General features: G+C 37.7%; 2 protein-coding genes across 2 annotated transcripts; one reads left to right on the forward strand and one right to left on the reverse strand.

Annotated features, from left to right (window-relative positions):
- Positions 1-32,770: 32,770 nt before the first annotated feature.
- On the forward strand, positions 32,771-35,596 carry LOC145000597 (uncharacterized). Its single transcript, XM_078959853.1, has 4 exons — positions 32,771-33,472; positions 34,323-34,606; positions 34,688-34,915; positions 34,996-35,596. The coding sequence occupies exons 1-4, from the start codon at positions 33,025-33,027 to the stop codon at positions 35,473-35,475; spliced, it is 1,440 nt and encodes a 479-aa protein (XP_078815979.1). The 5' UTR covers positions 32,771-33,024; the 3' UTR covers positions 35,476-35,596.
- A 2,114-nt stretch (positions 35,597-37,710) lies between these two features.
- LOC145001763 (histone H3.2) lies at positions 37,711-38,372 on the reverse strand. The gene has a single exon (XM_078961112.1). The coding sequence runs from the start codon at positions 38,291-38,293 to the stop codon at positions 37,883-37,885; it is 411 nt and encodes a 136-aa protein (XP_078817238.1). The 5' UTR covers positions 38,294-38,372; the 3' UTR covers positions 37,711-37,882.
- Between the last annotated feature and the right edge of the window lie 33,717 nt (positions 38,373-72,089).

The raw sequence follows: 72,089 nt of genomic DNA on the forward strand, positions 1-72,089 counted from the left end.
TCCGAGGCCAGCAGCCGGCAGTTCAGATGCCGGAGGAGGATCAGGATCGGGATCCGACCCGGAGGTCGGACAGATGGATGAGCAGACCAGAGAGTTCCTTTCTTCTGAGATTACTCGCATCATACTTGAGCAGACTCCTGTGATCTTCGGTTCGATCAAGGAGGGCATTTTGGAGATGATGGATGAGAGACTGAGTACCTTCCGTACTGAGATGGCGGCCGTGATGGGGTCGCGCACACTCACTTTCAGGGAGTTCAGGGCATGCGGGGCTCCTGACTATCACGGGGCACGGGACCCCATAGCGAGTACCAGGTGGTTGGCGGATGTGGCCAACGCATTTCGCACTAGCAGATGTCCCGAGGGGGACAAGGTCAGATTGGCGTCTTGTCTCCTGAAGGACAGGGCACATAACTGGTGGGAGGAGGTAGGACATACCATCGGGGATGAGGCGGCATTGGATACCATGACCTGGGCTGATTTCTCTACCAGGTTCAGAGCGGAGTTCGCACCGGTCATTGAGGTGCAACAGTTAGCCAGGGAGTTCCAGGATCTTACCCAGACTACCGAGACAGTGGCGGAGATCACCGCCAAGTTCAGGGAGCGGGCCCTTCTTGTTCCTCAGTATGCAGCAGATGAGGAGATGAAGAAGGCCCGTTATCACGAGATGTTGCGGAGCGACATTCGTATGTTTGTGAGCCGGTCCAGTTGCAAAACACTGGACGACATGATTGCTAGAGCCAGAGAGAGGGAGATTGATCTCGAGATGGAGAGGAAGAGGAAACCGGAGGCGGTTTCGGGTGCAGGCAGTGTGGGCAAAAAGCCCAAGGTTTCAGATCACAGGTCCAGGGGTCAGCAGAGCCACGGTCGATGTGGCAAGTGTGGGAGGTTGCACGAGGGGGCATGCAAGGCAGGGAGTTCCGGCTGCTACAAGTGCGGTCGGACCGGGCATATGAGTAGGGATTGTACGGCCCCTGCCACTATGGTTACAGCATCGGATCTGATTTGCTTTCAGTGCAATCAGAGGGGACACAAAAGGTCCCAGTGTCCCAGTTTAGCTGCAGCAGGGAAGGTGCATGCACCCGCCCCTGCTACTTTGAGGATCACGGATGGCCGTCAGGGCCGAGCTGATGCGCCGGTGGCGAAGAGCAGGGAATTTCAGATGACAGCAGAGGAGGCGCGAGCGACTCCTGATGTGGTGACGGGTATGTATATTTCTTTCATACTTTAATTATTGATATATCGTTTGAATATTATTTGATGGTACGCTTTATTTAGGGTCGTTCTCGGTGAACGGCATCCCTGCTTTGGTATTGTTTGACTCGGGGGCCACCCGATCATTTGTATCGCTTGCGCTTAGCAAGAGATTTAGCAGAGCTCCGGGGGAACTGGATTGTCCATTAGAGGTTGAGATAGCAGATGATAGGACCGTGAGGGTCGACAAAGTATATCGAGGGTGTTCCCTTCAGATATTTGAGGAGCAGTTTTCAGTGGATTTGGTTCCGATTCCCCTGCGCGGGAATAAAGTTATTGTGGGAATGGATTGGCTAAGCCCCAATAGGGCGGTGATTGATTGTGAGCTTCAGCTAGTGAGGGTTCGCACTCCCAGTGGGGGAGAGATAGTGGTTCAGGGCGAGAGGCCCCAGCGAGGATTGACCTTCTGCTCTGCCGCTAGGGCGAGGCGCTACGTTCAGCAGGGTTGCGCCGGTTATGTAGCCTACGTCTTGGATGCCCGGGATAAGGGCAAGACGACGATCGATGATGTTCCTATTGTTCGAGATTACCCGGATGTGTTTCCCGAGGATTTGCCGGGGATACCTCCTGAGAGGCAGGTTGAGTTCAGGATCGACTTGGTTCCTGGTGCGGCTCCGATAGCCAAAGCACCATATCGACTTGCTCCCCCTGAGATGCAGGAGTTGTCTACACAGCTTCAGGAGCTGTTAGACAAGGGTTTCATTCGACCGAGCAGTTCGCCTTGGGGAGCGCCGATCTTATTTGTGAGGAAGAAAGACGGGTCGCATCGGATGTGTATTGATTACCGGGAGTTGAACAAGGTAACGGTGAAGAACCGTTACCCACTTCCGAGGATAGATGACTTGTTTGATCAGCTCCAGGGAGCGTCTTGGTTCTCCAAGATCGACCTACGCTCCGGTTACCACCAGATGAGGGTCAGGGATGAGGATGTACAGAAGACTGCTTTCAGGACCCGGTATGGTCATTATGAGTTTGTGGTGATGCCATTTGGGCTCACCAATGCCCCAGCCGCGTTCATGGATCTCATGAACCGCGTGTGCAGACCGATGCTGGATCGGTCAGTGATAGTGTTCATCGATGACATCTTGGTGTATTCCAAGACGCAGGGACAGCACGAGGAGCACTTGCGGGAGGTGTTGGAGACTTTGAGGAGGGAGAGACTGTTCGCTAAGTTCTCCAAGTGCGAGTTCTGGTTACGCGAGGTGCAGTTTCTTGGGCATCTCGTTAATCAGAAGGGTATTTTGGTTGACCCGGCCAAGATTGAGGCCGTGATGCAGTGGGAGGTCCCGAGGTCTCCATCTGAGATTCAGAGCTTCCTAGGATTGGCAGGGTATTATCGGAGGTTTATTCAGGATTTCTCCAAGATAGCAGTGCCGCTCACCCAACTAACCAAGAAGTCGGTAGTTTTTCGTTGGGGGCCTGAGCAGCAGGCGGCGTTCGAGACTCTCAGGCAGAGATTGTGCGAGGCTCCGATCCTTACCTTGCCAGAGGGTGTTGAAGATTTCGTGGTCTATTGTGATGCTTCGATCACAGGTATGGGAGCAGTGTTGATGCAGCGAGGCCATGTGGTGGCTTATGCCTCGAGACAGTTGAAGCCTCACGAGGCTAATTATCCTACCCACGACTTGGAGCTGGGGGCAGTTGTATTTGCCCTCAAGATTTGGAGGCATTACCTGTATGGGGTCCGCTGTACTATCTACACGGACCACAAGAGTTTACGATACCTTATGGATCAGCCGAGTTTGAATATGAGACAGAGGAGATGGTTGGATGTGCTGAAGGACTATGACTGTGAGATCCTGTATCATCCAGGGAAGGCCAACGTGGTGGCCGATGCCCTGAGCCGTAAGGTGTCGGCGGCCCCTATCAGGGATTTGTGTATGAGGATGACGGTAATCACTCCTTTGTTGGAGCGGATCAAGGAGGCTCAGATGGAGGGTCTCAAGGAGGAGAGGCAGAAGTGCGAGAGGATAGTGGGTCGAGTAGCTTCGTTCGACTACGACAGTCGGGGTTTGATGACGCTTCATGGTAGGGTGTGGGTACCGTACTGGGGTGGGGTACGACAGGTATTGATGGACGAGGCTCATAAGTCTCGATTTTCTATCCATCCAGGGGCGACGAAGATGTATCGAGATCTTCGACCTGATTATTGGTGGCCCTGCATGAAGCGGGACGTCGCTTGGTACGTTGAGAGGTGCTTGACCTGCCGGAAGGTCAAGGCGGAGCACCAGAGACCTCACGGCAAGATGCAGCCGTTGGATATTCCCGTGTGGAAATGGGAGGACATCACCATGGATTTTATCACCAAACTTCCCAGGACCGCACGTGGAGTAGATTCGATATGGGTAGTGGTGGATCGGTTGACGAAGAGTGCCCATTTTATTCCGATCCAGGAGAGTATATCGGCGGAAAGGTTAGCCGATATCTATGTGCGAGAGATTGTGGCACGTCATGGAGTGCCGGTATCGGTAGTGTCGGACCGAGATGTTCGCTTCACGTCCAGATTCTGGAAGCGGTTTCACGACGAGATGGGTACTCGTCTCCATTTCAGCACCGCTTTTCATCCTCAGACTGACGGGCAGAGCGAGAGGACGATTCAGACTCTCGAGGACATGCTTAGGGCATGTGTTCTGGATTTTGGGGGCTGTTGGGATACGTATCTTCCCTTAGCGGAATTCTCGTATAACAACAGCTATCATGCGAGCATTGATCGACCTCCTTTTGAGATGTTATATGGCAGGAAGTGCAGGACCCCGATTTGTTGGGGCGAGGTCGGTCAGCGGGTCATGGGGAGCACCGAAGTGGTGCTCAAGACGACGGAACTGATCCAGCAGGTCCGTAGTAGACTGCAGACTGCGCAGAGTCGGCAGAAGAGCTACGCCGACAAGAGGCGTTCAGACTTGGAGTTCCAGGTGGGAGACATGGTTCTTCTGAAAGTCTCACCTTGGAAAGGTGTCATCAGGTTCCGGAAGAGGGGCAAATTGGGCCCCAGATTTATTGGTCCTTTCAGGGTTTTGGCCCGGGTGGGTCGGGTTGCTTACCGGTTAGATCTTCCTGAGGAGCTCAGTTTGATACACAACACCTTCCACGTGTCGCAGTTGAGGAAGTGTTTAGTGGACGAGACAGCGGTCGTTCCCTTGGAGGATATCCAGGTCGACAGCGGCTTGAATTATATCGAGAAGCCGATAGCAATTTTGGAACGGAAGACCAAGACCTTGAGGAACAAGGTAATTCAGCTGGTAAAGGTGCAGTGGCAGCATCGGAAGGGGTCTGAATGGACATGGGAGGCTGAAGAAGAAATGAGAACGCACTACCCGGAGTTATTCGCAGATCCAGCCGTAGCAGACTTCGAGGACGAAGTCTGAAACAAGTGGGGGAGAATTGTAACGACCCGTTTCTGGTATGTTAATTAATTTGATTTGGGCTAAATTTTCAAGAGGGACTCGGCGAGTTCTAGCCTGACTCGCCGAGTCGGGTCGCGCATCTTGTGCACGCGGGAGCCGGCGACTCGGCGAGTCCATATCCTGGACTCGGCGAGTCCGTCCGTCTGGGTGAAACCCTAACTCCCCGGGTTTGCTCACTATTTAAACCCCATTATAGCCTCCATCTCTTCACTTTCCCCCTGAGAGCACTGTGAGAAACCCTAAACCTTTCTCTTGTGAGCTTATAAGTGATCTTGTTCCATTTTGTGAAGGGGTGAAGAAGGAGAAGGAGAAGGAAGCAAGGAAACGAGTTCTAGTGCCAAGATCCAAGATCAAGTGTGAACTTATTGAGGTATTTTCGGAGTTCTCTTCTGGTTTCATGCTTAAACTTCCATTAGAGCTCTTTTAAGGGCTATTTGATGCTTGTTCCAAGCTTTATGCTTGCTTGAATGTGTTATTAAGCCGAAATACCTTTGGATCTGAGTGTTGGGGTGTTGTAGAGTCCAGATCCACTGTCTTTTTGGAGTTACATTGCTTATTAGCCATGGATCTACCCTTATTGTGCATATTTTAGTCTTATTTCCCTCATTCATGTGGTTGTGCACGTAAAGTTGGAAACTTTACGTGGTAAAACAGCTTAATGGACCTAGATCTATCATTTGCATGTGTTGGATTCAAGAGAAATCGAGTAAAAATATGTTTCATGGCGGCGACTCGGCGAGTCGGAAGAACGACTCGACGAGTCAGGTCGCGAGTCCCGAGTTCTTCAGTTTCTTCAGTGTCGAGTGGACGAGGTGAGTTAGGGAGTGGACTCAGCGAGTTAAGAGTAGACTCAGTGATGGAGGGACTCGGCGAGTTTGTTCATACAACTCGGCGAGTCCAAGGCAATCTTCTTGAGGATCAAGAACAACTCGTCGAGTCTGTTCATCTGACTCGGCGAGTCGGATGAAGATCATCTGAGTTCTTGGATCCAGAGGGTACTCGTCGAGTCGATGCCACACTCGACGAGTAACAGCATGTAAGAGTTGAGCGGAGAGTCTAGGACTCGGCGAGTCGGGTATCCCGACTCGGCGAGTCAGCCCTGAGTAAGTCAACTTTGACCAAGGGTAAAAGAGTCATTTTACCCTGAGTGTAGTGCTAGTGTTTGATTGAGTGTGTTTATGGATTTGTAGCCGAGGAGATTCAGGAGCAGCAGCCGTTAGCTTTCCGAGCCACACACTCATCCGCTAGCTTACGAGGTGAGTTTCCTTCCCATATGGGCGGGTCTAAGGCCACAATGCCGGCCCGTCCAGTTAATAGTAGTTTCCGGACTTCGGTCCGATGTAGTAGTTAGTATGTTTGATGCCTTCGTGGTTCAGACATAATTCATGTGCTATGTGTTATGTGTTTTATGTTTCGGGTTGCGGCCCGATGCAGTATGCAGTATGTTTGTTATGATATGCTAAGCTATGCTCAGTCAGTTCCGGGCTCCGGTCCGATGCAGGGGACACGGTCCCAGTCAGTTCCGGACTTCGGTCCGATGCAGTCAGTTCCGGACTTCGGTCCGATGCAGCCAGTTCCAGACTTCGGTCCGATGCAGTCAGTTCCGGACTCCGGTCCGATGCAGTTAGTTCCGGACTCCGGTCCGATGCAGTTAGTTCCGGACTTTGGTCCGATGCAGGGGACAAGGTCCCAGTCAGTTCCGGACTTCGGTCCGATGCAGTTTCCGGGCCCCGGCCCGATGCAGTGGGCAAGGCCCAATATGTGTTTATATGTTGTTGTATGGTATGTGGTAAGTTGGGGGAGCTCACTAAGCTTCGTGCTTACAGTTTCAGTTTTGGTTTCAGGTACTTCCGCAAGCAAAGGGAAGAGCTCTGGGTGACGGCATCGCACACACCACCGTTTCAGCTTTAGTCTGGATTTGATTTAGTTGTTGCTTTTGGATATAGTATGTTACAGTTTCCGCACAGTACTTTATTATATTTTGGGGCATATCACGCATGGTTTATTTATATGATACTCTGATTATAGTTTTGATGGTATTAAAAACGAAATTTTTGGGTCGTATTTTTGGGTTGTTTCATCTAAACTTTAACTGTGGTTCCATACTTTAAAACTTGTTAACATTTCTAGTCTCGTTAAGTCAAGAATAGTAAAACCCCAAGTTTTATGTTTTTCTGTCAAATTTAACCCCTCTTTACCTAAATTTCTACAAATTGCATCTATTCACAAGTTTAGCTTAGGAATTCTAACTTAACCCTCTACATATGAACTTATTACGATATTTATCCTAAAATTTAGTCAATGATATATATCGTCTTCTTTTCAACCTTATGGTTGTTCTTAGGCTAAGGGGAGTGGTAACACTCCTAGCATCTTTCCAAATCAGCTTTTTGAATGCCATGTCAACTTTTTATCTTAACATCTAATTTTTAGCATTTGATAGGGAGTAGTGGTGTGTTATTTTAACCAGGTTTAATTTGAAAAAAAAAAAAAACTTAATAGAAAAAAGATAAAAAGGGAAACAACCAATCATAACTTAGCTAACCATTTTCTGTTTCCTCTCTCTTCACGCTACATCTTTGGCGAGACACATTTGGCGAATTGGCTGGCAAATGGAAAAGGAATGGGGTAACACTTTACTAGCGAGGGAGGTGGTGAGGCTTAACACCTCCCACTCCCTTAAGCCTTATAATCATCTTGGTTATTTTAAACCTTCTCATAAAAAATATTTTATTGATTTCCACATTTTGGTTTATTTATTTGGATTTAGTTTAATTATTTTTTATTTTATTTTTCCAAAAATTTGTTTAATTATTTTAAAAAAATATTAGGTCCAAAAAGAAGATGTTACATTGAGATAGTTGGCATGTTCAAGGGTAATTGTAAGGTTTCCCTTGTGAGGAAAAGGAAATGAGAGAGCATGTCTCCTTGCCTTATCCCTATTTGATTCTCAAGTACTTGTGTCGGAAACTCACTTAGAAAAATGAATGATTTATTCGAATGTAAACAACATGCAATCCAATGTCTCAATTTGTTTCCCAATCTCATATGTTCCATCGTTGAATCGAAGAAGTTTCAATTTAAAGAATCTAAAAAGCCTTGTCAAACTCGACTTTAATTAGCATCACCTTGTTTTTTTTCTTTTTATCCTACATAAAAACTGTTGGATTAGTGTCTAAGTCCATAACTATTTTGGTATGTACTTGACCCGATGGTGCATGGTCCTTTTGGGTTGCCTTCACCAAAGCAACTTGATTGGAGAAATAAATAGAGAGAGAGGTTATTATGATTTATTAATATGTTATAAGAATAATATATTAAAGGAGAAATCATATTTGTTTGATTAATATTGGTCAATAATTAATTAGGAATTAATTTTGTGATCAAGTGTAATTAATTAAACTAGAGGGGCTTATTTGTAATTATGTGATAGTTACAAAATAAGGTAAGGATTATCTTAAATATAGGGTGAACGAATTTGAGGTGATAAGGCCTTAGAATTCGACTATGATAAGGATTCAAGGATTATCTTATGGGTTGCTTTGTGGATAAGCAACTAGATAAGGATAATGACTGAAACCCTATCTCTACACCTATATAAACACCCCTTGGCTCATGAATTCGTAAATCCCTTCCCAAGGAGTCCTGAGGACGAATTCTAACCTCTCTCCTCTCTCTTTATACCTTCTCCATTTGCTCTTGGTGTTTGTAAGCCATTAGAGGAGTGACACTTGTGACTCTAAGCATTCCAAAGTCAATACAAGGAGATTTGGGATTGTTATTGCTACATAACAATCAAGGTAACATTATAAACTTATTCTTATGTTAATATGATTATTTGAATGCTATAATTAGGGTTTATAGTCTTGGATTCAAAGCATGTACAATAGAGAAACCTAGATCCAAGCATTAGGGTTTGTATAAGCACATAGGATGTCTTATGACCAAAACTCATCAGTGGTATCAGAGCCTAGGATGGTTTCAATTGTATTGATGCATTGTATACCTAAAAAATTCGATTTTTGATGTTTTAGAGGCTGGACTCGCCGAGTCCAGGGTGACTCGACGAGTCCAGGCTTGACTCGACGAGTCAACTCGTCAGATAATGCTTATCTCGGGATTTCTTGTTGTTTTTGCATATGGATAGTTACCTTATCATGTTAGATCAATATTAATCTGATTATATGATATATTTGACTATATTTTTGATCTAAATGAAGATATTTATCAATTAATAACATAATTGTTTCCTTATAAGATAAGTGATTAATTATTTTGAGTAAATTGATAAATTGTTTTGCAAGAAATCATTAAATAAATAGAATATATGTAATTATGTGATTAAATGTTAATTTAAAATTATTTATTATTTGATCCTTGTTGTTATGAAAAGTTTCATATTTTTCCCCTTTAGGTTTTATAGTTTAAATTTGAACCCAAAAGTTTTGAAGTTTTGAAGTTTTGAAATTTAAATAGTTAAAACCCTAATGTTTTGAAAAAGGTTTCAAAACTTGCCCTCAAGTTTTGGAATTTAAAAGTTGATTAAAAGTTAATTAGGAATGTTAAATTCTAAAACCCTAGTAATGTTTTGAAAAGTTCAAATACACCCTTATGGTTTTATTAATTAATTAAGGAGTATAATTAAAAGAGATTTAATAAATCCATAAAAGCTTAGGTTAACCATTTAATTGAATTAAAAGTGTAATTGTTAAAGTTACCACATAGTATTTTAAAAGTATAAAATGCACCATATACTATATATAACATTAAAAGTCTAACATTATATATATGTATGAGTAAAAGTCAGTCTTACCGTTAGTAGGCCTCATTCACGAAGCTGGTCTATAAGGGGTGTTTAAGGAAATTGCCTATAATATGGCGATTGAATGGGTATCCACTCTTACCCACCGCACTCTTGACTAGTGGAGGGTCGTTAGCCGAATGGGTAGGATAGGATGAAACCTTCCATTATAAGTATAATGAAATACAAAGTAACTAAATGTTTTTCAAATTCTCAATCTTAGTTACTTAGGAAAAAGTGAATTGATGCAATTCCATGAAATTACACTTTGTGCCCTTGCGAAGACGTTAGTGGAGCGTGTGTGGTTTACCGGCACACTAAATGGTTCTAAGCAAAGGTGGCAAAGGGTGACTCAATGTTTGTCATAGTTCGGTGGAGCGTGTGTGGTTTACCGGCACATCGAATAGGTGACTGTAACATGTGAGGGCACCATGTAAGTTTGCATGGTTATTCACACCCGCTTTGTGATCCTTAGTAATGTTTTGAAAAGTTCAAATATACCCTTATGGTTTTATTAATTAATTAAGGAGTATAATTAAAAGAGATTTAATAAATCCATAAAAGTTTAGGTTAACCATTTAATTGAATTAAAAGTGTAATTGTTAAAGTTAACCACATAGTATTTTAAAAGTATAAAATGCACCATATACTATATATAACATTAAAAGTATAACATTATATATATGTATGAGTAAAAGTCAGTCTTACCGTTAGTAGGCCTCATTCACGAAGCTGGTCTATAAGGGGTGTTTAAGGAAATTGCCTATAATATGGCGATTGAATGGGTATCCACTCTTACCCACCGCACTCTTGGCTAGTGGAGGGTCGTTAGCCGAACGGGTAGGATAGGACGAAACCTTCCATTATAAGTATAATGAAATACAAAGTAACTAAATGTTTTTCAAATTCCCAATCTTAGTTACTTAGGAAAAAGTGAATTGATGCAATTCCATGAAATTACACTTTGTGCCCTTGCGAAGACGTTAGTGGAGCGTGTGTGGTTTACCGGCACACTAAATGGTTCTAAGCAAAGGTGGCAAAGGGTGACTCAATGTTTGTCATAGTTCGGTGGAGCGTGTATGGTTTACCGGCACATCGAATAGGTGACTGTAACATGTGAGGGCACCATGTAAGTTTGCATGGTTATTCACACCCGCTTTGTGATCCTCAGCATCCCAGTCACAAACAAGAGGGGCATATCGAGATTTAAACATGCCATTGAAAGTTCAATGAATCTCAAAGGATCTAGGAGTTTTCATAGATTTAAAACTTAAATTTATTTTTCGCTTTTCGTGGTGGAAATTAGTGAATCGTCATTCACTTACCTTCAAATATTCTGCAATTAGGGTTACGGCATCCCTCTCCCGAGTTGTAGAATATTGTGTTGGGTCCTAGCCTTAGTATTTCATTTGGGTGATTTACTAAGGACTCAATCTATCAACTAAATTTAATTCGTTTTTCTCCCGTTTTGTAGATGTCAAAGTTCGACAACTATGGTCTTCCCAAATCCCGTGGAACAAGCATTCCACATGAAGATGATATTCCACGATTTGACCGAGGAACAAGAGATCATGCTTCACTTCCTCCTCCTCCTCCAATTATTCTCCCTAACCCACAAGTTCAAAGGCTTGAAAAGTTCAAGATCACTCAAGCCCTTTTGGCAAGTGAACATAAAGAAGGAAAGTCGGTGTGTGCACACGTCCTAGGGATGAAGTCACACTGTTGGGATCCGTTGTCTATGAGGAAATGGCTGTTGATTGGGTTGTTCAGTCACTTCCTAACTCATATAGTGAGTTCGTAAGAGAGTACTATATGATGAACCGCGACGTGACCCTTATAGATCTCACCTATATGCTTATTGATGCTGAATCAGCAATGGTTTGGCGCAATAGAAAAGCAAAGTTGATTGGTGAATCTGCCTTCGAGACCTCTATGGATATAGACAATGGCAACGAAAGACATGCTATGATTGAAAAGATTGATCATAAGAGAAAGGCGATGTCTGAAGTAGTTCCATGTCCTGTTCCAAAAAGAGTCAATTTGCTTTTATTGCCAAGAGAAGGGGCATTGGAGACGAAGCTGCCCTATGTACCTAAGAGATCTAAGAGATGGGAGAGTCGAAATGTATGGCTCTAATTTAGGTAAAATCCATTGACTAACTCTTTTAAGCTTCATTCTAGATTCTGAATACATAATGTTATAAGATTACAATTGATGTTTTGAAGGATCGAAGAAAAGAAAAGAAGCTTAAGGGAAGAAGTGAGCAGAATCTAACCGTGAAGGAATGGATTTCGATCGCATTTCTCGAAGATTAGATTCTTGAGCTACTACTTATAGTTAGAATTAGATTGCTAAGAAAGATGTATTAGCATAAGTTTTTCAATGAGTTGCATTGTAACGACAAATTTTTCCGCGATAAAATAAATTTTGATTTTAAATTTTATTTATTTATCCTTACAATGACGTGTATGAAAAATTGATGTTAAAATTATTAGCAATAATGGATTTGTTTCTTATTGTGTTATGGAAATGTCGAGAATTTACCAAATAGGGAGAGTTTCTCATCGCCCAAATTTCAATTGGACTGAAATTTGGAATCACGCAACTTGGTTGCATGATGAATGAGAAATTTTATATTTGGAAATTAGACAAATTCGTTGACAAAGTGTCAAGTGAAGGACTAGGAGATCGAGTACACAAAGTTGTGTGTTGATCAAGTTCACCATAAGAGTAACAAAGATATTCGTCATGATTTACTAAAGGCTTAGTAAATATGATTACACTTACAAGATTAAGTTTAATTCTGAATTGATTAAAGGGTTTAGATCAATAGTAGAACGAATAAGAAGAATCAAGTAGGCAGAAAGATAAAAGTTTCTCCATTCTAAGAAGAAGGGAGAGTAGCTTTTATGCTTTATGATAGATCTTAATGATTAAGAACCATATCTCAATTGATCCTCTAAGTAAGTCTTAGTACAATTGTATGTTTAAGAAGAGGAATCAAGGATTGAAGAAATGGTTAAATCAAGAAGTCTATCATACTTCGTTCCAATAACAAGTCTTAAAGTTAAGATTGTGACAATGAGTGAAAAGTATTAAAGGTTTATAACATTCATCAAATGTGGAAAGTTGTGATGTCTTGAATAAGACAAAGACCGACTAGGACCAATTTATGAAGTGTTTTGATAAAAACTACACTAACTCTTAAATATTTGTTTGTCAAGAAATGTTTATTGACAAAAGAATCTTATATGTCAATAAGTGAGTGAGAGTCTTAATGGTCTGGAATGGTTTCAAGAACAAATCAAATAAACCTTATCGATCATCACTAGCACACAAGTTGAGGTTTACAACCTATCGTGTTGACAATATTTTGATTTTGTGCTGTTCCAATTGAGTTAATTATGCACGTGAGTCCTATGAGTTCTCATTTTGAACGCATAAAAGGCAAGGCACCTTGATCAATGAAAGGTACATTGATAGGAAAAGGTGAGCTGCTTAACTACTTGGAAGACGTGGTGGGCAGTTGTGCTACCATAAGGAAAGAAATCAAGATTAAGAAAGTTTGGTCCATATGAGTTTGAATTTGTCGTAAACTTTGGTTTTAACAAATTCACATGGATAGGAACAAATACACCATTTAAATCTAAGTGTCATAAGATTTCCTCCTTCATGAAAATGATTGTGAGGAAATGCTTTCACTAAGAAAGATTTTAAAAAGATAGTGATTGTAAAATTGCACACACGAATTCGATTATGGTTACGGTATCCCTTTCCATGATTTGAATTGTGAGGTTTGGCAATTAGTCTTAATTGTTTAAGACACACATATGAACTATCTAAGGAAAAGGTGTATAAGTTCAAGAAGCCTTGATAAAAGATTATCAAAGCACTAAGTATTAGAAACATGGACTTAAGAAATTCAATGGGTATTGTTTTTCTGGAAGTTAAGATGTTTTGAATACATGTCGAAGCTAGTGGAAGCATAAGTGTTATGTTTTATAATAATCATCATGATAGTGGGAGCATAAATGTTATGATTGTATGATTATTATGGAAAGTATTGCAAGTTGGAAATATTAATTATAGAAAACAAGATTCATTCTTTGCAAAGTCGTAAGGATGGAATAGTTGTTTTGCTATAATTAAGGGAGAGAATATTATGCTTCATTTCAAATCTAAAGGCTTAGGTTGTGGAATGTTAATAAATTTAGTCAAAGGTACATAGTGTGTTTTTAAAATTTTGATTATGATTACGGCATTCCTCTTCACAATTCGAATTTTGAGAACATAGCAAATAAAACATTATGCGTCGTGTCCCATACGCTTCGGGTATAGGACCGATTGCAAATGATTTAATATTTGACCATTCTAAAATTTTCCAAATGTCTAGCGCATTTAGAGGGAAAAGGGACTAGAATTGGTTTTGACTAAAATAATTAAACAACTATCAAAGGACAATCCAAAGTTCGACGAGGATTGGTCGCTTGTGAGTAGTTGGAAGTATAGTATTGGAAAATATGGAAATGTTTCCATAATGGATGGACCATATCGACATCATTACAAATAGAAAAGATTCTATTAAGAATGAGTTGTCATGAGGAAAATATGGAAGCGTGTTCATATTAAGAAGTAAATATTGAAAATCTATGTCTAGATTAGAAACTTTTATGCAAAAGGATGTTCAAAGGAATGTACTTTGAGTGAGAGACATCATATCTAAGGAATTGTCTTGTAACAATCTCCGATAGAAGATTTTGTAACATCATTAGCAATAGTCTTTGTGACTTTGGTGCAGTGACATTACGAAAGAATCATTGCATAGAATGTTAGAATCTAGCATATTCTATAAGTAACAAGAATTTTGATATTCTTTCACTTATGAAAAAGGATTCGGAGTTGTGAAATGAGAATGAGTGGAAATGTGTCCAATGTGATCTATTTCACAAAGTAAGAACCATAGGTAAACATTGTGTGCATGCTAGGAGCATGGGACAAGTGTTGGAATTCAAGTAAGAAGTTGATTACCTGAAACGGCAAATAATGAGTAATCAATATAGTGATAAATAAAAGGCGTTTTATTTATACTCAAAGGTTTGAGGCCATATGGGATTAGTATTATTCTTGTGTTTCACATTTGCATGTTTTGACTTCTAGAATAATTGAGTTTATTAAGAATAATCGAATTATTCGAACGGGCCACAGTCATTTATACGTTGGAAGTAGGTATGAATAAAGACTGTCGTGAATTGGTGTGTGGATTGTCTAAAGAGCATTAGACATAAGCAAATGTTTGCTGCAATGTTCATGAGTGCTTATGAATATGATTTGAGCATTAGATTAAACCCATGCTCACTTGGATCACTCCATGAATTGTATTACGAGTGATTGGTGAGACGATAACATCTTATATTCTTGAAACTGAGATGTGTGAGTTGTATCTTACTAATCGGTTGCACATTGATAATATGAAAACGCACTAGTAACTTGGTGTTATAAAGCATATTGTTGTGTGTGATTTGGTTAGTGAGTGCAAGCAAGCATTGTATCAAAGTTTATCCGTTCCTTTTATTCAAAGAATAAAAGCGATATCTTTTGGGCCCCTCGATGGTTTAGTGATGACATACGTAAATGCTCAGCCGGGCTAGGGCTAATTTGATTTGTTCAATTAGTCAGTCGTCATAAATCAGAAATCGAGAAGTAGTACAAAGAGAATGATTAGAAATCATATCTCATACGATATCTAGAATGGAGGAATATATTATCCCTTATCTAAGGACACGCGTATCTGATAGGATCAGAGTTGACAGCGGTTTTGGAAAGCTACGATTGCAGATCAGGATCTGAAGTCATACGCAGAATAGTTATTAGACTTATCCAAGTGGGAGACTGTTGGATTAGTGACTAAGTCCATAACTATTTTGGTATGTACTTGACCCGATGGTGCATGGTCCTTTTGGGTTGCCTTCACCAAAGCAACTTGATTGGAGAAATAAATAGAGAGAGAGGTTATTATGATTTATTAATATGTTATAAGAATAATATATTAAAGGAGAAATCATATTTGTTTGATTAATATTGGTCAATAATTAATTAGGAATTAATTTTGTGATCAAGTGTAATTAATTAAACTAGAGGGGCTTATTTGTAATTATGTGATAGTTACAAAATAAGGTAAGGATTATCTTAAATATAGGGAGAACGAATTTGAGGTGATAAGGCCTTAGAATTCGACTATGATAAGGATTCAAGGATTATCTTATGGGTTGCTTTGTGGATAAGCAACTAGATAAGGATAATAACTGAAACCCTATCTATACACCTATATAAACACCCCTTGGCTCATGAATTCGTAAATCCCTTCCCAAGGAGTCCTAAGGACGAATTCTAACCTCTCTCTCCTCTCTCTTTAAACCTTCTCCATTTGCTATTGGTGTTTGTAAGCCATTAGAGGAGTGACACTTGTGACTCTAAGCATTCCAAAGTCAATACAAGGAGATTTGGGATTGTTATTGCTACATAACAATCAAGGTAACATTATAAACCTATTCTTATGTTAATATGATTATTTGAATGCTAGAATTAGGGTTTATAGTCTTGGATTCAAAGCATGTACAATAGAGAAACCTAGATCCAAGCATTAGGGTTTGTATGAGCACATAGGATGTCTTATGACCAAAACCCATCAGTTACTGTTGGATTAGTGTCTAAGTCCATAACTATTTTGGTATGTACTTGACCCGATGGTGCATGGTCCTTTTGGGTTGCCTTCACCAAAGCAACTTGATTGGAGAAATAAATAGAGAGAGGTTATTATGATTTATTAATATGTTATAAGAATAATATATTAAAGGAGAAATCATATTTGTTTGATTAATATTGGTCAATAATTAATTAGGAATTAATTTTGTGATCAAGTGTAATTAATTAAACTAGAGGGGCTTATTTGTAATTATGTGATAGTTACAAAATAAGGTAAGGATTATCTTAAATATAGGGTGAACGAATTTGAGGTGATAAGGCCTTAGAATTCGACTATGATAAGGATTCAAGGATTATCTTATGGGTTGCTTTGTGGATAAGCAACTAGATAAGGATAATAACTGAAACCCTATCTCTACACCTATATAAACACCCCTTGGCTCATGAATTCGTAAATCCCTTCCCAAGGAGTCCTAAGGACGAATTCTAACCTCTCTCTCCTCTCTCTTTAAACCTTCTCCATTTGCTCTTGGTGTTTGTAAGCCATTAGAGGAGTGACACTTGTGACTCTAAGCATTCCAAAGTCAATACAAGGAGATTTGGGATTGTTATTGCTACATAACAATCAAGGTAACATTATAAACCTATTCTTATGTTAATATGATTATTTGAATATTTTATTGATTTCCACATTTTGGTTTATTTATTTGGATTTAGTTTAATTATTTTTTATTTTATTTTTCCAAAAATTTGTTTAATTATTTTAAAAAAATATTAGGTCCAAAAAGAAGATGTTACATTGAGATAGTTGGCATGTTCAAGGGTAATTGTAAGGTTTCCCTTGTGAGGAAAAGGAAATGAGAGAGCATGTCTCCTTGCCTTATCCCTATTTGATTCTCAAATACTTGTGTCGGAAACTCGCTTAGAAAAATGAATGATTTATTCGAATGTAAACAACATGCAATCCAATGTCTCAATTTGTTTCCCAATCTCATATGTTCCATCGTTGAATCGAAGAAGTTTCAATTTAAAGAATCTAAAAAGCCTTGTCAAACTCGACTTTAATTAGCATCACCTTGTTTTTTTTCTTTTTATCCTACATAAAAACTTCATTAATTATAATCCATAATATATCTTCCTTTAATGTAGGTGGATTGTCCGATGCTCATGATGAACCCAGTAACTGTTTTTAATCTATTTACAAATTTAAAATTTGCCAAGTCCTTATAGACGCATCCAATTAAGCTAATTGGTCTATAATCTATAGTGATTGAGGATCACAAATTTTTGGGAAAAGAGATATTAACAAGGAGTTGCAAAACAAATTGTTTTTCCCCAAATCTTTAAATTCTTTGATAAAAGTGACAAATTCACTATACACCAGTAGATTGGCGAGGCTATCTTATGGGAAGGCGGGTCACTTGACCCACCTAAAATTAAAAAGTTTATAACAACTTATATATAAAAAATATTTAAGACCTCTCTTAAATATTTTGAAGTACCTAGTTTAATGTGTTTAGTTAAAAAAAATGTATAAACTATAAACAATAGAAGACATATTATAAGTGACATTAAGGAGTCTCACATAGACTCTAAGGTACTGTTTGTTTTTTTGAAGCAAAAATTTATACAGTCTACGGACCATCTCTATAACCTTCTGCAGCAGAAGAGGTGGATCAAACAGTTGCATGATGTAATAAAAAGCATGTTTGTTTTGTAACATTAGCATGCTGTTGTAGAAAAAAAATAAATAAACTGATTTTATATAACGAAAATAGTTTTTAAATACTGAAAATTTAATAAAATTTCAGTAAAAAATAATGATATTTCAATAAAAAAAAAATTATATTTCAGCAAGAAACTATCATTATTCAATAAAAAATAAAAAAATAAAAAATCATTTAGCAAGAATAAACAAAAAAAAAGTGAAACAATAATTCACCAAGATTTCAAAAACAAATAATCAAAATTCATTAAGATTTCAGCAAGAAAAAAAAGATTGGAAAAGGCATACAAGTGTTGCCCCAAACAAAACACCCGCAGATGTTTTTTACTTTAGACACTTCTAAAAAACAAACAGATGAAAAGTGATGCACACAGCAATTACAGGTCTGAATAAGTTTGTTACAAAAAAAACAAATAATATCTTAGAAAAAAATTATTAAGAAGTTTTCTATTATAAATAGATATATCTTCTTTCACATTTGTACAACATAAATTTACTAACAGACTAACTCATTTACTCCATGAATTCCTTATCTTCTATATTAAGAATTTTGAATAGATTGGACTGGAGCTTTGCTGTACTTATACCTGAATCGGGAAAGTTCTCTTCGAAAAATGATTTTACTTCTTCTTTCAAGGCTGCTGGTTTCAATACCCACGACCTCTCAATAGAGATCCCAACAATTATGGCCCGTTTAATGATTCTTTTAATTATCCCAACAATTATGGCCCGTTTAATTATTCCATGAAAAAGAGTTTACAAAATATTTCATAAAGATAGGAGATAATTTAGTTAATTTTATAAATAAAAAAAATTTAAAAAGAACTTTAAAATATTGTCCATGATTGGAGATAAGTTAAATTAACAGCATTTTATTTAATAAAATATTGAAATTGAGATATGACAACAAAAAAAATTACATATCGTCTTGATGATTGAAGATGCACCAATATCTAAAATATCCACACAGATGCAATGATACAGTTTTTTTTAAGTATGTCACAAAAAAATTTGCAATTACATCTATATCTACATTTCAACTATATTACAAAGTAATTATTCCGAAAAGGTGATCGAGTGTAACTCAAATTTGAAATAAGTATGTGTTTATATAACTTTACAAATAATAAATTTTATTATGTTTATTGGATATCAGATGATAAAGACGTCATCGATCATGACTCGTGACTGGTTTTTACTTTTATTGTTAACTTCAAAGATGGACGTCACGTATAACTAACTTACTATTATATTGTTTTTAAGAGTATAATATTCTATTTTCTGTTAAGTCTCCATTTTTATATTATTTCTTCATGAATACTAATAAATATATTACATTAATAATTTATTTATTTTTTAATTTCTACCATTTATCCTTGGCATGTTACTTTAAGATAGCTAATCATTAGTTTATGTTTTTTCCAAGATAAATACAACTTCTTTATTTTAAACTGTATGAAAATCTACAATTCATTCATATTTTAGAATTTCGATTTTATGATGTCTATCTACATTTTGTCGACGATTAGATTTATGAGCACATCCACATTAGGTGGATGATCGACCCATTGGATTTGGAAGAACACTTTTATTTCAGAGAGATTTTGGGCAAAAGCACATGTAATAATTTATAATGACTAATGAGGCCTTTTATTTGGCCCAACAATGAACAACAAAAACAAAACAATAAAAAATAAAAAGGCAAAGTTGGTAATGTTAATTTTAGGTTTAGTTTTAGTTTTTGGTTTTTTGGTATAAAATGTTGTTTTGAATACAGTACATAGTACGTGAAAACATTATTTTTATGTTATTATTCTGTCATTAATCTTCTATATACGGTTTTATGTTTTTATTTGGTAATGAATATATGAATAATCATTTTTTAATATTAACATTATAACTTACTACAAATAAATATATGAATAATCATACGTTAAATATTCACATTAGAATTACAACAATAGAAAATATATAGTTTAGGTTCTACTGAAAACAAAAAACCCTAAAAAAACAAAAAAATCATGAAAATACATAAAAAAAATACTTAGAGATCACAAAAAAAAAAAAAATGACTTTATATTCGTTGAAACTGCACTTTTTTACATAAATTCGTTGAATATTTTTGAAAAAAAAGACAAAAAATAATACTAATAATAAAATAATAAAAAATAAAAAATCAATTTTTTTATTTTTTTCAGTGAATTTATAAAAAAAGTTGTGATTTTTAAGAATATAAAGTCAAAAAAAAGTTTTGTGATCCCTATGTATTTATTTTATGTATTCTTATGATTTTTAGGAATTATTTTTTGTTTTCCATATAACTCTTCCCTATATATATATATATATATATATATATATATATATATATATATATATATATATATATATATATATATATATATATATATATATATATATATATAGTGGTTCAAATGAGAACCACAAAAGATTAAAGAGCCCTAAAAACCTCCATTAGTTAGTAAATATTTACATGACATTCTTATTAAACATGTGAAAATTCTGGTTTTTTTCTCTTTTTGATACAAAAGAGCAAAATTGTAATTTTTGCAATATGATGTTTTCATTCTTATATGCTCTTATATTTGAACACAAAACTTATATAAAATACAAGTTTATACAGTCCATTTATAGTTTAATTCACAAAATTCACAACTTAATACAAACCATTTTACAATAATTCACAAACTCAAAGAAATCAAATTTTCAAACTTTACTATTACCACCACCACACGCTGTCACCAACCACTTGTACCATAATCGCAACCATCATTTTCTTCTAAATCAGATGTGTAAATAAAATCATGCATTAATAACTTAAATACTACATTCACAGTCTAATAAAACTATTTATTTCACTCATTTTGAATTTTATGTCAAACTATTATAAAAACTAATGCATTCTTACATATGTATACAACATAAAAAATAAATATATTTAGAAGAAAATTAACAAAAAAAATGTATACATAAATCATTCATATTTTAACACAATTTATAAAAAAATTCACAGCAAAATACAATCAATTCACAGTTTAAACAAAAAAATTCACAGTTTAATGCAGTTAATTCATATTTTTAAACACAAAAATTAAAGTTTATTACTCAAAATTCACAGTTTAATAACTCACAACTTAAATAGAAAATTTATAGCATAATGCAGTTAATTCAAAGTTTAAAATATAAAAATCATAGCTTAATATATAAAATTCACGGGTTGTTACAATAAATTCATAGTTTAATACATAAAAAGTATAAATTCATAGCTATATTATCAACTTAAAACTCTATAAAAATCAAATTTATAGTTTAATTCACAGTTTAATACAAAAAATTCACAATTTAATACAAAAAAGACATATTCACATCCATATTTTCAAATTAAAATTAAAATATTATGTTAATATATAGAGGCATTTCTATGTATTAAATTGTGAATTTAATATATGAAATCGTGAATAAAATTTACAGTATTTCAAAAGCAAACAAAAAAAGATTATCAAATAATAACAGAGTGATGTCAACTCATTTACAACTTAATACAATCAATTCATAATTTACCACACAAAATTTACAGCTTAATATAGTCAATTCACAGTTTAATGCAGTTAATTCACAATTTAAAACACAAAAATCATAGTTTAGTACACAAATTCAAAGTTTAATACACAAAAAGTATGCATCCACAATCATATTTTCAACTTAACGCTCTTAATATAGTCAATTCATAGTTTAATATACAAAATTCACAGTTTAATACAAATAATCTCATAGTTTAATACACATAATTCATAGCTTAATCTAGTCAATTTACAGTTCAAACAAAAAATTTACAGCTTAATGCAGTCAATTCGTAGTTTAAAAAGAAAATTCAGAGCTTAATGCAGTCAATTCACAGTTTAAAACACAAAAATTACATCTTAGTACACTAAATTCACATTTTAATACACAAAAAGTAGTATTCACATCCATATTATCAACTTAGAACTCTTATTACAATTAATACACAATTTAATATAGAAAATTCACAGACTAGTATAATAAATTCAAAGTTTAATTCAAAAAAATTATACATTCATAACTTAATAGTAGTTAAATCTAAGATTAACAAATTTATATGACAAATGAGAGATTAAAACATCAAATTCACACTTTAACAAGAAAAAAAAAACTATTTCATAGAGATCTACAACAGATGTAAGTAGAAAAACAAATAGAAAACAAAACTTAAAGAAGATTTATCTATAAAAATCGACATACCTGATTTTGTTTGAAGATTTATCTTCAAAAATCAGATCTGATGTAATCCAACATGAAATGCACCAGATACATCAAATCCATACATGAAATGCATTGTATACATCAAATTTGATGCAGATCGGGTGTTAGGTGGTAGATCTGGCTTTTAAAACTTCGTTAATCTCGAGATCTAGTGCGCCGATCATACGAGAAAGAAATCATTGTTCATCGGTAGTGGTTAGTCAGATATGAAAATGAAAAAGCACATAAGATCTGATGCAAATCTGGTGGTTCTATGGACATCAGAGAGAAAACTAGTTGGATGTTGTTGTAGATCTAGCGGAGTTGAGGCGGAGGATAATGAAAGATGTAGCGGCGGTAGTCGTTGACAACGGATCTGAAGGTTTTCGGTGAAGATCCGACCAGATATGATCAAAATAGATCAAACGAAGTAGAGATTTGTCGGTGGTGGCCTTCGGTGATGGACTTTTCACTCCCGATCTGAGATCAGTGGCGGTGGACGGTGGATCTGAAGTGAAAACCTTGGCTACACAACCATCTGGCGACGAAAGGCGGTAGATGACGGTGACAATAGGCGGCATGTGGCTGAGTTGGTGTTGACTTTTGTGTTGTTGGGAGAGTTTGAGAGGGTTTGGTATAGTTTTCTTGCAAAACAATTTTGAAAGAATAGAGCAAAATAAGTGGTTCCTACGGTTCTTAACATTTACGGGTTCTCATTTGAGCTTATCTCTCTCTCCCTCTCTCTCTCTCTCTCCCTCTCTCTCTCTCTCTCTCTCTATATATATATATATATATATATATATATACACACACACACACACTAGCCGTTTACCTGCGTTAAACGACGGGTGCAAATATTTTCTTTCAAAAATTGGTTTCTAGAGGCGATCAGTATATTTGCACAAAAAGTTACATCTAAACAATTATCAATAAAAGTCGTGCTAGCAGAAATGAAATCAATAAAAATTAAAAATAAAATGTTGTACATGAACACATGATTGATTGTGCATTATTAATCGTGCAACATTTATTTATACACAACATTTGATGTACAAACTTTACTGTTGTTGAATTATTCAACGGACTACAGTAATATTTTTATATTGGCATGTGATATCTCACTGGATAAGGCTACATAAACTTTGGAAACCGAAACTTCTTGTTTTAGTATAAAATTTTATAGTTTTTATTTGGGTGCATAGTCCGACAATACAAAAGGCAAATAAGTAAAACTCTTGGCTACACAATGAGCTAAGGTATTTTCCGGCCATTCGAATTCATTTAGGAGGTTCAAAACAACATTTTTCAACCTTTAATTTTTATTACAAGGGGTGAAAATTGGTCTTTGAAAACCTGTCAAACTTTATATAAACAACAAATTGAAGAAATAATGGATAAAAACAATATTTTCTAATATATTAAAATCGGTTTTTTATAGCTTTTAGAATTAAAAATCAAACAATGCTTTGTGTATTTAGGAAAACAGAAAAATATGCAATTATTTAGGTTTGAAACAACATAATTTAATCTATACATTCATTAATCATGCATGTATCCTTTTTATAATCATAAAAATTCACATTAGCATTCAAGATGATAAATACATTTTATATAATATTTATCTTTTCCATACTTTGACAAATTTGATTTGTAGAGTTGATGAAAGTTAGAAAAAATATATATTATTACCATATTGTAAATTATTCTTTTAGTTGGAGAAAGATATTAAGAGGATTGATATATGTTCTATATTTCATACAGCTCCTTAAATGTCACACCCCAAAACCGGAACGGCGGAAACGTTCGGGGGTGGAGGACGTCATGTATAGTATCACAACACAAAATAATAGTAAACAAGTAAACAACATCAACCATTTCATTAATAATATAATTTAATACAAGTGTGTTCTGTATAGTTTATAAGACACCAAAAATATGAATCAAAATAAAAGATAAGTCTTGAATGCGCTCCATCTTCTTAAAAGCTGGCATCGGTACCTGTCTACTGATAACCTGAGAATACAAATTTTGAAAGAGTTTATCAGCTTTAAAGCTAGTGAGTTCATAAGTATTTAAGTGTCATTGTTTGCATCAAAATGTTTGTAACAGTGTTTGAAGTATGAGTTTGTAAACGTTATAGTAAAAGTATGTGAATGTTTGTAAATGTTTGTAACTCCTAGAAAATCCTATATTTCCTACTACAAGTATCCTTCTACCAAGGCCCGACTGTTTTGTATGTTTGTTTCTTGTAAAAGTGTATAATTTTCCCAAGTGTAACTATCATTAACAAAATATAATTTATACATTATCGTTTATGTGAAATGATCACAAAATGAATGCAAAAGGGAAATTAATGTAGTATTGTAGTGTTGTATTATAGTAATTACTGTTGTACTAACTACCTTAAATCGGATTTTTATCAAGGTATTATGCGATTGATTGTACCATACTATCGACTATAAACACGACGAAGGTAAGATGTCAGAAGTAATGACATTTGGCACCCATAGATCTGTAGATCCCAGTATAGCTAGCAGCAAAGGTGTAGGATAATCAATCCAGTATAGATCTATACGCAAACTCACGCTCTCCCTCCAGGAGATTCTGTCTACAAATCGGGCCATGGCAATTATGACATGCCCCGAAACAGTGGTTCACATTTATGTTATAGTATACTTGTATATGTATTGTATGTACTAGTGTAGTGAATGTATTGTTTCTCATTATAGTATTCTCTATCTGTTTCTCATCATAGTATAGTTGTATAGTTTCTCATAATAGTATCGTTGTATAGTTTCTCATCATAGTATAGTTGTATAGTTTCTCATCATAGTATAGTTTTATAGTTTCTCATAATAGTAAGTATTGACTCATGAATGAACTGACTCTTTGTATGTTTCATTGAACTAGAAATAATGAGTAGTATAACCCTAAACTATACCTATTATAGTTTACTGGTAGAATCATTTGTATGACTGAATGTATTGAACTGAGATAAAAGTCTTTATATCTACACACACACACACATACACACACACACACACATATATATATATATAAATAATATATAACTAAGGATCAAACGACACTCGGACAAACAACAGGGTACTCTAAGTCCACAACCAAACAAGGAACGGGAAATAAAGTGGGTTTTCAGTCCTAAGTCCTTCAAACCTTACTTATATAACTATATATGTATTAGACATGGTTTTAACAATATATGAGTTTGAAGCTGTAATAGAAAAGGTTTGATACATAAAAGTGAATTTCATAAAGAGTTTAACATGTAAATGAGTTTAACATGTAAAAGAGTTTGATAAGCAGTTTGAAGTCATTTGTTTGATAAAACAGTTAAAATCATAGTAAATCCATATGTTTGATAGTTATTAATCACATGTGATTGATATAATAATTATGATATTCAACTTGTATCCCACCCCCCACCCATAAAAGCATTTAAAATCATATAAAAGGTTGATTAAGGGGTATGAACTCACCTATAGTGAGTGGTTTGGATGAAAGTGTTGGATAAGGTGCTAGGTGTCAAGTGAAGACTTGAACACACACACTGATCCTATTTAACATATAAAGACACATATATGTATCTAACTAGTGATTATAACACTAATTAAGCAAGTATAGACACCCTAGAACATGGAAAACACTTTAATTCAAGTGTTATAAGATCATATGGTTGCATCTAATGGTTATATGGCTTTGCTTTAGAGTTTACGGCCCAAGGACCAACTCTCCATGAGTTTATGGCCTAGGGTTTGCGGTGCTTATGGGTTTACAGTCGTAAACCCATGGTGACTTGTACCAATTCAATGTTTAAGGTCCTTAGCTCAAGTGGAAGGTGTTCTAGACCAAGTTCTAATCCTTAGGAAGGAGCTTAGGGCAACTTTGCACCCTTTATTAGAGTTTACAGCCAAGGGAGATTGCCTTGGCCGTAAACTCCCTTGGTTTTTTTATTCTTGGTGTTTTCAAGTCCCTAACTCATTATACTAACTTATAAACAATTAAAGAGGTAAGGACTTACAATTTGAAGGCTAAAGAGGGGATTTTCGGCCCAAAACACACAAGTGTTCTTGGTGTTCTTGAGGATCTTGAAGATCTAGAACAAAAGATGGAATTTGTGGGTGGATTCAAGGATGAATCAAGGAGAAATGATGTATAACACAAAGATGGAAGGATCTTACTTACTTTTTTGAAGATTTGAAAGAAAACATGAAGATCCTCGGGAGAGAAATCTGAATTCTCTAGCTTGGAAGGTGAATAATGAATGAAATGACTAAGTGTCATCTTTATACAAGGGGTTCACGGCCACTTGGAGTTTATGGCCGTAAACCCAAGTATTTGGTCGTCAACTCCTCTTTTGAGTGTTTAATGTCTAGATTGATGGATTAGAAGCTCAATTGGCATCCCCTTTCACACATTCCTTTGGTGCATTAAGCTCAGAATGTCCATACGGTCTCTAAACAGTGCTAAAAGTTAGCAGAAGTAAGTTTGACTAGATTGAAATGCAGGGTTTGTACAAATAGAAATTTCGGGTTGTCACATTAAAGTAATTTGATGTTTATATGTTGTAATGTCTTTAATAAACTCCATATTTTCTCAAAATGATTCTATAATTTAAAGATGTTTATCTAAAGTTGCACATTAAAATGCAAACACATGCTGATAGAAAACAAAGGGGTTTGAAACTTCAATGATTATTGTTTGTATTGTAACTTCCATGATTATAATTGTTTGTATTGTATGTTCGTTAGTTATTACTCCATTTTTAGGCACTACGATGTAAAAGAGATATATTTTCTTGTTGTCTTCACTAAAGAATAAATTTTGTATGAATTTGTGCTAAAAAAGTTCAATTAGACAACCAATTCTTATTAAGAACCATATTTATATAAATTAGTGTTTTGTATACTTTTCTATTACATAGTCAAATAATACGTAATCTTGGTTTTTGTTAAAGTTGTTGTAATGTTTTTCAATAAATATAGAGTTTCTTCTGTGAGATTTAAGCATGAGATCACAAAAGTTTTGAATTTAAGAAACAGTCTTGATTTTCACACAAACATCACCACTTTGTAAATAATATAAAATTAACATTCATAAAAGCAAAATGTCAAATTTAAAAATCATCAACATCAGGAAAGCATAGAATGTTGATTTACTTTTTCTTGCAACCTTTAATGTTGTATGGAAAATCTTTTTCTTTTTATCTTCTCGTCATTTCTTAACCACTCTATGTATCATTATCTCCTTGCTTTCTACTTTTTTACTCTTTGTTTGGAGTATCAGAATCTGTACAATCTTCATGTTATTATCATCAATAAAAGTTTTTACTTAACATTATTAACAAAAAGTTATTAACTGAGAATAAAAATTAGGGGCCAAAACAGGATTTAAACTGATTTTAACCAATATTGACAACATACAACAATTTCACCCAGAATATAAATATACTTACATTCATTCCTATAATATCAATATACTTTTATATATATATATATATATATATATATATATATATATATATATATATGTATATATATATATATATATATATATATATGTATGTATGTATATATATAGCATTTTACCAGTCAAAACTCTTGAACTTGAAGACCATTGAGCATCTTCCATCACAGAAACAATAGGTAAATCAACAATTCTATTCCGATTCAATTGGTTTCTCTTTAATGGTCTCCCCTTGATCCTCTGGTTGCACAAATTTCTCTAATAACAAACAATATATAAATAAATTAACCCAATAGATGTGAACATATTTATTTTGACAAGCATAAGTGCAATTATTTTACGCCAAAAAATTGACAAAAAATCATTCATCTTACCTGAAACATAACAAAAATACAGTCGAAGAATTTCGTTTTAAATCATTAATAAAACCATAATTATCTTTCAACATATAAAAATCATAAATCATGTATCTTAAGAATATCATAACATTTATCAAATATATCAGAGTATAAACATCCCAGACTGAACAAATGGTGTATGCACTGCAATCTTCCCAAGCTCTTCATTTGAAAACTGAGGTATCTGAAACCAAAACTGAAAACTGTAAGCACGAAGCTTAGTGAGTCTCCCCATACTACCACATACCATACATTGGGCCTTGCCCACTATTTCATAATCATAACGGCCCAAACTATGGCCATTCTATGGCCCAATTTTCCAAATTAGGCCCAAACCCTCATATGGGCCTTACCCTAAAGCCCATCAACATATTGTAGTACATATGATTATTCTTGGATGGCCCATCCATATCCTAATAATCAAAGCCCAAGTGAAATTTGGGTTTTCACATAATAAGTCATATGGTGTGATTGGGTGTAATTCACAATTCCATTCCAGTGGCCCAAATGTGGGTCCCGATAAGTCCAAGGCCCATATATCCAAAATTAAGGTTATCTAAACCCTAATTAGGGTTTCCAGCCCATTCCTATCCCAATAGACCCAAAACCAAGTCCATAGATCAATTAGGGTTTATTAGGCCCATTAGGGTTTTATTAGGCTCATTAGGGTTTTAGTCCATTTGTCCAAGCATCCCAAACAAATTAAACACAACAAGCACACTGCCACCCAACACAGCGGCTGGTGGCGGCAGCCACCACTTCACGGTGGTGGTTAGAGTTTCTTTTCATTATTCAGTTACAATTTACAATGAAATACAGTAAAACACACACACACACACTATGATAAACATACACACACAGCCACCCTTATGGTGGCCGGCGGTGGTACAAGGTCGCAGCCACCACCTCACGCTGGTGGTGGTGGTGGTGGTGGCCTTTTGTCAGTTTTCCGACCAAGAAAATTACACACAACACACATTTAACAAAAATGCACACACACACACACGACTCTTGCTCGGGAATGAACATGACCACCCACCTCACAATGGCACACGGAGGTCCGACAGTATCAGTCGCGTCTGGAGGCAACTGCAGCGTCTCGCGATGACAGCTACTACCTCACGGTGGTGGCGGCGGCTCCTTTTTGATTCCCAATAAAACGCAACAGCGGCAGAAGATGAAGGTGGAACCAATGTTGAAGTGGTGGCGGTAGAGCGGTGCAATACGGTATCCGGCGGCTGGAGAGTCACGAATCGGCTACGCAAGAGGTGGCGGATGAGGGCTCCACATGGCAGTCGAGCTCCGTTGTGAAAGACAATCGGTGAGCAGTAGCAGCACTCGTAGCCTTGCTAGCCGTATCTTTCCCGACTATGACGTCGGATTTGGCGGCTTCTCGTCTTCGATGGCAATGGGTGGAACGATGGTGATCGAATCCGACAAGACAGCTGCGGCCGGAGGTAAAAGATGAAGAGGGTGGCGGTTGGATAATGGCACTTAGGGTTAAGGTTATAGATGATTCGATGGGTTATATACCCGGTTCATACAACTTCAGCCCATAATGACGGAATTAGCCCCTCATTCTCCATTTTCTTTCAAATTTAATCCATATTTTACCTTTTTAGCCCTCACCATTCTAAATTCCTTTACATTCAGTCCCAATGATCAGACTTCAGCCATGTTAACCTTTTTAGTCCCTCCTCCTCTGATTCTTTTCAACTTAAGTCCCAAAACTTACACTTTAGTCCTTGACACCATAAAACCTTTTCAATTAAAATCCCAAATTTATACTTAACCCCCAAACTAACTCCTTGCTACACTATTTTGCATTTAGGGCTATTATTCTTTTATAAATCTTTATTTATTTATTTATCTACTAAACGGGGTGTTACATTACCAATAAAAAACTATGAAAAGAACATTTAACACATAATGACTTTAGTATTAACATAAACTTGGACATATAAAACTTCTTAAATTAACAATCTAATTGTCGGTGCAGAAAGATGATAAAGAGAAATCTTCATTGTTTTGGATAGTATTTGGATAATCTACATGAAATTTGTATGGCTCTTCCCCCTATTGGACAACCTTGCCTTGTCTCAAAAGCCTCACTTGTTGTGGCCGAATTTAACCTCTTTCTCTAAGGCGCACCCAAGTTAATAGTTGTCCTTTCAGTCATTTTAAGGTGTGTAGAAGAATAAAAAGGTATTATTGATCATATATTCCCTTCCATGCATGTGTTATGGTCAAAGACATTATTTGAGACTTGGATCTGACTTTGGATGTAAAGACTTCGAGTATTAAGCTCTTAATGAGAAAAAGGGTTGACCAGGTGTGTACGTTGGGCATACCAAGTGGTATGTTACGTGTATGAGGTCAAAGTACCGATTTTGGGTCAAACTGGAGTGTTCCCCGCATACAGATAAGTACGCCTAGCGTACTCAGCTGGGTTGACTCAGTTGGGTTGACTCGGTTGAGTTGACTCAGCTGGGTTGACTCGGCTAATTTCATTGACTTTCTGATTTTGACCAAGGGTATTTGGGAAATTGATATTAATTTAGATTGGGAAATGTTTTGATTATTAGGATTAGGGTAGAGTCGGTTGGTCAGAGAAGAGATTCATCCAGATTGTTTTCAGACTTACATGTGAGTTTTCCTCACTGTACTTATGGGTCGAAGGCACCAAGGTCGGTCCATTGGATTACATATCCTGATTTGTTGTATGATGTTATGCACAGTTAAATGGTACTAGTTATATGATTAGATTAGTAGACATATATGACTACTTGAGTTATCTGTTATTGATTGATAATGTTATGTATCTATATGTTATGGTTTACCGGGTTGAGGTGGACCACTGGATAAACTGAAGGCCAAGATACCTAGGGCGATTCGGATAGATTGAAGGCATGCGAGCCAGACCAGTCAGACCGAAGGCCTAAAGAGTGGTCCAGATAGGTTGTAGGCCCGGTAAGGCGATCTAGTCATGTTTAAGGCTCTGTATGCATGTTGTTATTTGTTATGTTTACGTGGTGGTACTTTGAGGGAACCCATTAAGTGTTGGCTTACAGTTTTAGTTTTGTTTCAAGTACTTCTGAGGATCGTGTCAAGGCGAATGTGTGATTATATATATCCATGGTTTTATGTTGTTAGGTCTTGGGAGACTCTGATTTTAAATAATATTTTGCGGAATAATAGTTATGTAAATTATTTTTGAGTAAATGGGTTGTTTTTGAAAAGTTTAAATTTGTTGTGATTTTTGAACGTTAAAGAACCCAATTTGGAATAGGAACTGGTTTAGACTAATAATGAGAATCGATAACTAGATCGGTTACACTATATCGATTTCGGTGTCGGTGCCAGTTTTTGTTTAATACCCGGTTGGAAACGGAACATGTTCTTATGCAATTGGTACAACTAGTTAATGATTTGACCAGGCCAAATGATTTGAATAATACCAATTCAACCAACAAAATTAACTCAATATAAAGAAATAATGTGTTTGAATTACAATCAGTAAATTCAATACTGAAACAACATAAAGTCCGCTTTGATACCCTATGTTTCGGACCCGTAATTCAATTAACATGCAACCAAATAAAGTGTTTATATAGTCTAAAAAGAAGTGCAAACATAAAACTATGTGTTAAAAAAATTTATGACATTCCGACTACAAATGAATGAGTTATACACTTTAAAGTAGATGAACGATTGAGTAGGTCCGAGCTCAAACTAAAACATCTCTTATACGGGATAGCTGAAAAACGGTTCAATTGCAACATAGAAGACGACCGGAGTTGTCAGGTAATAAAGATATAATGCAAACTGTCCAAACAAGTTCATAAGGGTGTAATGTGAACAATCCAAAAATGTTCAATACTAATATGTGGACAAAAAAACTTAAGGGTCTAAATGTGAATAAAAACAAACTATATTATCTACACCAATCGGTCATAAAGATATAATATGAAGGTTCAATAGTAATATGTAAACAAAAAATAATTTTAATGCCTAAACATGAACACAATCTAAACTATGTTACCCTTTTAAATCATTATCCTTTGTTTCCCTTATTTTAAATGCTCGAAAGTACAAACAAAAGAAAAAAAAATTCACATTAAATGATTTGAGAATATTTAATTTCTCAATCTAATAATAATAATAATAAAACTATAAGCTAAATGTAGGCTGCCAAAGAAATTACACGAATGGTTCCTATGATTTGGGGTAATTTACACGTTTGTTTCCTAACTTATTTTTTTTAATTCAGAAGTTCCTTATTGTTTGTTTTTGTTGCATTTGGTCTCTATCTTACTTAAAAATATTATTTTATCCTTGATTTTTTAATTTATTTAAATAAAACACACCTCAACCTCACTCCCACCTCACCTTACGTACCTCACCTTATTTAAATAAATTTAAAAAATCAATGGTAAAATAGTCGTTTTAGATAAAATATAGGGCAAACGCGCAACAAAAACAAACTATAGAGACCTTCCGAAACATACAAATTACATCAAACGGACCAAACATACAAATTACTCTTAAATATCTTTTATTCTTTTTCAAAAAAACACAGAATTTAAATATAAACACGGTTTAAATATACTACGAGACTTCAGACTTGAACCTTACCATTGGGTAAGAGGCAGTTTCCACACCAACCTACAAACTTTTTGATAGTTTTGTCAAAAACCATATATTAACATTTAAAAAATACATATTTAATCATTTGAACACACAAATTGAATTCTGAAATTCTATATTGACTAACGTTGAACATTCTCCAATCAGAAGATAGTAATGCTTCTATATACCAAACCTCGTCTAAATTCTCTACCAAATAATCATCGTCAGATCTTCTAGATCATCTCCTTTTGACCATTTTCACGAATCATTTCATATAGCCACCGATCGTCTCCTTTCTCACTTCCATTTCACAATCCATAACTTCACAATCCCCACAGAATTTTCAAAAATATGCCCATGGATCGATCCAGTTCATGGGGGAGTCAATCTCAATCCGGATCGGAAGACAGCAGCAAAGGACGATCCAGCAACGCGGCGGTTTTATCAATCGAGTGTTTAAAAGGAACCTCCAGAGCCGAAGAATGGACCGGCGAGATGCTGGAGACCGGCGATATTGTGGAGGAGATTAAGATCGGAAACATCAGCATAACGGCGCCGTTTAAGAACGGGAAGAGCGGAGTACAGAAGATCCTTCATAACTCGTTTAAATCGAAGGAGACTTCAATCCGAGTTCGAATCAGACGCGGATCGGACGAGTTTGCTGAGTTGGTGGCGTGTATTGTTCCGAACAACGGTTCCACCGGCGGGAAGAAACAGTACATGTTGCGGTCGATTGATGATCCAAATTACACCGTCGGATTTGTTGATCGGACGGAAGCTGATTGTTTGGCTTTACAAGGTTAGTCAACTTCCTCTCGTTGACTTTTCTTTCTTTCTTTCATATTCCTTTTCTTTATTGTATCAATTTAATTATCCACCTAAAAAGACGTTATTATTTAATGTTATTAAACTAGTATTCCATTTTTTTTATCGTTTTACAAATTATACATAACAACATTGTATTATATAAAACTTCACTAGATATAAGTTACAAATCAATATTTATGCTAGCTAATTACATGAATTTTAGGCTTAAATTAATATAAGTTACAATTTGAACTATTTTTTATAATAAAGTTAATGGAATAATAATAAACTAAAAGTCAACAGCTTGTTAGGTGGTAACATATAATTTTTTATTGTGAAAAAGATGTTCTTATTGGACTAAAAGGACTTTAGTCATCCTTTCACAATAAGTCTTCATCAAGTCGGCTATAATAAAATGCAAATGGTTCAACTTGACATTGAAACATTAAATGCTATCGTAACATCATATATACGTATTAAATGTGTTTAGCTGTTAATTGTTTTATTTTATTTTATTTTTTGCATTTTTCTGATCTCAATAATATTGATAAAATTCATTGACAATTAAATAGTTAGAACATTAAGTTAATATAAGATTACTTTCGTTAACTTTATTCATGAATTTTATCTTTAAAATTCTCCAACAATATTTCATTAACCTTTCTATTTTTGTATTTTAGATAATTCTTTTCAAAATAGTGAAAATATTGGGGTTACAACTTACAAGTAGTTTAGGGTAGGAATTGGAATCCTGAATTCCATTTGGTGGCATGTACTATTGTCAAAGGAATGGAATCGAGTTCCATTCCATTCTCTTTCTTATAATTTTGATTCTGTTCCAGCTTCAAGAGGTTCAAGAATGGAGAGTGCATTAGCAGCAGCCCAACTCCACGATGGATACGTGGCATACCCATGGCAAAAACAAATGCAAGAACTCCTCCCAATTCCCAATTCCAGCTGCTTCCTTTCCATTCTATTCCTCCCTAAATCCTCTGATTCCGTTTCCCATCGTTACAACGACCTGGAAGACACACTTTCACGAGCAAACGCTTGGCACACCGCTTCTCAAGCATCCGGTGTCCCAATCGTCTTCATGAACATCCAAACAGAGTCCCTCCTCACCAAGGTACACCAAAATCGGAATAAACCATAAGATTTTGAATGAAATCACAGTTACCTGATTTTGAATTTCTGATAATTCCGACAGATTTCTGGAGAAACAGCTTCGTCTACTGTAAACACTGGATCGTTGTCGGATTTGGCAAATCTCGCAAACGTGAGTTTATACGGATTTGAAGATTATCACGGGGTTGATATCGGAGTTGTGAGAGGCGTTCGTCTTTGGTTTGCGCCAATTGGTGGAGAAGTTGCAGTCGAAATCAAAATCAAAGATGGAGATACAAAGCTCGGATTCGCCATAGGTCGAACACAAGAGGTTCAATTTCAAAACTGAACTGATACCTTCGAACATATGATTATATTTCTGTGAATCGCTAATGTGTTTGGTGTCGATAGGGATTCATTCAGGTTACGTCTGTTCTTGGAGTGGAAGAAGACTCGCCGGCGACTCGTTCAGGTTTGAGTAGTTTGTACGCAGAGGCTAAAAAGGCGAGAAAGCTTCTTGTGGTTTCGAGGATATCGAATCAAAAAGTACTTCCATGGATGGTTTCACCTGAAGGAGCGATTAGATGTTACGATACTGTTTCGATTAGCCAGAAGCTGTCGTTGCATAGACACACGAAGGTGCCGATTTCACTTCATGTGTTTGCGTGGGATCAAGAGGTGGCGATGTTAGGAAACGCGAATCTCAGATCGCAAACTTATGCTCCGGTGGTGTCGCAGCTGCCGAAAGAAACTCAAACTGCACATCTAGCGACTGCAACTGCAAATCGAGGAAGAGAAAACGATGGATCGATGTTCGGAGTTGGTAGAGACACCGCCGGAGAAGAGTCGTTCCGATTCCATAATTTTTCAGTGCCAAACAACTGGGTGTAATGTAACTTTCCGAATTTACTGTATTTAACCATTGTAAATACTAAGTACAATCGCGTGAGTGAGTTTCATTTGTGCAAATTTACAACACCATAATTACATTTAATATTATATGATTTTTCTACTTTTTATAAGTGTTTAATGTAAACTAAGAAAAAAATATTCGAGAACACTAGTGATATTCGATGGATTGGGTTGATTAATATAAAAACAATAGATAGGTTTGATTTTTTTTATAGCATTTTATTTTTATTTGTTTTAATTATAACATTATATTATAAAAAATCTACTTACCTATAGTTTTTATCATTCATATAAAAATGATCAAAGCTTAATGAGTTAATTCCCTCCTAAACAGCATTGAACACTTCGTCCAACTGTATCACTCTCTTTGTCCAAACAAATCGTTGCCAACACAAAGAAATCTCTAATGAGATTTATATATAATAATAATACAAAAAAAAAAAAAAAAAACCGTATTTTGTTTTGTTGTAGAAAAATAAATATAAAACGCAACATGCATTCACATATTTGCTTATTGTAACATTATATTTTTACTTTATCAAATTCAATCATTGTACTTGGAAAACTCTAATCCTATTGAAATTAATATTCATTTTTCCTAATAGAAAAAATATATGAAGTACAATAATATTTTTCAAAGTACGACGCATTGATTTCATATTATGAAGACTTTTCACATTAAGTCTTAACTTGATGAAAATTTGCTAACCTTTATTTTTTCCTTACATTTACCCTTGTGTGGTTCATTATCTCAAATAATTTTTTAAACATCACTTAGTAAAATAAACTTCATCTGGAGAACAATAAATAGATAAAGGATACATTTACATTCTTGTTCCCAAATTGTTTTCTCTTGCAATTTTGGTGCCTATAAGGACCAAAATTATTACAACTAAAAATAAAGTATCAAAGTTGCAACATAACAGTATTTGGGACCAATAATGTTTTTTTATGAAAAACTAAGGGACCAAAAATGTAATTTAATCTAGAAAAACAAATAAACATTTCATTAATATGTTATTTGTAATTGGGATTATGCCGCAACAGACATTTTTGGGGAGAATTTCAAATTTTAATCACAAAAAATTGGATTTCCACATATAAACATGCTTTCTGAGGAGGTGAGCTCCGAATAAATCCACGGTATTTAGTGTAACTCCACGGAGTGGCAAAATTGTAATTAAATCAATGATGTTTATGGAAAAAAAAGTAATGTATCTCCGCGGAGTGATGTTTACGGAAAAAAAAAATACTGTATCTCCGCGAAGTGTACTGTAGCTTTGCGGAATTGTTCATCGATTTTTTTTTCATAAATACTATTGATTTAATTACAATTTTGCCACTCTGGAGTTACACTGAATACCGTGGATTTATTCGGAGCTCACCTCCCCAAAAAGCATGTCTATACGTGTTCTGCAGAACTACAGTATTTTCTTTCCATAAACATCATTGATTTAATTACGATTTTGCCACTCCACGGAGCTATAGTGAATTCCGCGGAGCCCCTCGGAGCTCACATCCGCAGAAAACGTGTCTATATATGGAAGTCCGATTTTTTTGACTAAAATTTGAAATTCTCTCCCAAAAAATATCCATTAATGGCATATTCCCTTTGTAATAAAACTTTGATAACTCTATAATAAGGCGCACATAAGAGAATATCACAACAAACAAAATATTTTAGTGTAACAAAATGAATTAATAGATAATGTGTCAGACGCTTAAATAACTTGAGATTTTTTTTTTTTTTGATACACTTTCGATTAATACACTTTTAAACAGGTAAGGATCAATCATATATTGCTTATATAAGCCATAACATTAAACAGTTACCAAGTATAAGAAAATGTTTTTTCTTTTTTGTCTCAAGGGTGTTAATACATAGATAACATAATTAAAAGTAGCTATATATAAAGGTTTCATTATTATTTTAATTTCTCTTTTAACTAACAGTCTTAGTATCTACGAATCTACGATTATTAGTTATATCATATATTTAAGAATCTTAACTCTTGTATCTTTATTTTTATAAACAAATTTTAACTGAGCTATCATCTACTCATATTCGAGTTTTTCATTCAATCCCTAAACAACATGAATTGATTCAACTCATTTCCTAATTGATTTGCTCATTTTATGAATGGAAGATCCGACGGAAAATTAATGGTTGAAATGCAGACAAAGATACCATTACGTTCAGAAGAACTCGAGATATGAGGAAACATTGATTTTCATTAAGATCTGATTGATAAACATACATTTTCGAAACATCAGCCACTACACATTAAAACCGAAATACAAGAAACAGATAAACCTAAAAACCAAAGATCTACCACGATTTCACAAGACGTGAAACACCAATCGGAGAAAAACACAATTGCCCAATTTAAGCCCTCTCGCCACGGATTCTGCGAGCGAGTTGCATGTCCTTAGGCATGATTGTGACTCTCTTGGCGTGAATCGCGCAAAGATTGGTGTCTTCAAAGAGTCCAACCAAGTAGGCCTCAGATGCCTCCTGAAGAGCAGCGACGGCGGAGCTCTGGAATCGGAGATCGGTTTTGAAGTCCTGTGCGATTTCCCTCACAAGTCTCTGGAATGGAAGCTTCCTGATCAAAAGCTCAGTGCTCTTCTGGTACTTCCTGATTTCCCTCAGAGCGACGGTTCCTGGCCTGAATCTGTGTGGCTTCTTCACTCCTCCGGTTGCCGGAGCAGACTTCCTTGCCGCCTTGGTGGCCAACTGCTTCCTTGGAGCCTTTCCTCCGGTGGACTTCCTGGCGGTTTGCTTGGTACGTGCCATTTGATTCGAATTAGGGTTTGGCAAAGAAGTATGAAATGCTAAGATTGGATGATTGTTTGGATGGATTTGATTGCATCGTTTGAAGGATTATTTATAGTAGAAGGTTTTAGATGAGCGGGATGTTTTGAAAATTTCAGACTCGGGTGCTTAATTTTGAGGATGAGGATCGGCCGTTGGATTAGGTGCTAATCGGACGGTTCTTAGTGATAAAAAGCCGCGGATAGTGATCCACTCTGTGTGTTCTCAACCAATGACATAGCAGCGTTGAGTAGAATATATTTGCACTTTGGATCCCTCTACAATTTTATTAGTTCAAAGATATCAAGGTTTTGAACTTTTTAAAAGTTTAGTTGTGTCTTTTTGTTTATAGTTTTGCACTTTCTTAAACCGTTTTTATATTTAGTTTTTGATTCACAAGTTTTCAACTGGTTTTTCTGTTATATTTTAAGTTTTTTAAACTTTGTACGGTGTTATATTTACTTTTGCTATTTTAAATAAAAATAAATGGAAAAATTCTTGTTATAAATAGTAGTATGGGTTGTTTGGTAGCATTTGAAAATTTTATATTTGAATTATGTAAATGTCTAGATGATGTAGTCTCTTTGTGAATATGTATGTGAACGACAAACTAATGATTGGTTAAGTACCTCAATGTTTTACCTTTTAAAAAGGAAAATGATAATTTTAATCCTCTAAACTATTTTTGCATACTATAATACCCGTTTTTGTAAACTTGAAAATAGAAGCATAAGTATATTCATACTCGGTCAAACCATCAAATACCTCAAGCTCTTATGGTTTGTGTAAATGGTACACCGAACTCTGTACAAGTAGTACCGCCAAAACAGTGTAAGTATATGAGTCGAGATAACTTTTGGAGTTTTTTTGCATTATTCTCTTGTGTTTTTGTGCACTTGTTCAGACACAATAATCACGTCAAACATAATTTATTTACATCTATGCGTTTAACGCTTTATGTACTTGATTTCGTTCTTAATACTCGATTCAAACACACTGCAAAAAAACACATTGCTTCCTTTGGACCACTCGGTGGTGGAAATGATGTATCACCTTCTCCCTTATTTCCATTTTATAAATTTGAAGCAATAGTTTTCCCTTTCACTTTAGATAGGAACGCTTTCTTTTCTGTTCAACCCGGTCTCTAAATGGTGAGTATTTGGGATCGAGGTGTAGCATGAACCTTATTTACTTCGGCTTCAACATTTTGGAGGAGATTGTAGAGTCCCATCAATGTCTTTTCCATACTATTCAAACGATAACTCATGATGAAATTATCACAAGAACTTGGGAGAGAACTAAACACAAGATCTACCGTTAGGTTCTTATTGAAGATAAAATCTATAACATCCTAATTTTCCAGACAAAAGATTTTATTTTTGGTATAATGTTTTAGAAAAACAATTATAAGAAATCATCATCCAGCCATATCATTTCATAAAACCAAAATCAAATGTCTCAAAACCATATCATAAAAATAGTAATAATATAAGAGTACAATCCCCAAAATCTCATAATACGGAAATCCTATGTGTGTGATGCGTTGTGTCACAAATAGCATTTTTGCTAGAAAATTCTACTCTCATATAATCATTCAACAAGTATAATAATTGGTACTCTAACCAAATATCATACTCTATGCTCATTCTAATACATCTCTCATGTTCAACAAAGAGTTTGAAACTCTAAATATCTCGGTTTAAGTCTATCATGGTATAGGACATTCTTATTGGGCCTAATGGGCCAATAAGTATCCAAACTGATTGTTTTGGGCATAGGACCCTTAAATAGGCCCTAAGTGGATCCTCATTTACAAAACTCAACATTTTGGGTCATGTGGAACTAGAATGGTCCATGTTATTTCTAATGGGCAAATTTGGGCCACAACAATTCCAATAGCCTTAATGGATCATGAACTCCATTCTTTTACCCTAATGGGCCGAAAAATAGTAGTGGGCCTATGAAATCCGATCAAAGCCAAGGATTTGAGCCCAAAATCATTTTTTTCATCCACTCCATGTGGCTCATTCTCGGCCCAAGATACAAAAGAGAGGGAGAGAGAGAAAGAGAGAGGGATAGAGAAAATAAATAGAAGTAGGATGGTCTAAATTCATGACAACACATAATTATTTTAACATGCATCAAGAAAATCACAATTATCCATGAAGTTCATTACCCAACATGCAAAAATCCTTTCTTTCCTCCCTTTTTGTTGCTCTCAGCCATTAGGGCATCCATCACCACCATCATTTTCATATTTCAAACTCAAGCATTTTCTCTCATCCTCCTCTATAATATGAAGAATTTCCCCTTTTCATCCTCCTAATTTTCGAGAATATCAAGAGCACACCAAGAACTCATCTTAAATGCTCATCACATTTGAACACTTTAGAGCCCAAAAACCTCTCAATAAACTTGCTAGGGCCGAAAATCACATCATCTCTTTCCATCTATTCTTCAAAACTGAAACATCAAAGCAAAGGTGAGATCATAACCTCATGTTTCGGTTTTATAATGTTTTTGGGGGAGGATACAAGTGCTTTTGTGATAGATCTATGTATACGTGCATGTTTATGTGTTTGACTTTTAGATCTAAACTTGAACATGAAGTTTATCACTTAGATCTTCATAAAAAACTATGATAAAAGTATGGTTTGTCTTATATATACATGTAATCTTGTAGATATGGGATTTATACACTTAAAATAGCAAAAATGAGTGTTGTGTTCAAAAATCCATAAGCTAAACTCATAAATCAGCCCTTGACAAAAAAGTTTTGGTCTAATATCGGACTATTTTGACCAACTAAACAAATATTTTTCAAAACTGTTTTACATGAAAACAATTTGAATTTATACCTTTAAAATTACTACTCTCACTAGCTTCATACAAATTTTATACAATTTTTGGTGAATTTTACAAAACTACCTATCACATTTGAAATAATTTCGGACCAACCTGTGAAGGTGAGACATTTCACACTAGTTTGAGGCCATTAAAAATCATGAGAAAAACTGTGAACAAAGTAGAAAAGGTTTCCAAACTTCAAGAGTTTACGAATCCAAATTTCGACTTATTATTATGTTTCTACAAATTTTCTAACAACAGGGTCAGAAAAAGTCAAAAACCAAAAAAAAATGTGTGTTTTCACAAAAATCAAGCCAAAAATGATATATTTTGACAAAAATGCATTAAAATGTTATCTTTACCAAAAATAGCTATAGAAGCAAGTTTTGAACATAATGGAGACTAAGGTGTTATTTTTACTAAGATTGAGCATTAATTGTAAATTTTTGTCTGATTGAGCCAAGAGTGTCAATTTTTACAAAAATTGGTCCTTCTAACACAATTTGGCAAATACTTGGTATAAAACGAACAGAACAATAAGAAAACAAGTTATACGCGGTATTTACTTTTGTATTGGACTTGGAAGTAATATAAAAGTTTAGCGGACCTTAGTTGTCCCTTTATAAGTATATTGGGTCTTGAAATACTCATTCATTTTTGTATTGGGCCTGGAATATAATACACATGTTTAGTTGGATTTTGTGTCCTTTTTACATGCTTAGTGGGCCTTAGTGTCCTTTTGTGTGTTTATTGGGCCTTAGTGTCCTTTTACATGTCTATTGAGCCTGGAATTTACATTACATGTCATTTGGACCCTTGATGTCTATTTAAATGTCAATGATTCCAAAAGTTTATTTATTATGTAATTCCATATTCGCAAAATTTTTGGTAAAGACTCTAATGAGAAATATCGGTTGACACCTATTGAGTGTATGATCGTAGCCTGTAGTTATAGCCAAAATCTCTTGGAGGGAGAGCGGGAGTTTGTGTATAGATATATACGGGGGTAACACCCCACACCTAAGTTGTTCGCTACAGTTAGACTAAGCCAGTCTAGGGTGACAAACTTTTATCTTATGATTCTTCGGCGTTTATTAAACGTCATGACAGGCGAAATTGTCATTATTATGTATGGTTATAACCACTCACTTAGAGAATAACTCCATTATAGATTTACGGAATACTTCATCAATGTAACACGGTCTTTGGCGATTAAGACTACTTCATTCTTTATAATCAGAAAGTATCGGGTTTTCTAGGAAAAACATTTAACTAATCAATATCTTCTACTTATAACAGGAAAATATAGGGTTTATGGAATGTACTTTATATACCTTAACATAGATGCATTAATACAAGATCGAACACAATCTTCACAACTCATTTTTTTAAGAAAATATCGAATTCTCTGGTGTTACAAAACTGTTTACTTAAACATGCTTACGAAATCACCAACATTATATATGTTGACCTTTTCAAATTAACTTGTATTCTCAGGAACCCGTTAAACAGGTGGACTTCAAGAATTTGAAAAATTTTTGTACTTGTTTTGCTATTATATAAATTATGTGTTGGCATGTAACTTATAACCCACTACTCAATGTAAGAAATGATGGTTGTAATTTTGAATGTATGATGATGGTGTTTGTTATGTTTCATTTATATATACTGTAATGATATTCCAAGATAAAATCACCCAACCTCCGAACGTTTCCGCCATCCTAGTTCGGGGGTGTGACAAATTGATATCAGAGCATTGTTTATAGTGAACTAACATATCTAATCATATAGGATATGCAACGATAAATACAATGGGACTAAAACTACTCTTAACAAAATAATTAAAATACATACTTATGTGTGCATTCTTATAGTAATAACACAACAAGAACGGTAAAAGTATTTGGAGGATTTGAACATCGTAATTAAACCCGAGCAGTTATGTAGTTGTATTGGGGGTGAATGTAGCATGATCAACTACATCCATTCAAAATACGACCAACATGTGTTCGGGAATAATCGTGATGGACAATGAATCAAAAACTTACCATCTAAATATACAAAGAGCTTATAGAACCAAACCTAAACAAAATTAAAATACTATAGGAGTAATTGGAGTGCCATTTGTTTCTAGTGTTTATACAACTTCGTGCAGACGCTATGGCCGGGTATCGTTAGCCAGGAGAACCCTATCTCCCTAATTAGGGGAATGAAGGGTGGCTTGATCCAGAGGAAGACTCAGAGAAAGAACCAGAGGAGGAACATAAAGAAGAACTCACCGAGCCAGTAGTGAACCTCGAAGAGAAAGAGCTCGAAGGCAATGACGATGATGATTCAGATGCAGGGTCCAAGGTCATCAATATTCCATACATGGCCAGACTACCAGATTATCGAAAGGGTCCTGATGGCCCCACGTCCCCATGGGCACAGGATGTTAGGAGATGGAGTCACCAGCAGGGGATATGACCGCCCTACAGTATGAAGTAAGGTCTTTTCGATCTTAGTCATAGAGGACCAGTTGACCGGGCCCTCCCAGTCATGGTCTGACGCACCCGAGACATTGGCAACCAAGCTCAAGACACCCCCAATCAAATAGACCAAAAGTAGACTATTGTATAGAGAGCTGAGAGATAGACACAGGGAGTGAACGGGGAATCCCAAAGACAATTAGTTTGGGAGGCGCAACTACGAGACACCGAGCAACAAGTAGCTCGTCTCCGGGGTGCATCCACCTCATCAGAACCACCACCAGACACTTTACGCCACAATTAGGATCAACTTTCTCCCCCCCTACCATTTGTTATAATTCTCTTTCATGTGCTATAATGGTATTTGCTAACGAGGCAATTATGTGCTTTCCTTATTTCATGTTATTGAACGAATTCACTTATATGCACAACTGAGGCCCTGAAACCGCTAGATACTCAATGATCTCGAAACCAAAATAATTTATGAACTCTAGGGATAGACTTAATATTCATGTCAAATCAATGACTATCTACTACCATAAATACATCATAGGGGTGTAGATGGAAACAATTAGAATCATACGACAAGACACAAAATTTATAGAGTACAACCAAGAATGACGATCACTACTTACGATATGGATTATCATCATGCAACAGGAAAATGTCATCCCACAGAAATAACAAGCACACCCACGAGACACCGCTCCTGCAGATGGTCTCTGCTACATTCCAAGTTGATGTAACAGCGTCAGTAACCGCTGCTATGGCACAACTCAATGAAAACAACACCAATAGAGGTGGAAATAGTATCGACAACTCCAAACGAAGGAACGAGCATGAAAACCAACAAGTGAAAACTTATCAAGGCACACTAAACCCCAAGCTTAAGCGCAGGAAGCAAAATACTGGAAGTAAGAGAAAGGGACACCCAACTCAAGGTTTCTCAAAGAAGCAACATGTTGTTGTTGGTCATGCTACCATGACCCGTATTACATCAACATCAGCGAGACCATATGCTGGAAGCCTTCCAAAATGCAACCAGTGCAATTTCCATCATAAGGGAGCCTATCGGGAGCTCCATTGTAAGAAATGCAACCGAAAGAGCCACACTACCAAATACTGTAGAACTTATCCACGACATAATTAGTAGCTAAACAATCTCAACAACCTTAAGAACAACACCAATGTTGGGACAAATCATACATGTTATAGGTGTGGAGGAACCAATCACTTCAAGCGTAATTTCCCCAAGGCTAACAATCAAGGAGCAGAAGGATCAAGAAGAGTCCTGGCTGTGGGTCAAGGAGACACAACTCAATACCTAATGGTTGCTCCTGGTATGTTCCCACTTAACTCTTTTGATTCCCTTTGTTCAATATTGAAGCTGAGCGAAGTTTCATTCGTAACAAATTTGAGCACTTACTAAAACAACAACCTCAGAAGCTAATTGAAGCCTTCACAATGGAGATGGCTAATGAGAAAAACCGAATCAACCAAGGATATTTATGTAGGGTATACCTTAACACTAAACAACCATTCATTTCAAATAGATTTAATGTCAGTAAATATTAGGAGTTTTGATGTGATAACCAACATGGTTGGGTTAAACCCCCACCATGCTGATACTATGTGTCGCAAGAAGGTTGTTTGCCTTCACCTCCCCAAATCATGAAACTCTAATAGCCTATGGTGATAAGCCTGGTGCCAATCCTCATCTTATATCGTGCATTAAGGTACATAAGTACCTGCACAAGAAGAACTACGTTTCCTCGCTCTCGATGTGGACAAGGCCAATGAAGAAGTAAGCATACAAGGCATTCCGGTAGCATGCAACCTGATACCAGGATCCACATCAATTACCAATTCACCCTACAGGTTAACTCCCACCGAAGTTTAGGAGTTATCTAGTCAATTAAGAAATTTTTTGAGCAAAGGATTCATCGGACCAAGTTTTTCACCTGGAGAGCTCCAGTCTTGTTCATCAACAAGACATATCCTTCAGAATGTGTATTGATTGTAGGAAATTGAATAAGCTCACTATCAAAGCCGATACCCACTCCTTTGGATTAACTACCTATTCGACCAGCTCCAAGGAGATAGTTACTTCTCTAAAATAGATCTATGAATCGGTTATCATTGTCCCCGAGTCCGAGAAGAGTACATTCCGAAAACTGCTTTCCAAACTCGATACGGTCATTACGAATTTGTTGTTATGCCCTTTTAGGTTGACGAATGCCCCCATGGTATTCATGAACCCTACGAACCGAGTTTTCCCAACCATTCCTAGTCAGCCTTTTCATTATTTTCATCAATAACATACTCATCTGCTCACGAATCAAGAACGAAACATTGTCAGCATCTACGACCGAACTTGAAAGCATCAAAGCTGGAGAATATCATGGAGGAAGCACTTTATGGATGGATAAAACTCTCGAAGTCATGCTCCGGGCCTGGGTGTTTGAATTCAATGAGTCACGGGATACCCGATTGCCCTTGATTGAATTCTCATACAATAACAACTATCACACGAGCATCAAGGTTCCTCCTTTCGAGGCTCTTTATGGTCGTAAATGCAGATCACTCGCCAGTACTATCATGGGACCATAAAACCATTCGCGCAACGACAGAGAAGATAATCCAAATCATATTCGACTTCATGCATCACGAGATAGACAGAAGAGTTATGCTGAAAAATGACGAAAACCTCTAGAAGTCCAAGTCGGAGGTCGGGTACTATTGAAAGTCTTTCCCTATAAAGGAATGATTCGCTTTAGGAAACGGGAAAACTGAACCCGCGATACATTGGATCGTTCGAGATTCTTGCCCGAATTGGTCCAATGGCTTATAAGCTACAACTGCCTGTAGAGCTCATCAACGTACACCCTGTGTTCCATGTATCAAATTTGAAAAAGTGCCTATCAGACAAAATCGTGTCATTCCTTTAGAAGAGATCGAAATAAATGAGAATCTCATGTTTGTCGAGGAACCAATCGAGGTATTGGATAGGGAAGTAAAGCGTACAAAACAAAGTCGCGTTTTGATTGAGAAGGTTCGATGGAACACCAAGTGTGGATCGGAATTCACATGTGAACGCGAAGACCAGACGAAGCATAAGTACCCTCACCTATTCTCTCATTCATGAACCTACCTTTCGAAAAAAATTCGGGACGAAATTCCCTCTAACGGGGGGATGGTGTCACAACTAGCATTTTTGTTAGGAAATTCTACTCTCATATAATCATTCAACCAGTATAATAATTGGTACTCTAAGCAAATATCATACTCTATGATCATTCAAATGCATCTTGTAACATCCCGGAATCGCGGGAGTAGAGTTGAAGGACCAAAAGTGTAAGTTTGGAGGGTGACTCGGCGAGTTCATGGGTAGACTCGGCGAGTCAGGTCGCGACTTGGTCGCGTGTCTAGTGGCCTACTCGGCGAGTCCTAAGGATAGACTCGGCAAGTAGGTGTTGTATGAAGAAAACCCTAATTTTCGGGGTTGAGCCCTATATAAAGAGCCTTACACCACTCCACAGCCTCCCTTATTCCCCCCTTGAGTTCCAGAAGCCCTAAGTTCGTGGAGAGATCATTTGTGGAGCAAATTAGAGCTTGGAGAAGTGTGGTTTGAGGAGATCTTGAAGGAGAAGTGGTTTGGATCAAAGGGATTTGCTTAGATTCGAGTTTAGCAGCTATTGAGGCATCTTTTGGAGGTAATATCTTCGTCCTTAGGCTGTGCATTTCTAATTCCATCATTTTGGGTTGTGTGGGGTGCTTGGTTGTGTGATACTTTGATATTGGAGGATGGATCTGAGGTTGCTACCTCAGATCTGGAGTGGAGAAGACATTAAGAGCATTAAAGCCCCAATCTTTGTGTTGTTAATGAAGCTACCATGTCCCAAACCTTGGTTCTAAGGTGAAAATGGCTTAGATCTCGTTAGCCTCACATAAAGTTTGCCACTTTACGTGATGGATGGATTGTAGGAGGTTGGATCTATGTTTTGGATCAATTGCATGGCCTGAGATGCTTCTGTATGGATTCAGACCGGTGGTACTCGGCGAGTCACATGGGTGGACTCGACGAGTTGCTTGAAGATGGCCTTGAACTCGACGAGTTGGAAGAACAACTCGGCGAGTAGGTTGAAGATGGCCTTGGACTCGACGAGTCCAGTTGGACTCGGCGAGTCTTGTCGAGGAAGTCCCAATATTTCTGGTTGAGTCGATGAATCGGTGAGTTGAGGGATGACTCGGTGAGTTGGGTGCGAGTGGACTCAGAGTTGTTGCACTCGACGAGTCTTGGGGTGACTCGGCGAGTTGGGTCGCTAATTGAGGGAAGTTCTGAGCATAAGGACTCGGCGAGTCATCGGGTTGACTCGACGAGTAGGGTCAGTCAGGGGTTGACTTTGACTTGTCCAGGGTTGACCAGTTGTCTTCTAGGGGTATTTTGGTAATTATGGGAATTTATTGGGTTGTTGTTTGATGTTCAGTGGAGGAGTTTGTGTCAGAGTTCGGAGCAGCGGGATCTTATCTTTTCAGCCGTCAGTTTCGAGGTGAGTTATCCTCACTATATCAACAGGGTCTAAGGCACCAAGGCCGACCCTTTATTGTATTGAGATTCAGTTACGTTTATCATGTTGTTGTTGGTTGTGTCTGCATCCTGGTAGTTAGGATGGTACATGCTAGGGGGACCTTGTTAGGGTCAGTATCTCGATATGCAGAGTGATGCTATGCTAGTGACCGGCTAGGTCGGTAGCCCGGTTAGGGTAATGATATGCTATGTGATCTGTTTACTCGGTTTGTTGATTATGACTGTTATATGAATGTATGTTTTGTGCACATGGTTGTTTGGACTAGAGATGGGTTGAGGCGGGTCCTGCTTTGTGCTGTAGGCCAAGATACCCAGGGCGGACCGGTTGTTCCGAAGGCCCAGTGAGCGGTTCGGATAGGTTGTAGGCCCCACGTGGGCGGACCAGACGTGCTGAGGCTCGGAGAGTGGACCAGGCCGACTGTAGGCCCGATGCGGGCGGACCAGTCACACTGTAGACTCAGAGAGTGGACCAGGTGGGTTGAAGGCCCGATGCGGGCGGACCAACCCCACTGTAGACTCGAAGGACATGACTAGACCCGGAGGATGGATCCGATGGACTGAAGGCCCGATACGGCGGACCAGTCACGATAGACCCGATATGCATGATTGTTCTATGTTATGTTATGTTATGTATGCTTTATATGTTTTGGACCGGAAGGTCGCGGCCTGGAAGGGCGTATACGTGGTTGGTATTTTGGGGGTATCTCACTAAGCTTTCGGGCTTACAGTTGTGGTTTAATGTTTTTCAGGTTCTTTAGGAGACTGGGGCAAGGCGAAGGCGCGATCGTACCGCTCCTCATGATTTCGTAACAACATGATTCTGGGAATACTTAAATGAATTGTATTGAAAACCTTTTTGTAAACATTTTAATGAAAATCGGGTTGTTTTGAAAATTTTAAATTGGTTGTGTTTTTCGGACGTTACAAGTTGGTATCAGAGCCTTGGTTTGAGTGAATTGGAGGAACACTTGTGTGACTCCAGTCTCAAATCGAGGAGAGTTTTCAAAAAGAGAAATTAAAATGGTTTTCAAAATAAGTAAAGGAGGACGCGGAGGTACGATCAGCCGGAGCCAGTAAGTAACCCCAAAATACCATACATGGCAATTGTTTTATTGAGCTTTGATAGAACAGCATGCTAGAGTTAGGCTAGGGATCTTCAGGATTTATTGATGAGTTGCCTGATTTATGATGCCTGCTAGCCTAGGGTTCCTTGTGGGAGATTTCTAGTGTTCCTCTAGTGGTGAGGATAGAGCGTTGTTATGTGTGTCGCTTGGGTGTTGTGGGAGTACTTCATACAAATATGGGTTGGTGTGGAAGGTAGTATGGGCCCGTACTACTGAAAGCACGGACTCATACGCGTATCAGGGAAACCATGACCTCTAGGGTTGGGATGAGAGCTGGTTCCCGGGATAGTGGAATATGTCTGAGATTTGGTGTTTTATTTTCAGTATGGAGATTTCAGGGCACGCTGGGAGTGGATCCGGGTCAGGATCAGGAGCAGGAGAGGGAGTTCCAAGTGGGTCTGCACAACCAGAGGTTGTCAGCCAGATGAGTACGCACGAGTTGGATGCGAGGATTCGTGAGATCCTGCATGATGAGGTTGCCGCATTGTTTCGGGCTGAGCTGCCAGAGTTGTTTGGGTCGATCAAGACCGCCATGGTGGAGTATTTTGATGAGCGTTATGTGGCTCTCACGGAGACGGCTGCCGTGGCGGCTACCGCAGCAGTAGCGGCGGCAGGGGGAGGAGCCAGTAGAGGCTTTCAGTATCGGGACTTCGATAATACGAAGCCTCCCACTTTTGACGGAGTTCAGGATCCGATCGTTGCCATGAGATGGTTATCAGATGTGGAGGGATGTTTCTTCACGTGTTCATGCCCTACTGATCAGAGGGTGAGATGTGCTTTGAACCTGTTGAGGCTCGGAGCAAAGGATTGGTGGAGATTGACCACGGGATCGTACTCGGATGCGCAGAGGGCTGCGATTTCATGGGATCAGTTCAGAGAGATGTTCAGCACTCGTTATGTTCCACAGGTTGAGAGGGAGAGGTTGGCTCAGGAGTTCTTGGAGCTGAAACAGGATTCGGAATCGGTGACGGAAATCACCAGGATGTTTACTGAGCGGGCGATGTTTTGCCCTGAGTTTGCTTCGGAGCAGGCCCAGATGTCCCGGTATCTGGGTATGCTAAAGAGGGACATCAGACAGTTTGTGTCTGCGCAGAGGTGCGAGACTTTGCTGGAGTTGCAGGAGGCCGCCAGGCGGCGTGAGTTAGAGATTGAGTTACATATGCGTGAGCTGAGGCAAGCTCCGATTCAGTCGCAGCCGGCGACGAAACGGTCTAAGACCGTTGATTTCAGGGTGGGAGATCAGGGTGGCCACGTCTGTGGTAAGTGTGGAAGGGGTCATGCCGGGGTTTGTCGGTCCGGTGGAGCATGCCGCAAGTGCGGGAAGGAGGGACACTATGCGAGGGATTGTCGGCAGTCTGTGCCGGTTCGGGATTTGAGGATATGCTATCATTGTCATCAGGTTGGACATTTGAAGGTCAACTGTCCACAGCTTGCTGCGGGATCGGTGCAGGCTCCAGCACCGGCTACGTTGAGGATCACAGGTGGAGGTCAGGGTGGAGCGGAGCCCCCAAGGGCTTAGGGTCGTGTTTTTCAGCTTGCTGCTACGGGTATGTTGTTTCTGCTGTTTTGATTATTTATGATTGTTGTAGAGTATTGATATCTGCTAGTTTCATTGGTTGGTTATGGAATTGTGTTTCGGGTTTCGTGTGGTATTCATTGTTCCTTGAGGGTTTGGCGAGTTGTGATCGAGATTTCGTTTTAGTATCTTGTGTTCCCTGAGGGATCGTTATGGTTATGGGTTTGTACTTCGAGCCATCGTTGATTATCCTTATGAGGATTGGTGGCGGATGCGGCGTTAGTTTGGAGGCCAGTTGGATTCTGTAATCTGAGGAATGGATAGTTGAAGATTGGGTCGCTTTCGAGCGGGTTGTATAGCGTGGGAGCATGATTTGTATGAAAGTTGTTGGTGCTGGTGAAAAACATTTGGAGTGCATGTGTTGATTCCTGCAAGGTTGCTTGGGAGATCGAGGATGGCGACCGGTGACTATCTGTCAGTGTCTTAAGTGGGGGAGAATTGGAAATTCTCCGGATGATCGTTGGGCATGGAAGGTTGTTTAGCCGCTTGGGGAATTCAGCGGTATTTCTATCAGATGAGAGCAGACTCGTATGGGTGAGCAACAGGCGTGCGGGGCGAAATACAGACCTAGAGCAGTTGATTGAGGAAGGCGTGGGGGCAGGCCGGGATCGAGTATGTATGATGGAGATAGAGTTCGGAACCCCTAGAGGGCTAGAACGGTATGCACGGGAGGATTTCCTGAAGAGATATTTCGGAATAATGAGTGATTGTTGAGCGGTCCGGATAGACTGAAGGCCGTAGGCGTACCAGTCAGGCCGAAGGCTCGGAGGACGGTCCAGTCAGGTTGGCTGAAGGTTCTGAGAGTGGTCCAGTTTGGCTGAAGGCCTGGGGAGGCGGTCCAGTCATGCTGAAGACTCTGCGGGTATTGTTAGATCGGTTAGAGGTTATGGGTTGCGTATGTTGTAGTGAGAATACATTGGGAGGTCTGGCCCCGGCTAGCGATCTTGAGCAGTGAAGGTAGTGCATGGGCTTGAGAGTCCTTGTGATGAGAGTCAGAGTAGCGGTAATGCATGGAGGTTGAGTACGCTTTAAAGAGGTAATGTGGCGTAGGATGAGCACCATGGTGCCTGTCATGGTGACTGGGCAGACGAGTGGTTTCCTTGGTAAGGAAAGAGGGAGGAATGAAACTCCGGAAAGGGAGTGCGAATTCACGGAAGTGAAAGCGGCAGTGTAGAGTTGCGATCGCAGTGGTCCGTCGATGGTCTTTGAGTAGTGTGTTGCGGCGGCAGAATATAAGCTTATTCGACTCGATATGTTGCTCTGGGCGCGGAGGGAATATCGCATCGTGGAGCCAGGGAGAGGAGTTCGTAAGGGATGCAGAGCAAGAGTCTTGGACTCTCAATGAGATTCTGATCAGGGTTCTGGGTATGTATCAGTGGTTTATCCTGGGATGATGTTGAGGATATCGTCAGTATATCAGATTGTCCATACCTGAGGGTGCTAGAGCTAGATCAGCATGTGTGTGTGATGGCGAGAGGAGAACTCGGGGGAGTTGCTCCGAAATGGAGGAACGGGTCTTTCGGTCGACATGGGATGGATAGAGTGGAATTCGGATCGGGACTCCGATGGTTCGTGGCTTTATAGCCATATGAGTCAAGTGAAAGATGAGGAATTGAGCAATAAGGCATCAAGGGTAATTCTCGGTGGTTGAGCGTGATCATCGGAGGGTACAGTTGGTGCCCGGTTTGAGTAGGTGGTGGGGACACCGTATGGAAGGAGGAAGCGAGCCTCTAGTTCTATGGTTGTACTTTGAGGGACTTGGTTCGGTCAAGGTCAAGTGACACGTCGTGGGAAGTATTTTGGAGATGAGATGCCGTAGGCTTCGAGGACGAAGCCTAATCTAAGTGGGGGAGAATTGTAACATCCCGGAATCGCGGGAGTAGAGTTGAAGGACCAAAAGTGTAAGTTTGGAGGGTGACTCGGCGAGTCCATGGGTAGACTCGGCGAGTCAGGTCGCGGCTTGGTCGCGTGTCTAGTGGCCTACTCGGCGAGTCCTAAGGATAGAATCGGCGAGTAGGTGTTGTATGAAGAAAACCCTAATTTCCGGGGTTGAGCCCTATATAAAGAGCCTTACACCACCCCACAGCCTCCCTTATTCCCCCCTTGAGTTCCATAAGCCCTAAGTTCATGGAGAGATCATATGTGGAGTAAATTAGAGCTTGGAGAAGTGTGGTTTGAGGAGATCTTGAAGGAGAAGTGGTTTGGATCAAAGGGCTTTGCTTGGATTCGAGTTTAGCAGCTATTGAGGCATCTTTTGGAGGTAATATCTTCGTCCTTAGGCTGTGCATTTCTAATTCCATCATTTTGGGTTGTGTGGGGTGCTTGGTTGTGTGATACTTTGATATTGGAGGATGGATCTGAGGTTGCTACCTCAGATCTGGAGTGGAGAAGACATTAAGAGCATTAAAGCCCCAATCTTTGTGTTGTTAATGAAGCTACCATGTCCCAAACCTTGGTTCTAAGGTGAAAATGGCTTAGATCTCGTTAGACTCACGTAAAGTTTGCCAGTTTACGTGATGGATGGATTGTAGGAGGTTGGATCTATGTTTTGGATCAATTGCATGGCCTGAGATGCTTCTGTATGGATTCAGACCGGTGGTACTCGGCGAGTCACATGGGTGGACTCGACGAGTTGCTTGAAGATGGCCTTGAACTCGACGAGTTGGAAGAACAACTCGGCGAGTAGGTTGAAGATGGCCTTGGACTCGACGAGTCCAGTTGGACTCAGCGAGTCTTGTCGAGGAAGTCCCAATATTTCTGGTTGAGTCGATGAATCGGTGAGTCGAGGGATGACTCGGTGAGTTGGGTGCGAGTGGACTCAGAGTTGTTGCACTCGACGAGTCTTGGGGTGACTCGGCGAGTTGGGTCGCTAATTGAGGGAAGTTCTGAGCATAAGGACTCGGCGAGTCATCGAGTTGACTCGACGAGTAGGGTTAGTCAGGGGTTGACTTTGACTTGTCCAGGGTTGACCAGTTGTCTTCCAGGGGTATTTTGGTAATTATGGGAATTTATTGGGTTGTTGTTTGATGTTCAGTGGAGGAGTTTGTGTCAGAGTTCGGAGCAGCGGGATCTTATCTTTTCTGCTGTCAGTTTCGAGGTGAGTTATCCTCACTATATCAACAGGGTCTAAGGCACCAAGGCCGGCCCTTTATTGTATTGAGATTCAGTTACGTTTATCATGTTGTTGTTGGTTGTGTCTGCATCCTGGTAGTTAGGATGGTACATGCTAGGGGGACCTTGTTAGGGTCAGTATCTCGATATGCGGAGTGATGCTATGCTAGTGACCGGCTAGGTCGGTAGCCCGGTTAGGGTAATGATATGCTATGTGATCTGTTTACTCGGTTTGTTGATTATGACTGTTATATGAATGTATGTTTTGTGCACATGGTTGTTTGGACTAGAGATGGGTTGAGGCGGGTCCTGCTTTGTGCTGTAGGCTAAGATACACAGGGCGGACCGGTTGTTCCGAAGGCCCAGTGAGCGGTCCGGATAGGTTGTAGGCCCCACGTGGGCGGACCAGACGTGCTGAGGCTCGGAGAGTGGACCAGGCCGACTGTAGGCCCGATGCGGGCGGACCAGTCACACTGTAGACTCAGAGAGTGGACCGGGTGGGTTGAAGGCCCGATGCGGGCGGACCAACCCCACTGTAGACTCGAAGGACATGACTAGACCCGGAGGATGGATCCGATGGACTGAAGGCCCGATACGGCGGACCAGTCACGATAGACCCGATATGCATGATTGTTCTATGTTCTGTTATGTTATGTATGCTTTATATGTTTTGGACCGGAAGGTCGCGGCCTGGAAGGGCGTATACGTGGTTGGTATTTTGGGGGTATCTCACTAAGCTTTCGGGCTTACAGTTGTGGTTTAATGTTTTTCAGGTTCTTCAGGAGACTGGGGCAAGGCGAAGGCGCGATCGTACCGCTCCTCATGATTTCGTAACAACATGATTCTGGGAATACTTAAATGAATTTTATTGAAAACCTTTTTGTAAACATTTTAATGAAAATCGGGTTGTTTTGAAATTTTTAAATTGGTTGTGTTTTTCGGACGTTACACATCTCTCATGTTCAACAAAGAGTTTGAAACTCTAAATATTCCGGTTTAAGTCTATTATGGTCTAGGACATTCTTATTAGGTCTAATGGGCCAATAAGTATCCAAACCGACTATTTTGGGTCTGAGACCCTTAAATGGGCTCTAAATGGAGCCACACTCACAAAACTCAACATTTTGGGCCATGTGGACCTAGAATGGTCCGTGTTATTTCTAATGGGCCAATTTGGGCCACAACAATTTCAATAGCCTTAATGGATCATGAACTCCATTCTTTTACCCTAATGGGCCGAAAAATAGTAGTGGGCCTATGAAATCCGATCAAAGCCAAGCATTTAAGCCCAATATCATTTTTTTCATCCACTCCATGTGGCCCATTCTCGGCCCAAGATACAAAAAAAAAGAGAAAATAAATAGAAGTAGGATGGTCTAGATTCATGACAACACATAGTTATTTAACATGCATCAAGAAAATCAAAAACATCCATGAAGTTCATTACCCAACATGCAAAAATCCTTTATTCCCTCCCTTCTTATTGCTCTTGGCCATTAGGGCCTCCATCACCACCATCATTTTCATCTTCCAAACTCAAGAATTTTTTATCATCCTCCTCTCTAATATGAAGAATTTCCCCCTTCCATACTCCTAATTTTCGAGAATATCAAGAGCACACCAAGAACTCATCTTCAAAGTTTATCACATTTGAACACTTTAGAGCCCAAAAACCTCTCAAGAAGTTTGCCAGGGCCGAAAACCACATCATCTCTTTCCATCTATTCTTCAAAACCGAAACATCAAAGCAAAGGTGAGTTCATACCCCCTTGTTTCGGTTTTACAATGTTTTTGGGGGAAGATACAAGTGCTTTTGTGTTAGATCTATGTATACGTGCATGTTTATGTGTTTAAATTTTAGATCTAAACTTGAACATGAAGTTTATCACTTAGATATTCATAAAATACATGATAGAAGCGGAGAGAAACCTTATGACACTTGAATTTTATGGTGTATGTGTTCCTATCCATGTGAATTTGTCATAACCATAATCACAAGATAATGTTTGTGACAAATCGAAACTCATATGGGCTGAACTTGTCCAATCTTTATTTCTTGCCGCCTGGCAGCCCAAGGGCCTACCATGTCTTCCAAGTAGTCAGGCAATTCACCCACATAGATCAATGAACTTTCATTGATCAAGGTGCATTGCCTTTCTGCATCCAAATGCGAACTCTTAGGACTCACATGCATAGTCAACTCTACTGGAATGGCACAAAAACAAGAATATGTTAACACGATAGGTTACAAAACTCAAGTTGTGTGCTAGTGACAAACAATAGGTTTACTCTTGATTAGTTCTTGAAACTTTTCAAGATCATCTAGACTCCCACTGACCTCTTGACATATAAGATTCTTTTGTCAAGAAACATTCCTTGACAAATAAATATTCAATAGTTAGTGCGGGTTCTTATCAAGACAAACACTTCACATAATTGGTCTTAGTTGGTCTTTGTCTTATCCAAGGCATCAGAACTTACCAATTTCAAATGTACAAAAGTAAGAACCTTTTATACTCCACATTTCATGAGTGTTCTAAGCCTTCTTAAGATGATTTCACTCAAATCACAATCTTGGAGTACGACTCTAAGACTTGATTTTGGAACGAAGTATGATTCTCCTTTTGATTTAACCATTCAAAAATTTATGATTTCTCTTATTAGCCATACTAGTGCACTAAGGTGTTCTTAGAGGATCAAATGTGACATGGTTTCATAATCATTAGTTAATCATAAAAAACGATACTTAAGTACTCTCCCTTATTTTCATATTGGAGAAAATTTTATATTTTTCCTAATTGATTCTTCTTATTCATTATGCTATACATTGAAACCTTTTTTCAATGATTTAGAATCACACTTAATCTTTTAAGCATAACCATATTTACTAAACTTTTAGCAAATCATGACGAATATACTTATCGTTCTTTGTGGTGGACTTGACCAATGCACAACATTGTGTACTAGTCCTTTAGTCCTTCACTTGATTCACGTACTTATGTGAACAAGGAATTAGTCTTCATTTCCCAAATACCAACATTCTCATTCATCACACAATATAAGTCACATCTTTATAAGTTTTTGTCCAATTGAAACTCAAGTGATGAGAATCATTCCTTATTTGGTAAATTTCTGACACTACCACAAATAACACAAATAAGAATCACATCCATTTTCAATATTTATAACAATACAAACATACAAACATCAATTTTTACAAATGTCATTGCAAGGATATAAATAATGCAAAATCAAATTTATTTTATTTATAAAAAATGTGGAAACCACTTGTCCTTAATATGCAACATCAACTGAAAACTATGTTACTAAATATTTCTAAGCAATCTATCCTAACTCTTAAATAGCAGCTAAAAAATTCGATCATCGAACCATGCAATCGAAATTCATTTCTTCGCGATCATACTCAGCTTACTCTTCCTTTTAAGCTTCCCTTCTTTTCTTCGATCCTATAAAACATCAAAATGTAATCTTATCACATCATGTTTTAAGAATCTAAAAATAGGAACTTAATAGAGTTAGATAGTGGATTTACCTGAAGCAGAGTCATACGTCTTGACTCTCCCATCCTTGCGATCTTTCAGGTACATATGGAAACTTCGCATACAATGCCCCTCCTCCTGGTAGTAGAAACCAACGGAATCTTTTGGAACATCACATGGGACAATTTCATATTCAACCTTTCTCTTTACTATTTGGTCAAACGGGTTGACCTCGTCCAATCCCTTTCCATTGGGAAGAGAAGACTTTTCTTGACTTCCAATGTTGACATTTTTTATGTCCATGAAAGTTCAGGAGGTTGATCTTCCCAACAAATTTGCTTGACCAGTGCGCCAAATCATTTATGATTCAACATCAATAAACAAATAGGTAAGATCAATGAGGGTCACGTCATGGTCCATAATATAGTACTCTCTAATGAACTCACTATATGATTCGGGAAGTGATTAAAGAACCAAGTCAACAACCAACTTCCTTGAGACAATGACACCCAACATTCTCAACTTGTCAATGTGTGACTTCATCTCCAAGATGTGTGTGCACACAGACTTTCCATCTTCGTGTTTATTTGCCAATAGGGCTTGAGTGACCTTGAACTTTTCAAGTCTTTGAATATGTGGTTCATGGAGAATTATTGGAGGAGGTGGAGGAAGTGAAACATGATTTCCATTTCCACGATCCAATCGTGGAACATCACCTTCAGTGGAAAGATTTTTCCAAAGGATTCGGGAAAACCATAGTCATTTGACATCTACAAAATAGGAGAAAATTCAAGTTAGTTGATAAGAATCCTTGATATAACACTCAAATGACATATCAATGCTAGGATCCAACACAATATTTTGCAATTAGGAAGATGGATGCCATAATCCAATTGCAAAGTATTTAAAGGTAGGTAAATGACGATATACCAAATTCTACCATGAAAAACGAATAGGAAATTAGGTTTTAAATGTTTTGAAACTCCTAGATATTTTGAGATTCATTGAACTTTTCAATCGCATGTTTAATCTTGATTATGCCATTCAAGTTTGTGATTGGGATGCCGAGGATCACAAACAAGCTGTGGATAACCATGTAAATTAGCTTGGTACTCTCGATGTCGATCACCACCCAATAAATGTGTCGGTTAACCAGACACACTCCACTAACGACCAACAAGGTGTAATGTGCAATTTCATGGATTAGCATCAATTCCACATTTTTTTAAAAATATCTAAGATTTGGGAATTTGTAAAAGTGTTTAGTTACTTCATATTTCATTATACTTATAATGGATGGTTGTATCCTATCCTACCCGTTTTCCTAATGACCCTCCACTTGTCAAGCGTGCGGTGGGTAAGAGTGGACACCCAATGACGGTCATTTTACAGGCCACTTCCTTAAACACCCCTTATAGATCAGCTTCGTGAATGAGGCTTACTAACGGTAAGACTGACTCTTTACTCATACATATATAATATTAGACTTTTAATTTTATATAGTATAAGGGTGTATTTTACACTTTTAAAAAACTAGGTGGTTTAATCTATTAATAAATTAAACCTTTAATTTGATTAATCTTAAACCATATTATTATGGATTCATTAATTTTCTCTTTTAATTAAACACTTAATTAATTTAATAAAACCATAAGGATATAATTTGAACTTTTCAAAACACTAGGGTTCTAGAATTTAACATTACAAAATTAATACCTTTTAATTAAATTATAAATTCCAAAACTTAATGGCAAAGTTGGAAACTTTTCAAAATATCTTTTAGATCAAATTTGAAAAATAATTAAATATCATATAATTAATAATTATCACATAATTTGACATAATCCATTTTCTTTCTTACAGGATAATTCAAATCAAAATACAATTAATTAAAATTTATCTTATAAAACAAGTATTATCTTAATTTAACAATTATCAATTAATTTGATTAGGATATCAAATACCATAACAGAAAATTCTGATTTTAATTTGGAAAAACAGCTTATGGTAATTATCTAAATCAAATTAGGGCAAAATTTCCGAAAATCGACTGTTAGATCTGAGCTCACGTCGTGAGCCTGGTTCATGATCGAAAAACTCAAATTTTCAGCTTTGAAAACTTATATTTTGCATCATATAACTGAAAAACTACCCTAGGCTCCGGTACCACTGATGGGTTTTAATTAGAACATCATTTATATGGTGTACATGCAACCCTAATGCTTCATATCTAGGTTTTCCTGAAGTTGTACATGCAAACAATCTTCCAAAGCATAAACCCTAGACCTAGCATACTATAATCGAAATTAACAGATGAATAGGGTTAGGAATATTACCCTGATTGTGATGTAGCAATAACAATCAAAACCTTCTTGATCACGACTTCTGAAAGCCTGGTACCCTAAGTGTTACACCTTTAATGGAGTCACAAACACCACTAGCAATAAGGATAAACGAGATATATATATAGAGAGAGAGGGGGGGGGGGAGAGGCACAAAAATGTCCAAGATCTTCTAGGAATTCTTAGCCACGTTTTTGGGAGCCTTAAGGGTCCTTATATAGTTGAGGCTTCTAGGTTTATCAACTTGGAAACCCTAATCCAGTTGCTTAGTCCTTAAGCAACCCAAAGATCATTCCAGAAGGCCCCATTGGATGATTTCTATATGGACTCTCATATTGAATTCGTCCACTGCATCCTTATGGATCCTAAGCCCAACTTTGTAACTATCTTATAACTACAGTATTAGTCCCCTTTATTTAATTAATCTCTATTGACCACAAAATTAATTCTTGATCAATATTAATTAAACAATATGATTTCTCTTTTAGTATATTATTCACATACTATATTAATAAATAATAATTAATTATCTTTCTCTTAATTAATCCTATCAGTTGTTATGGTGAAGGCAACCCAAAAAGACCATGCTCATAATCGGCTCAAGTACATACCAAAATACTTATGAGCTTAGACACCTAATCCAACAAATGCTATTATGGTACACTAGTTTACACTACAACCGGTGAATACCAAGCATTCATACTAAGGTTTTTATACAAATGTTAATACAATACACTAGTTTTACTATAACCTGCGCCTCTCGGATCTGCTCTAGAAGTGGTGTCACCAACGTCATCCTCAAGCAATTGTCTCTAATCGGAGCTTCCTTTCGACTAAGCGCATCGGCCATAATGTTTGTCTTCCCTATGTGGTAGAGGATCTCACAATCGTAATCCTTCACCACATCTAGCCACCGACGATGCCTAATGTTCAGATTCGGCTGATCCATAAGGTACCTCAAGTTCTTGTGGTCCGTGTAAATGGTACATCGGAACCCATAGAGGTAATGCCGCCAAATCTTGAGGGCGAAAACAACCATCCCTAATTCCAGATGATGCATCAAGTAGTTTGCCTCATGAGGCTTTAATTGCCTCGAATAATAGGCGATATATACCCTCTCTACATCAACATCGCGCCCAAACCTATAATGGACGCATCATAGTATACTACAAAATCCTCTATGCCCTCTGTCAGGGCTAGGATCGACGCCTCGCATAGCCTCTGTCTCAATGTCTTAAACACTGTTTGCTGCTCAGGCCCCCAATGAAAAACCACGACTTTCTTCGTCAACTGGGTCAAGGGTGTGGATATCTTGGAGAAAACCTGAATGAATCTCCGATAATAGCCTGCCAGTTCTAGGAAACTCTGAATCTCAGATGGAGACTTCAGAACCTCCCATCTCATCATGGCCTCTAATTTGGTCAAGTCAACCTGAATACCTTTCTGGTTGACAAGGTGCCCAAGAAACTACACCTCGCACAACCAAAACTCTTACTTGGAGAACTTGGTGTACAAGCTCTCCCTCCTCAAGGTATCCAACACCTCCCGCAAATGATCCTTGTGCCGCTCCTGCATCTTGGAGTAAAACAAGATTTCATCAATGAAAACTATCACAGACCAATCCAGTATCGGCCTGCACACGCGGTTCATGAGGTCCATGAACGCAACAGGAGTGTTGGTGAGCCTAAAGGTCATCACCATGAACTTGTAGTGGCCATAGCGAGTTCGGAACGCAGTCTTCTATACATCCTCGTCTCTAACCCTCATCTGATGGTAGCCTGAACGCAAATCTATATTGGAAAACGAATATGCCCCTGTAATTGGTCGAAGAGATCATCAATCGTCTGGAGTGGGTAACAGTTCTTCACCGTTACCTTGTTCAGCTCCCAGTAATCTATACACATCCGATACGACCCGTCCTTCTTCTTCACAAACAGGATCGGGGCTCCCCAAGGCGAACTGCTCGGTCTAATGAACCCATTGTCTAACAACTCCTGCAGCCGTGTAGACAACTCCTGCATCTCAGAAGGAGCCAACTGATATGGTGCCTTGGCTATCGGTGTCAGACCAGGGACTTGGTCGATCCTGAACTCTATATGTCTCTCTGGAGGTATCCCATGCAGCTCCTATGGGAATACATTCGAGTACACCTGCACCACTGGTATATCACTCACAGTCACCTTACCCGCCTCTCGGGTATCCATAACGTAGACGACATACCCTATGCAACCCTACTGAAGGTAGCACCTAACCCTCGTTACTGAGCATAAAGCTGGTACACGTTATGGCCTCTCGCTCTGAATCACCAGATCTCCCTCACTTAGGGTCATGATTCTTACAAACTGTTGCGCACAATCGATCACTGCCCTATTAGGGGTCAACTAGTCCATGCCTATGATAAATTTGTTCCCATGCAACATAATGGGAACCAAGTCTACTAGGTAGCGATCCTCATACAGTCTCAAAACACAATCTCTAAAACCCTCTGATGCATATACTGATCGGTCGTCATCAATCTCTACCTCTAAAGGGAAATCCAACAGGCCCAAAGACTCAGGGAACCTCTTGCTAAGTGCAAGAGAGACTAATGGTCGGGTAGCTCCCAAATCGAATAACACTTGGATTGGGATACCGTTCACATGGAACGATCCTAAACAACACATAAAACATATACATAAATATCATAAATGACATATAATAAGAGCTAGGGAGAAGAAAACATACCCTACGCCACATCGGGTGCAACACGCGCCTCCTCAGCGGTCAACTGGAAAGCTCGACTCCTCACCACCGGAGTATCTATCTTTCCCTGTCGGCCATATGTAAGCTATAGGGTCACTGGAGCTGGTGCCACCACTGGCGCTGCTATTGTCAATCTCCGGCAGTCGACCTTTTTATGGCCCCTCTGATTGTAATGGAAGCAAATCAGGTTTGATGTCTATAATGTGGGGGGTAAGGGCAATGCAATCCTTGCTAAAGTGCTCAGTATTGACGCACCTGTAGCAGCCCAATGATCCCAATCTACAAACTCCCGCATTTCCTGCACTGGCTCTAGCCCGGTTGGCCCTTCGTCCTAGTGTCGGATCATTTGGGTTTCTTCCCCAAAACTCTAGTAACCTGCCCATCTCCTTCCTTCCTCTTCCTGAGGTGCTCTATATCAATCTCCCTCTCATTCGCTCTCGCAATCATGTCATCCAATGTCCGACATGCCGAGTACCGAATGTCAGCTATCAACATGTCATGATAGCGGGTCTTTAACATCTCCTCATCCCCTGCATACCGAGGCACCAATGAGGCCCTCTCCCATAACTTGGCGGTAATTTCTGCCATCGACTTAATATTCTGTCTCATGTCAAGAAACTCCCTGGCAAGCTGTTGTAGCTCCACAGTCGGCGCAAAATCAACCCTAAACCTAGTCACAAAATACGACCAAGTCATGGCCTTAATGGCTGAGGCTCCCAATGAATCACCAAATGACTCCCACCAATCTCTAGCTCTATCCCTCAAAAAACCAACATCGTACCGGACCTTCAAACCCTTAGGGAAGAAGCTCGTCAACTGAGCAGACTCCATGTCTGCAATCCACCTTCTGGAAACAATGGGGTTCTTCACCCCGTGGAAGTCTGGCACACCACATCCCCTAAATTCCTTGAAGGATAGTGTTTCTGTCCCTGTCTGGCCAAATTCCATGTCGATCATGAACTCCATGAGGCAATCCTCTATTAGCTCGACGATCCCTTCCTTGATCGACCCGAAAATCACCGAGTTCGACTCAAGAATGCCTCTCGTGATCTTAGATGCGATGAACTCGTGTAGTCCCACATCAATGGGCTCGGAACCTGAACCCGAACCTAATATTGACCATGATCTTGATCCTCCTGATCTGTGACGTGTAATCACCACCATTCTGAAACAAAATACATAAGTGTCAGGGTCATACATAATCTCAAGAGGTCTCACAGACTCTACAAGTTCCCTAGTTCCATCTCAGCCCTCCCTGATTCGAGTATGGATCCTCTGCTTTAAGTAGTACGGGCCTATACTACCTTCCACATCTATCCGTACTTTCCTCACGGATTGTTTTAACTTTACCAAGTCCCTTATACTGTTATAACTCGTTGCTCTAATCTCATCCTAGGCTTACCTTAGGGTAACTCTCCGACTAACTATCTGCCATCATCTGCGTAAGGAGTCCCTGTTACCTTTACCTAACTAGCTTGCGAATACCATTACATATCACTAAGACCAGATAGTTTTTGAATGAGAGGTACTACCCTACAACGGTTGGACTTAGACAAGAAATGTGAAGTATTTCTAGACCTTACCTTCTGAAATTATTTAGTCCTCGCAACATGTAATGTAATGTATTCATTTACTAGTTAACTAAAGATAGCTAGAACTCCTAATACCACAAAGCAATCAACATTCGAGCATTGAGTAACCCAAACCAAGCATATCCTATCCAGGTTATCATATCACTAACTGATCATTACTTACCATGCAACTTAATAAGCACATATAACCGACATACCATGCATCCTTCTAGATCATTATCCCTAATATAGCATGCATTTCTCATACACATACAACAGGCATAAAAGACATCCTTCCTAGATACCTAGCCCTAGTATAACATGCAATTCTCATAATCATATCATAACATAACATAAAATGTATGGGTATCTTGCGGAAAACTTACTTGAGCTAGGCCGGTTGCACGCATCACACACCTTGCTCTTTCTCAAAACTCTTTACTTTAACTTTTGGAAAAACTATTTTCTTGTGAAAATCTTTCAAACCCTCGATTTGAGTCCAGATGAAAGACCCCAACTTCCGTATTTATGAAAGACCCAAACTTTCATACTATTTCAAAAGATTTCTTAAGTTACTTTCTCAAAACATGCTACATGCATATTTATAAAACAATATTTTATATTGATAAAGTGATTACAAAGGATTGGATACAAACCAACTAAGTTTTATTACAATTTCATGTCTACCCAGGAATCTACTATTCATATACATACATGAACATTAAAAATACAGAGAAATACTATTAACTATTCTAAATCTTTAAGCAGTATAAAGTTATATTAGAATACTCATCACCTGCAATTGTTAAATATTGAGAGGAATAAGCGATAACGCTTAGTGAATTCAATAAATAGATACAATATAATCTTATGCCTTACATATACCAATATGACAGAAGCAGAAGGGAACAAGAAGACATACATGAAATCATGTGACAAGCGTTCATATCAATCAAAGACTTTATTCAAAGATATACTTTTCAATGAGACATAACGATTTCAATACTTGATATGCATCAATAAAGCTTTGGCCCAATTGGCACAGAAGACATATAATTTATGATTTAATATTTTGGTAGATTTCAGGCTTATAGCTCTGTCTAACCATTTGCCAATACCATAGAATAGAGTTCATTCTCTTACGGAGTCATGCTCTACATGGTCAGAGGCTACATACCATTCCTATCAAACCTTATGCCAATGCCATATAATAGAAGTCATTCTCTTACGGAGACATGCTCTACATGGACAGAGGCTACGTACCAGTACCAATATGAATCTAAGTCCTTTCACTGATCACATGGTCAAAGGTATTATAATTGCTATAAACATAGCGAATAAAATAACACGGGAGAATAACTCAGAATAATAATACTGAGAAGCACATAGCACATATAACACATAACATACAATTGTTCCTATATATTGAACTCACCTTGAAATAACCGGGGTTAAAATAATAATTTGGGCAGCACTTCGGCTCCAAATATGACTTTCTGGGGCGAAACCGGGGTTTTTAGTTGAAAACCGGACTTTACTCAGGCAAAGTTTCGACTTGAAAATAAGATTTTCTCGGGAACTTCGGGGCGTCGGGGCTTGCTTCAGATGTCGGGGATGATAACGGGACTTCTGGGGGTAAAAAGTGGCTAAAAATGGGAGTAAAGGGTGTAAAAGGGTGAAAATTAGCAAACAAAACCGGAGACCTTCGCACTTTAGAAAATCATAACTTCCTCATACGAAGTCAGATCTTGGCGTTCTTTTTATCAAACTTCTCGGTTTAATGAATACTACGATTTTCATTTAGATCACTAAGGCTGAAAAGTAGTTTATTAAAAACTCACTTTTTACGTCATTTGGCGCCGTGCCGGTTTTGTCGTGAATCTTCGATTGGTCATAACTTCTTCGTTATAACTCGGATTTCGACGAGGTTTTTACCTAAATGTTTCTAAAGAGATTATCTACAACTTTCAATAATAAAATTTTACTTATTTAAAATTTTATATTTTCGCTATATTTCACTATTTGGCTTTTTATTGGAATCTCATAAGACTTCCAATATTTTATGAGTGATTCTAAACATAGTTTTACTTCATTTATAGTAAAAACTATCTGTTAGAACTCAAAACTCAATTGTATTCACTTTTAATAATAACAATACACAATTTTAGAACGTGTATGTTACAAATATCTCTTCCTTTTGAGGATTTCGTCATCGAAATCATAACGATTAAAATGATGATATTTTACTCTTATCTCATTCTTATTCTCCCAAGTTTAATTTGGGACTTGATGGTGTTTCCACTTGACAAGCACCAACTTCACTTCTTTATTACATAGATTAGTCGTTCTTTCATTTATGATCTCTTCTACATATCTTAACTTATTATCCAATTTCACCTCGGATAATGGAATCGTTTCATCATATACGCTTCAACATTTACATAGATGTCTTACATGAAATATATCATGTATATCTGCCAAGTCTTCAGGCAATTCCAAGTAGTATGCTTGCTTACCAACCGTTCTTTCTTCCAAAGTAGTATAACACCTTTTTATGAAATAACTTCAGTATTACTATATCATCCACCCGGAATTCTACGGGTCGTCTCCTCTTTTCTGCATAGGACATTTGTCGATCCTGGGCCGCTTTTATTCTTTCTCGGAAAGTTTGTATCTTGTCAGTGATGTCTTGAATCATTTCAGATTCTCCAAAGATCTACCGTCTTACGTCACGCCAACATATTTGACATTTACGCTCATACAGTACTTTATCCACCTTCAATATATTTATTGTTTGGGTTGCTCTCTTCTTTTGACCATTTGTCTGAGGATGATAAGTTGTACTAAGAGCAACTCGAGATCCTAATTCATGCTTCATTCTCGCCCAAAAGTGAGGAGTGAAACGAGTATCACAGTTAGGGATGTCAACGGGGGCAAACGGGGCGGGGAGTGCATCTCCCGGCTCCGCCCCTGAAATTTCCCTGTTCCTCTACCCCCGCCCCCGCCCCCGGAATGTTCAATGTTCTTACCCCCGCCCCCGCTCCCGAATCACATTTATTACCCCCAACCCCGCCTCCGTTCCCCCGCCCCCGATTGATTTTGGGCTACTTTTTTTTGGGCTAAAAAGAAGTTGTTATTTAGGCTAAAATAAGTTATTTTTTAGGTAACAAATAATTATTTATAGCAGAATTTTATATGTTAAAAATAAAAAAGTTATTTCATTTTAAAAAATTATACTAACAACTTAAACATATGTTTTTTGATGAATTTTGGAAGCTCAAAATCATGTTATTTTTTATTATATTTATATAATTAATATATGTAAATATATGTGTAATTTATTAACGGGGTCCCCATGAGGATTTCGAGATGGGATTGCCTACCCCCGCCCCCGCCCCCGAAATTAAAAAGGGGGTTAACCTTGCCCCCGCCCCCGATTTTTTTTAAAAAAATCCCCCAAACGGGACGGGGCCCCCACGGGAACGGGGTCCCACGGGACTTTTTGACATCTCTAATCACAGTCGGAAATAATCTATAGTGGCACACCATGACTTGCCACAATTTCATCTAAGTAGCTTACACGTATTTCTCCAATGGATTCGTTTCACGTGTGGTGAGAATATATGCACTCTTCATCAGGCGGTCGATAATTATCCAAATGTTATCATTCACAGTTTTCTTCTCCTCTTTCAAGGTATTAACTGTATAAGCCGGATAAGTAGAATATCCCTTCGACATAATTTACGAGTTTTTAAGAAAGAAATTTATTACTTTCACCGTAGACATAAATAGGATCTCCCCTTTCGATAGGGATGCATATCATCTCTTTCTAGATCAAGAGCTTTGCGTGGTTCTTTAACACCAATTCATGTCGAGAATAATATCAAAGATAAGAATTATGTTAGTAGGAAGATTATAACTTCCAATTCCTATAACACTAACTCTATAGGCTTTATCAGCAAGTAATGATATATTTCCTATGTTATCTATATTAAATGATTGGACAACTGCGTAACAAGCAATTTGAAAAGAATATGCGAATTTATAAGGCACGAAAGAATCTGAGGCATTGAAATCAAATAAGATGTGAGTAGATCTAGAGTTTATGAGAAAATTACTAGTTACGACATTCGAGTTTTAACTTACTCCCTTTGTGGTAATCTAAAATGTATGATATCTAACTTTTAGTTTGCCAAACGATTGTCAAATTCTTCAAACTTCCTAATTACTGGTGGTGTTCAAATTTACACGCGCTCTTCAGTCTCTATTGAATATTCGATCCTGATCTTTGAGTTAAAATTCAATTCTCATTGCAGACTCCTGCTCCTTCTTGGTTTATAGACTAAACCCAAGATAAGGTCTTTACTTTTGCTATAACAACAATTCGAATGGTCATATTTTAATGACCTTTGATTTTATCTCGCACAAGAGACATAACGATCCGAACTCTTGTATTATAATCAGATCGAATAAATCGAGTTGATAGAATAACAAAAACAAAAGAGTTTGATCAACACGTGGATGCTTAAGAATAGAAAGAATAGCATCACGTATCTCTAATTAATGCTTTATGATATACTCATCTTTTAGTTTTTGACACCTCCTCCTTTTTAGTTGGAGTATTCTTTGATTGTTGAATGGCAACTTGACTTCCTATCATTTGACTAGTAAGAGTAGGGCATAAACATTTCTTTTGGCCAGTAACACCACATAGCAAGTCACATCTCTGGCTAGTGATTGCTCAATTCTTTAATGAATATTGTTATATTTCTATCGACTACCTCGATCATTTACTTCTTCAGTATTCCTACTGATGTTTTGTCACTATATAAGACATGGTTCTCTGAACCAATCAACTCCTTTCACGGATTTATACTAATCGGACTTGATTCTTTATGACATTAAGATTTGAACGATAATTATCTTCTTAGTCATTACCGAAACGAAGGTAACAACACACATGAATAAAACGAAATCATTTACTAACTTCTTGGTAACCTTGTGACTTTTCCTGATCCAAGTGTGAGTCCTGTGCTTCCAGTAGTATAGGCCCCTACTACTATTCACACCTACTCATACTCGTCCCAAGTATTGTCTCGCAGTTCCCAAGTCACCATTCAAAAGTTTTCACAAAGCAACTTATCACACATGAACGTGTTCAAACAAATACGTACAACAGTTTCTCCTAGACTCAACTAGGGTTTTTGACGTTTCTATCAAACATATATTGGATTACTTATACTCGCCTTCTAGGATTTTCCTCATGCATATGCTCGATTTAATATATCCTAATACTTTTCCATAGGTCAATAGAAATTTACTTCCATTTCTTCATATTAATTCTTTCTTGAGTAGTGTCTACGCTACAAGACACATTATTCCAAAATTTACTTTAGCAACATGGAGATAAACGGTCTTCTACTACCTGCATCATCTTCTAACTCATGCAATCCATCATGCACTTTTGTTCATTTCATTATTCTTCCTTGACATCGTTATTCTTGTATCTAAGTAATTCTAAGTCTATTTCATAAGAGTCTATCTTAAGAAGTCTGCATCTTAGTTGCATCTCAGCAAGATTTACTAGCTTCAACTTGGTTCTCTATCATTCCTGACTACAACATTTCTTCTCATACGATACTATGGGTGTATTTCTTCTTCAATTAAGCATTCTACCTTACTTAAACAAGTAAGTTGCTTAACCAATTACCACTAAATGACTCAATTCACCATCCCAATCTTGTATCTTAAAGTCGGCTTAACACACAATGGAACTTTATATCACAAAGTCTTGGCCTATTGAGTTTGAAAACTTCATTAGCCTCTCTTTTGATCTTTATTTAATTCTTCTAATCTTGTACCACATCAATTGAGATACTATCGAAGTATTTATCGCCATCTTCGGTTCTTTCGACTTTCTAAACAATCATTGCTTCAATCTGAACAACGGTAGAACAACTTCGTGGATTTGTACCAACACATTTATCCTGTCCAAACGTGTTTCAAACGCACATCTTTCTTCCAAAGATGTTATTATATATCAAACATACTTTAAATGTATATTACCGCTCTATTGGTAATTATACACTTATTACGATAACAATTCATATTTATTATTTTACGATATCTCGCGATCGTTTATTTATAAACTTATCGATGTCAACTATCATAAGTCTCTTTATTACTCCGAAAAATTCTATTATGAAAATTCTTAAAATTTTCTAAACCATGATCGGCTACAAACCTTAAGCTTTCTCACATAATAGAATATAAGGCATATCTCTTCTCTATATTCATTTATCATTTAGCACATAATAGAATATAAGGCATATCTCTTCTCTATATTCATTTATCATTTAGCACATAATAGTATATAAGGCATATCTCCTCCTAATATTCTAGTGCTTGCCTTCATTAGGTATTCAACCTAAAATATATCGTATCATCTTTACTTAATAATTCATGTTTAAGTTTAGAAATTCTTAAAATTTATAGTTCACTTAAACTAATTTTCTTAAAATTCTGAAGTAACTTAATATCTTAGAATACTAGGGTTTATCACTACCCAATCCCCCACTTAAATATTTCCTATGGTTTGTATCCATATACTTATTATCAATCTGCTCATATATTGAGCTTCCAACAGTTTAAGTCTAAATATCAATCTGTGATATTTAGTTCACTTAAACCATTGCTCTGATACCATGATTGAAAGACCCCAACTTTCATATTTATCAAAGACCCAAACTTTCATACTATTTCAAAAGATTTCTTAAGTTACTTCCTCAAAACATTCTACATGCATATTTATAAAACAATATTTTATGTTGATAAAGTGATTACAAAGGATTGGATACAAACCGACTAAGTTTTATTACAATTTCATGTCTACCCAGGAATCTACTATTCATATACATACATGAACATTAAAAATACAGAGAAATACTATTAACTATTCTAAATCTTTAAGCAGTATAAAGTTATATTGGAATACTCATCACCTGCAATTGTTAAATATTGAGAGGAATAAGCGATAACGCTTAGTGAATTCAATAAATAGATACAATATAATCTTATGCCTTACATATACCAATATGACAGAAGCAGAAGGGAACAAGAAGACATACGTGAAATCATGTGACAAGCGTTCATATCAATCAAAGACTTTATTCAAAGATATACTTTTCAATGAGACATAACGATTTCAATACTTGATATGCATCAATAAAGCTTTGGCCCAATTGGCACAGAAGACATATAATTTATGATTTAATATTTTGGTAGATTTCAGGCTTATAGCTCTGTCTAACCATTTGCCAATACCATAGAATAGAGTTCATTCTCTTACGGAGTCATGCTCTACATGGTCAGAGGCTACATACCATTCCTATCAAACCTTATGCCAATGCCATATAATAGAAGTCATTCTCTTACGGAGACATGCTCTACATGGCCAGAGGCTACGTACCAGTACCAATATGAATCTAAGTCCTTTCACTGATCACATGGTCAAAGGTATTATAATTGCTATAAACATAGCGAATAAAATAACACGGGAGAATAACTCAGAATAATAATACTGAGAAGCACATAGCACATATAACACATAACATACAATTGTTCCTATATATTGAACTCACCTTGAAATAACCGGGGTTAAAATAATAATTTGGGCAGCACTTCGGCTCCAAATATGACTTTCTGGGGCGAAACCGGGGTTTTTAGTTGAAAACCGGACTTTACTCAGGCAAAGTTTCGACTTGAAAATAAGATTTTCTCGGGAACTTCGGGGCGTCGGGGTTTGCTTCAGATGTCGGGGATGATAACGGGACTTCTGGGGGTAAAAAGTGGCTAAAAATGGGAGTAAAGGGTGTAAAAGGGTGAAAATTAGCAAACAAAACCGGAGACC

This window comes from Lactuca saligna, chromosome 6 (genome assembly GCF_052625555.1).
Source record: "Lactuca saligna cultivar CGN05327 chromosome 6, ASM5262555v1, whole genome shotgun sequence".
Lineage (NCBI taxonomy): Eukaryota > Viridiplantae > Streptophyta > Magnoliopsida > Asterales > Asteraceae > Lactuca > Lactuca saligna.

Coding starts and splice junctions, on each gene's coding strand:
- LOC145000597 (XM_078959853.1), top strand. CDS start 33,025: ATGCCCATGGATCGATCCAGTTCATGGGGGAGTCAATCTCAATCCGGA. Junction 33,473..34,322: donor TGATTGTTTGGCTTTACAAG/GTTAGTCAACTT, acceptor ATTCTGTTCCAG/CTTCAAGAGGTTCAAGAATG. Junction 34,607..34,687: donor CAGAGTCCCTCCTCACCAAG/GTACACCAAAAT, acceptor TAATTCCGACAG/ATTTCTGGAGAAACAGCTTC.
- LOC145001763 (XM_078961112.1), bottom strand. CDS start 38,293: ATGGCACGTACCAAGCAAACCGCCAGGAAGTCCACCGGAGGAAAGGCT.